This window comes from Hevea brasiliensis, chromosome 10 (assembly GCF_030052815.1).
Source record: "Hevea brasiliensis isolate MT/VB/25A 57/8 chromosome 10, ASM3005281v1, whole genome shotgun sequence".
NCBI classification, from domain to species: Eukaryota; Viridiplantae; Streptophyta; class Magnoliopsida; order Malpighiales; family Euphorbiaceae; genus Hevea; species Hevea brasiliensis.
In genome coordinates, this window is record NC_079502.1 from 67,626,305 (window position 1) to 67,698,393 (window position 72,089).

A 72,089-nucleotide genomic window follows, 5' to 3' on the forward strand; every position below is an offset into this window, starting at 1 on the left:
TGCATATTGATGTTGCTTCTGCTCATGAAAATTGAGGAACTCAAATCTAACATGAAATACTACTGAAATGAGGAATATATGAGGTGTTGTACAATCTACTAATTTAGCAGAAGAATAGTAAATGTTGATTCATCTTCTATTGTGCCCACAGTAGGATTCCAAGAGGGAAAGATGGCATAGGGACTCAATGAACATTAATACTATAGAGAAAACAAATATAATATGATAATATATGAATACTCCATTATTAAAAAGAATGAGATATGGTAAACGAGTAGACATATAAACCAACGAAAACAACAATCCATATACATGTCTTCAGTTTCTTTGTCTAAAGAATAGATGTTTGTAATTTACAATAATTTGAATGTGGAGAAATGCCATTGATGAAAACATGTGCTAGCCTGTCTATATTTTTCTGTGTGACCATAATCCTTATATGTAACTAAAAGAAAAATAATCGAATATTAAACATAATCCTTCTATACTGAGAAAGGAGCATTCCAATAGTGTATCCAATACATGTCCAAGAGCATCACTAGAACCTTAAATTGTACTTTAAAATTTTGAATAGCACTATCTTTGAAGTCAAAGGCATTATCATTTTGGAAGCTACAATACCCAGAAATAAGATAAAAATTCTCAAAGTAGCAATAATTGTCTGAGAATGTTCTTAATTTAAGAAGAAACTAGAAGATCCCGTTCTAGTTAAATAATTGAATACTAAATGGGCAAGATTCCATGTTCCCAAACTAGTCTTTGCTACCACAATTCTATATTAGATGACTAAAAATTATAATTTTACTTACATGGGTAAATATAATTTACAACACCAATTAGACAAAGGTTTTCTTTCCTAATTCCTAATTAGTCCTTCTAAAGTAAACTATATGACAAACAATTTCAAAATTCAGTAATATCAATAGCATCAAGAAGACCCACCGATCTTTAACACTGTTTTTCCATTTCTCCCCAAATTGGAAAGATTAAAGGATTTACAAATTATGGATATTGAAGCAGATTTGGTGTCTAACAAAATTAAGTGGTTGATCCATCTTTCTTCTGTATACTTCAAGACACTCTTGTTCAAGCTCAAGCAGCATTCTATCTCTATCAATATTTAACTCCCCAACCTCATCCCAAATGATCTTATTTTCATGATAGAATACAACAAAAAAAAAAGTTTAGTATCTAAACTAAGCAAAGGAGTAGATTGTATCTTTTATCTTAAAATTTTATAAACTTGCAATTCATAAAGGAGGGATCCACAGGTCGTTTCCACTTGCAAAAGTGGATCATTCTAAAGATTAGACATGTCAGTAGAACTTGTGCCTGCCCACAAGAAGAACAAGTTATGAAAACTTGAACAAAAATAAATCAACAGTTAGTAAACAGCAAATCAAACACGATACACATGAATGATGGTGCCTTTTCCCCTACTGCATTTTCAATTGCCGTTCAATTCTAGCTCAACCACATAATTTAAATAATATACCAATACCGAACAATAACAGCTTCTGTTTCAATAACGAGGAAACCATAATCCAGTAAAGGAGAAGAATTTTTGAAGCTTAATCCAAAATTTTATAATGTGATTCCAAAAGACAAATGAAATTGACTTGATTTGGCTTTTTTTCCTCTTGCAACATTTTTCTGGGCAACCAAACGATAATTAACAAAAATAAGAAAAATGCAATAGAAATGTGAGTGGAGATCTGAGGAGAAAAAGAAACCTGAACATTGAGAGATGTGGCAGAGCAGTTTTGGTAAGATTTCCTTTCCTCTGAAGAAAAACGAGGAAAATTCTTCTCCTTTTTTCCCTTGAGCAAATGGGTGAAACAAACGAGTAATTATGCGTAAAATATTGGGTACAAGATGAAATTTTCATTTAGAAATGTAGGGATTGTGAAAGACCAGTTTCTTGGTTGAGATGAAGAGCGATGAGCCAAGTTTCTCAATTGAGATCATCAAGAATAGTGAATTTTCGTAGCAGAGGGATGGTGCATATAGAGAGAGAGAGAGAGAGAGAGAGAGCGAAAGAGATTTTTAAGATTTGAAAAGAATCCCAGTGAGACCCAGCCCCAGTGACACCAACAGATTAGCGGGATTGAAGGCCATGTTTCCCCGATTCTCTCACAGATAGCAGCAGTGGCTATCGTGGAAGTCAAATGGGACAGATGAGGCAGATAAGGAGAGAGCAGAGGAGGAAAAGGGACTTTCGATTTTGGATCTTGGAATGCACTAAGAGGCAAAAATTGGGGGGAATTTTACTTTCTTAAAAATAAAAAATTAAAAAAAAAAGTGCTAATATTTTTTTTAAGAAAATTGAGAATTTTATTTAATTTTATTAATATTCTTAAAAATAAATTTTTTTATTAATATTAAAAATAAAATATTAAGACATAAAAAATTTTAAAGTAAATGTTGAGTTAAATATATAAAGAATTATTAAAATAATAAATAATTTATAAACGTAAAATAAATATTTTACCTACTAAATTCATTTTAGTCAATAATTACTAACTATAATGAGTAATCGATATATATTCTGAGTATTTTACAATTTTATTTCTTTTTTATTTAATTTTACCTACTAAATATAAAGTAGTCAGTAATTACTAAAGCATTTCACAATTACATTTCTTATCTTTTGTTTAACTTTAGCTACTAAATGTGAAATAGTTGGCAATTATTAACTATAACGAGTAGTTAGTATATTTTTTAGCATTTTACAATTTCATTTCTTCTTTTTAATGTTATCTACTAAGTATGATCTAGTCAGTAATTACCAACTATAATGAGTAGTTTATATATTTTTTTAGTATTTTACAAATTCATTTCTCATTTTTTTTTCTCAATTTTACCTACTAAATTTGAAATAATCAGTAATTACCAACTATAAGAGTAGTTATTAATAGCTTTTGTTATTTTAAAATTTTATTTTTTATTTTTTAGTTTTACCTACTAGATCCAATTTAGTTAGTAATTACTAACTATATTGAGTAATCGATATATGTTTTGTTTTAAAATTTCGTTTCTTATTTTTGTTTAATTTTGCCTACTAAATTCTGTTTAGTCGGTAATTATCAACTAAAATAAGTAGTCGGTATATGTTTTGGCATTTTAAATTTTCATTTTATATTTTTTTAAATCTTACCTACTAAATTCATTTTAATAAGTAATTACCAACTATAATAAGTAGTAGGTATATTTTTTGAGCATTTTGCAATTCCATTTCTCTTTTTTTTATTTAATTTACCTACTAAATATGAAATAGTCAGTAATTGCCAACCAGAACAAGTAGTTGATATATTTTTTTGAGCATTTTATAATTTTATTTCTTATTTTTCTGTTTAATGTTACCTATTAAATTGAAAATAGTCAGTGTTTACCTACTATAGAAAGTAGTCGGTATGTATTTTTGGCATTTTAAAATTTATTTTTTTATTTTTTGATTTAATTTTACCTACTAACTATATTTTAGTAGGTAATTACCAACTAAATATGTAGTCGGTATATTTATTTATTCGTTGCTATTTTTGCCGCCATATAGTTGTGCCACTTTACCTACAAAATAATGTAATCGGTAAATGGTTTGTTAGTAATCAATCAGTATTTTAGTCGATAAAAATTAATTTAAATTTTAATTATCTTGAAACCCCTTTTTAGTAGGTAAATAGTTGATAATTACTAACAAAAAGTATTTTATCAGTAAATTTTGTAGTTATTTTTTTAATTTCTTATAGTGCACGAGTTCACTTTGTCACAATTTTTACCTTAAATGATAACTTGAAAAAGACGCAAAATTACATTACATTTTTTTTTATATTTAATTTCCCATTAAAAGAAATATTTTATTGGCATTTATAGGGATGACAATGAGTCGAATTTTTGCAGGTATCTGATTCGATCGAACTCTAATAAGACATGTTTGGATAATATATAATCAGGTTTGTGATAGATTCATGTTGGAAGAATAATACCCATGATGGGTTTGGGTCAAGTTCGGATTTTACATACTAGGTATCGGTTAATCGAACACGTTTATATAAATACTTAATTAAATATAAAATATATATTTTTTATATGACATTTATAAATTTTATATATTTTATTTTATATAAAATGGAATTTAAATATTTTATAAAATTATTAAAATTTTAAAATATAAAATATTAATCAAAATAATTTTTTATGTACATTATTATTTAAAATATAAAAAATTAAATAGATTCGAGTTTTTTTTTATAATAATAATAATCAGGTTTGAGATGAATTTGGATAATTGAAAATAAATTTTATTAGGATTTGGGCGGGTTTGAATTTTAATAATATTAGTCGGATTCAAATTTGGATGGGATGATTTTTGCAGATATCTACCTATTGTCATCTCTGAGCATTTAAAGGAAAAAAACACTCCTAATTAGAGTAAGTACAGAAAATATAATTTCAACATAAAACCCTATCCTAACCATTTTCTGCTGAAAAAGGATATATATTAGTTTCTTCTAATTATTATCATGATTAATAATTTAAAAGTATCCGAACTAGATTATTCAAAAAGAATACAAAAAAAAAAAGAATTGCATTTAATAGTAAAAACATCTATATTTTTAAGACTTTGGATAAAGTTATATTCTAAAATTGTTGCTTTCCAAATTTTTTAAATAAAAAAGCAAAATATCATGAGCATGAAATTAAATATATATCTTTCAATTAACATAATTCCGTAGAATACTTAATGAACTACCGAACTTCACCTACCGATAACTCATTAAGTACCCTACAAGGGATTTTAAAACAATTTTCTTACATTTTGGAAGCGGTGAGCATTTTGATAAGAATTTAAAATCATTTATTCAAGTTTAAATACTAATAAAAATTTTTGTCCATTTTAATTTTGCCACAAATTTTATAAAAATTTTGACAGAGTTCCCTCTGTATTTTGAGAAACCAGTTCTTCAAAAACCTGTAAAAAGCACTTCCAAAAATATTTCACAACTCCCAACCTTCAATGACTCAATCATCTCAAAATATTTAATATTTCCATTCACAAAACATAAAGTAAAAAATCCATATGAACAAATATTAAATTTACAGAAGAGAATCCAAAATAATATTGTTACAATTTATTTACAACTGCTCAACTACATTGATACATATAACATTTCTATATTTACATCAAAATTAATTACAAGGGTATAAAATAATACCCGTACAAAAGATCAGCGTGATCTTCAACTCGGTAGCAGCTCACTCTGCTGCTTTCTCCTTGCTCTTATCTGCGACAGCAAAATAAGCTATCGCTGAGTATAAAAATACTCAGTGGTGCACAATAAAAATTTAAAATGCAATACATAAATCATTCATTGGTGAAACGCAATTTAAATATTTCTCAATCGCATTTCACAAATATCAAATTTCATAATAACATCATTTTGTCAAATAATCTATTAAACACAATTTAGTCAAACAATTTCATAAACACAGTGTTGCCAAAGTCATACATAACTTAAGCCATGACACAAAATTTTCTATCAATGCCGCGTTGTACACCACGACAAAGCAATCTCAACCCCATTAATCGAAATCAATGAGGGAGGTGGCTAGCTAGCTAATGAGTACTCATCCGATCTACAACCTCAACTGGCAAGCCAGAGAGGGAGGAAAATAAACGATCTCAACCCCATAAATGTAGGAGGAATAATGTGGTACTGTCATGCTAAGTGTGAACATAAAATCCATTCAAAACAATTTATACAAACAATTTATAAGAAATTTGATTAATTTCCAAAGTCACATTTACGATTATAAAATGGCGACACAGTACATAATTAATCAAAGAAGTCAAATTTTTGAGATTAAAATATTTAAACAATTATTATTGTGCACAAACCTGACTTGAGTCGCCTTGAAGCCTTGACTCAGTATCTTCCAATTTCCAAGTCTTTTTCAACTGAAACACACAGTTTCACAGTGTTTCAGTACCATAACTTAGCATACATCCAAAAATAAATTTCACTTCATTTTTAACTAGCTTATTGCGCTAAATTCGACGTTCTCGAAGTTTTTGTGTTTCGGGTTACTATTCACTATACTATTCAAATCAAATTATTGACTTTTTAAGACTTAATAGGTATGGGAACTCCAACTTCACCCACATACTACATTTTGGTCATTAAATTTGTTGGTTTTGGTCATTTTCTCAAAGCTTAAGTTCTTTTTGCAAAATTGTCAAATTTTAGTTTTGGTGCTCCTAGTTACACTATTCCATTGGTCAATCTACTGTTAGAATTTGGCAAACCTTCCTTCATAGAAAATGTTCCTTATTGTCTTAAGTGTATTCTCATTTTTGGATCACCCCAATCGGAGTTTTGTAGCTCAATTTATAGCCAAAATATAATTACTGTTCACGTGCACTGTTCATGCTACAATTTTGGTTCTGGCAGATTTTTTATCCAACTTCATTCAATAATTTGATCAAGTTAAGTCCATAATTTGGTCTAATTTCCTCCATACGAAATGTTCTACTATGTCTTAGGTTTCCATCGGTTCAAGAATCGCCTAAATTGGAGTTTTCTAGAGAAAGTTATAGCCATTGGAACTTTACTACTCAATGGCAATTCTGCAAAGTTGCAGGTTCAATAATTCAACTTTGCTCAATAATTTGACTAGGTTAATGGCATAATTTGGGGTGGTGTTCTTCATGAAAGTTTTAGATCTATATCTTATCTAATTTCTGGTAAAATTTCAGGTCATTTTGACCTTCCTAGCTCGAGTTATGACCAAATGAACAATTACTGTTCATTTGGTCAGTTTGGTGCAGTGGCAGCCTGCTTCATTTCACTTTGGTCAATTGTTTCACTAAGTTTTGGTCAGTTTTTGGGCATGGTTCTCTAATGAAAATTGTGCCCTTTTATGTCTATTTTCATCCCCAATTGATGGCATATCAATTGGACTTGTAAAATTTCCGTTTTGGTCCTTCAAAATTGGTTTGGTCATGCTGCAATTGACCTACGAATTTGTCTTCCATTCTAACAATTCCCATACATTTCCTTTGGTCATTATTGACCATTTTTCAGCTCACAATAGGTCAAAGTCATCATTTATGCATTTCTCCAAATTTTGGTTCACAAACCCTAACTCATCCATCTCATGCATTTAATCACAATTAGTGCACTTAACCTTAACCATTCAACTAATCAATGCTTTTAAACTCATTCAAACTCATTAAATTCATGCAATTCATACTCCCTTCAATAGGTCAAAATTTCAGTTTGGTCCCTCCCAATCTTTTTCTTTTAATTTTTAAGTTCATATCTAAGTTACTTGAGCTAAACACATAAATAAGAAACTAAAATTTTCAAAGTAAATTGCTTACCTCCACTTGAATTCCAATTCTTCAATTTCACTCCCTTTTTCCTTTTTTTTTTTTTTCTTCAAGTTTTTCTTCTCCTTTTTACTCCCAAGTGATGTATCTAGGTCTAAGAGTGTGATTTTGTGTTGGGGTTTAAGAAATTTATGGGAAGAAACTAGAGAAAAGCAAGCTTTCTAAGTCCAAAAATGGTGGAAATGAAGAGAAAATGAGAGAGAGAAATGGGAGAGAGGGAGTGACGGGTGAAGAAGAAAAAATTTGAGTTTTAACTTTCTTTTTTTTTATCCTTTAATTTTTAATTGGTCCCTTTTGTATTGTATTTATCCATAATTTCCTAAATTTTAATTATAGCTTTATGATGTCATTAATCTTTATTTTCTTTTCTCTTTTTTTTTTGTCTTTTGTCTTATGAAAGACCAAAAATCAATTTAATTAATTTATTAATTATATGACTTATGGCATCATGCATGATGTCATCTTCCTACACCTTTTTAACTTTTTCATTTTCTCTTCTTTTTTTTTCTATTAGTTCTTTAATTTAATTCTCGATTCTGAAATTTTCTTTTCTCCGATTTTATTTGTGATTAGGTCGAGTCGACTCTCGTGGTCAATTGACCAAATTGCCCCTCGCCGGTTCATCCCGGTTTGCAAATAATCCAATATTTCTTCCGGCTCTCTGACCTAATTATTTGACTGACTTAACAGTTCTTTTCCGTGATTTTCTCTTTTCCACTGTGTTCATAATGGTCCTAAGGACTGCAGCGTCACATTTTACTGTTCGAAATTTGAGTTTAAAATGACTTCGCAGTCGTTCCCGAGGAGGTCACCCATCGCCATGACTCTCGGCTCGTTTAACTTCTTATGTTCTGTTTTTCTTATTTATACTTAACTAATTGGCAATCACTGATTATTGGTGTTTATGGTTTCTCTAGTTGTCTTAAGTATGGTTCTAATCCCTTTAATTGTCCGGACCGAAACCGGTCACCGGAACAGTAAAATCTACCCGGTTATGCAAACGGGGGTGTTACAATTAGCTATTATACTGCGTTGACAAAGAAGATATTATTGTGAATTCATTTGAATACTACTAAAAGTAAAAGCAGAAACGCTAACTATTGTTTGGATTCTTCCTATTTATATATACTGAATACATGGTTAATATTATTATAGTATTTTTTTAAATAGAAAATTGAGAATAATGACTTAAAGTTGACTCTATCGAATGAGTGATATACATTCAACCACTGAATCTACATTATTGAACCGTTAAATGTTAGATATTTGAGATTACAACATTATGCAAATACATAATTTCTATTACAACATTATGCAAATACAGAATTTCTTTCCCTTTAAAAATTTATTTTCCATTTTTGTCAATTTTCAGTAATATCCTCTCACTATTCTTAAAGTTATCAAGAATTTATACTTTTTCTTTTTGGAAAATAGAAAAAAATACTTTGTGATTTCTCGCCTTAACATGTGAGAAACTATGATTTAATTTTTATCAAATTTAATATCTTGTATTTTTCTCTTTTAGCAAATATGTACAAACTGTTAATTATCATTAAGTGGCATTGATATAGTGATACATGATAAATGTGTTTATATAACACTTATGTGTTGCTTATGTGACCAACATGTGGCGCTAACATGTTGCCCTTGTGTCATCATGTCAACATCATTTAATGGTAACTAATAATTTAAATCACATTTACTAACAGAGAAAAAAAAAACATGTATCAAATTGACAAAAATTAAATCACAATCTTTCATATATCAAAGCACAAAATTACATAATGTTTTTTTTTAAAGTAAAAAAATCTTTACTTAAATTGCCATGAAAGAGGTGTAACAAAAATGTAGACTCTATTATTGATGTGAATAATATAAGGGAGATTCATTCTAAGAGTCTTAAATTTGAACCCGCTATTGGTCTTTTATTATAGTGACACATTTACATCTAATTAATTATACTCACGAAAGTTTCTTAAACTTTAATCCCTGGTCTATGCTCAGTCTATCTATACATCTATTTTTCTCATGAAAAAATTATGATGCATTGCATATTTATTGAATGATTAGATAAGTTCTGAACTTTGCATGAATTTTAAAATTTATTTCACACTTTGTATTGGTGTAAATTATTTCCAATAGTATTACACATATAATGAGTTGATCATGGTTTCTGCTTGGAATATTGGTTATGTGATAAAAATTAAATGTTTCTGTAGAACAAATAAATTCAGGTAAAACTGTTTACTTACCCTAAGAAAATGAAAAATAACATAAGATGGCATTTTCAGAGAATCATTTCACCAAAAGTGATGCAAGCTGTGAATTCAGAAAAATCCAACTTTAAATAATGCATATATAATTTTGAATTTTTTAAATTAATTAAAAAATTATATTTATCAAATATTTAAGTTAATGTTGGGAAGACTAATAGAAAGTTGACTCCAATCTCTCAATCAAATGGATATTAAAATCTTTTATTTAGACAATCCTATTTAAAAGTATATTTTTTTATATCAATTTGCTGTGTTTAAAATAATTAATATGATTAAACAATGAAAATTATTTTATTATTTATCAACATGTCTTTTTATATTCATTTGTATAGTTAATAGAAAAATTGATTTTTTTGAAATTCATGATTATTTTTTTTAATAATGTTTTCTTTAAGAATCCAACATGAGTTATTTCTTATTATAATTACAGTGGATATTATCATTACATTCAATATTAGTTAATAAATTATTATTTTATTTTAAACATTAGCAATGTGGTCCATTTTAAGAAATTTATTGATGATAGGCTCTAGAAAGGGTAGCATGATATAATAATTGCTGGGCTGAGATCCTATGCAAGTTGATCATCATAGATGTAGATCAGGACATTCAAGAGCTCAAAGAGCTTTGGGATGGGGTCTAACTTCTAACCTGTGACACTAGTTTTGGAAGTTGGAGAACTGCCAAATTTTGCCTCGTGTAAATAGCAACAATAATGCCTTGGATTCAGTAAAGTATAAACTACAAAATACAACGCATTCAATTTGTACAATAATGTACAATTATGTAGCGGTTAGCGAATGACCATTATGTCTATTACTTATTACATTTCACAAGGAGCATTAAGGGTGAGCAGTTTTTAGATATAGTCAGTAAATTAAATTGTATCGAATTAATTTACTTAAATTAGTTCGATTCAATCGATTTAGTTCAATAATAATTTTAAGAATTTTAATTTTTCAATTTGATTTAATTCTTTTTAAATTAATAGAAAAAAAATCAAATAGAATCAAAATTTTAAAGGGTTTCTTTTTTGTGTAGACCATTAGTCTAAGCGCAAAGCTTAGCATTTGAAGGTCCAAACTTTTTAATAGGCCTACATTAAGTCAAAATAAACAAGCCTATGCTTAGAGCCAATTTGAAAAATTAAGATCAAATTTCAATTCAATTTGACTCAATTTTATTTCATTATTCAATTTGATTCGATTAATTATAATATACTATCTGATTTTTCAATGTTAATGGTTTAGTATCTAAATAGATGGAGATTGACTTGAAATAAATTTGAGATAGGTTTAAGTCAATGGTATGATGAACTTGACTGGTTTTGATCAAGATTATAGGATAGCCAGATAAGAGTTCCCTTTTGAGGTATTGAATTAGAATTGGATCAAAATTGACAATCTGAACTGTTAATTCTAACTTGATTCAAACCAGATTTAGAAGAAAGAAGAAAAAAAAAAGTGATGGCTTTAGAGGTTGTCATGTGAATCAAAATCATTTTTAAACCAAGACTGAAAACATCAAATTGAAATTGGAATTAAACTGAATTGAAACTAAGAATTAAAACGGAAACCGATTGGAACCATGACTAACTAGTCTAATTTCAGTTCTTGTTCATCTCCTGACCAAACCATAAGCCGCGAGTTCTAACTCAAACCAAACCAATGGCAACGTCAAGCTCCACTCCTTTATAAGTCTCATTTCAATTCCCACTCTCTCCCACAAAGAGTAGTAGTGAGAGACTATAATCTTGCTTCACTCTCGCTAATGGGCTCTACCATTTTTTTGTTGCTTCTTCTTCTCTCCCTAGCAATCCCTCAATTCATTTTTCAGCAACGACTAAATTTTGTTAAAGGGGACATGGATTTGATCCAAAAAACATGCAAAAACACCAAATACTATGACCTTTGTGTTTCATCTCTCAAATCCAATGCCAAAAGTTCAAAAGCAGACACTAAAGAGTTGGCACTAATCATGATTGGTATTGGAGTGGCTAATGCCACAGCTACATCTTATTATTTGTCTTCTCATTTGCTTAACGCTACTGCAAACCACACAATCTTGAAGAAGGTCCTAAAAGATTGTGCAGATAAGTATAGCTATGCAGGTGATGCTCTTAAAGCTTCTGTTATAGATATGGGTATGGAATCTTATGACTATGCTTATATGCATATTATGGCTGCCGCCGATTATCCAAACGCCTGTCGTATTGCATTTAGAAGGTGCCCCGGATTGACTTATCCGCCGGAGATTGCAAATAGAGAGCAGCGTTTGAAGCATATATGTGATGTCGTTTTGGGAATTATTGATGTTCTTGGTTGGTAAATTGTAATTGTCTGTATCCACCCTTTAATGCAGAACGCACTTAATTATTGTTAATAATTGGTTGGTAATTATTATATATTCTTTTAGCTTCTTTTCTTAGCAGGCTTTCACTATTCAATTCTTTTTTCACATTGTTTGGAATATAAAATTTTATATAAATTTAATTTAATTAATTTTTTTAAATTTTTATATTTAAAATAAAAAATTTAATTCTTTTTAATTTTAAAAATTTTTATTTTTTTAAAAAATTAAACATTATTTTATGAAAATTTAATTATTTTTTTTTCTTACAAATAATTTATTTCAAGGAAAGCTTTTATGATTTTATCAAAAGAAATTAATCTTCTCAACATATTTTGCCTAATTGGGTTTGTTGTGTACCGACGGAAGTGTGTAAACTATAAAGAAATAAAACAAACACATAAAACACCAATATTTACTTGGTTCACCCTCTCAACATATGTTACATTTACGAGCATGCTATTTTCCACTATCAACAATAATAAATCATCATTACAAGTTCAAAGTTATACTACTCATCAACCCTATCACACTCATGAGAACTCACACTACATCAAACTGCTCGTACTAAATATATTAGTTAGTCCCTCTCAGTCTCCTCTAGACATAATCCAACATATTTACTATTACAATACTACACTACAAATAATGCCTTTAACTATATGGGTAAGAGCCTCTCACCAATAGATAAGAATTTTTTCCTCGTAAATGCTATATCCTTACTCTATCTTAGGCCGCAACCTATCTCCACTACAATGAGTAAGTGCCCCTCATCAATGGGCAGAGTCAAATTCTCAGCAATTGGTAAAGCTCCTCTCTACAATGGATGACAGCGTTACTTCATGAGCTGAAAACTAAATAATATTTTCTATAGTGTTAATTCTCTCAATCCTAATTTGATTAGGAGTCCCACTCAATTTAGGAATAACACTAAAATAAGAGTTATATTTTATATAATATTCCTCTATCCTATCGAGGAATATTTTTTCCACTCAAATTAGGAAAAGGTTTTTTCAAATTCCACTAAGATTTTGAGTCATAATTTTAACAGGTTTTTTTTTTAAAAAATTATTTTAAGTAACCTTATTGGATTAGGTTAGTGCTACTTAAAAGAGAAAAATATATACAAAAATATTTCAATTTTGATAAAATTTATTAATTTCATGAAAACAATCAGTTTTACTATCTTTTTATATAATTAATTTTGACTAAATTTTGAATTTAAAAATTTTAAAATACTTAAATATTACTAACTAAATCTCGTTGCATTATATTATTTGTGTTAGCATTGCATTGATTGCTCTCACAATTATAGGATTTTATCAAAATTTATTATTGTGATTAATTTGTAGAACTTCTTTGAATATTCATAATAACAAAATTAATTAACCTTCATTAGCCTATCTAAAGACTCGTTAATACATAATAATGCTCTGGTTACTCATAACACAAATAAATTTCTCCAAACACGGTGTCTTTGTCTATTCTCCCTTTTGCTTTATCTCTCTCTTTTTAATTTCAGTGTTCTTCTCTATCAATTTCTATAGATATCCCAATTGGCTTCCATATGCTAGTTGATTGGGTTTTAAATAGGTACCATAACATGAGATCCTTTTCATAAAATTTCTTAATCCAAACCAGAAATAAAAGATGTTAACAAAAAATTTTAGAAAATGCAAGTGTAAAAATTTTTTTTAAAATTTTAATTTTTAAATCACACATGACTACACCACATCAACTTAACATTTATAATATAACATCACATATTATCCTTTTCAACTATTGAAGATTTTAATCTCTAATGTTCCTAATGTTATTTGGAATCTCCACTCGTCATATATTTGCAAGATGAAAAGCACTAGGCTAATTATTATTTTACTTAAGTCAATAATTAAAATAAAATAAAATAAAATAAAATATAAAATTGACTAGATAAAATAACGTTAGTTTGAAGAAAATTTAATTAGAGTGAGATTTAAAATCTCTAATAAGATGAAAATACTTATATTGAATTTAAATTTTAAATATTTAAGTATTTTGGAGTACTAATGTATTAATTTCCAAATATCTATGTATGGAACTTTAATAGTAAGCGGATTTGCCTAATACTAAACTTGTTGGCTTATGGAATGGAATCTTGCAGCAATGGAATGGCTATTCACATTTATATTTTGAATTTATATTATATCTATTTATAAAACATTATTTTATTTAATAAATATTATACCTATAAAATTTCATTAAAAATTAAAATTATAAAAATATTATTCTGTAAAATAGTGTTCCATATTTAAATTTCAACTAGATTTAGGAATAGCCTATAATCCATTAGCACGTATTCAGTGAAGGCTATGCAATGGACATTTATCTAACACATGCATTTATCCAATATATCAAACAATGTAAAACAGAAAAAAAAAAATTGTCTAATACGCATGTCTGAATATACATTTAACGCTTGAAAGATATTTTTTTATAATATATTTTTTTTATATATCAATAAACATTTTATTAAAATTAAATAAAATACATTTAAAGAAAAATTAAATTAGCAACCGATCAAATTAATTGGTAATCAATTTAACAACTGATTCAGTCAGTTGCAATGAGACTGATTGTAAATAGCAATCGATAACCAAATTGGTTGCTAAATTAATTAAATTTAAAAAAATAAAACTTTTAATAAAAAACAATCGATTGTTAATAGAAATCGATTTCGGTTGCTAATAGCAACTGAAATATAATCAGTTGTAAAAAATTTAACATTTTTAATTTTATAATTTTACAACTATTTTATAAATTGATTGCTATTTGTAACCAATTTAGCAATTGAAAAGTCAGTTACTAATTTTTAAAAAATTTATAAAAAAATTACATTTCTTAATAACAAATAAAAAATTCAAATAAATAAATTTTTCAAAAAATTACTAAAATGATAAATTATTAATGAAAAATTAGTATTAAAAATTAATATAAAAATATTATTAAAAAATTAACAATAATAACTATAATAAAAAAAATATTAACAAAAAATTAAATATAAAAATTTATGAGACAAATTACTAAAAAAATTAACATATTTATTATAATAAAAAATTACTAAAAATTAATACTACAAACAATATACTAACCAAAAATATATTTGTAAAAAACTTTTATTCTATAACAAAGAAAAATAAATTAAATAAAAAAAGATGAGAAAGAAAAAAATAATGAAGAAAATAGATAACAAAGGAAAAGATGATAAATAAAATAGATAAGAAAAAGAGAATGTAAAAGAAAATATATGAGAAAGAAAACGATAATAAAAAAGAAAATATATGAGAAAGAAAAAAGATGAAGAAGAAAATAGATGAGAAAAACAAGTGATGAAGAAAATAAATAATAAAGAAAAAGAGAGAAAAAAAAAAGTAGTGGGAAAAAAATGAGTAGTGATTTATATAAGAGAATTAATGACTGATTATTGATTGCTAATTTTTTAAAAAAATTAGGCTATAATTTTAGAGGGAAAATTTTGCAACTGATTCGCAATCAGTTGCAAAATCGGTTGTTGTGAGCAATCGATTCATAAATTAATTGTAAATCAAAATAAATAAATAAAAAAATAAAAATATAGGTGAAAATTTTTAGGGGAAAAAAATCGATTACAAAAATTAGTTACTATTAGCAATCAATTTACAAATCAGTTGCAAATAAAAAAAATAAAAAATTGGGTGAAAACTTTTTGAGGTAAAATTAGCAATTGATTTACAATTAGTTGCAAAAATAATTGTTATTAACAACTAACAAGGTATCAGTTGCAAATAACAACAGATTTTTGTAACCAATTGCAAATTGGTTGCTAACATTGTAGCCAATTAAAATAATTCTTTAATTTAGCATCTGATTCCTTTAATAGCAACTGATTTGAAAATCAGTTGCTATTAGCAATTGATTTTAGCAACTGATTTCTTAATCGATTGTAAATCATATATTTAACGTTTTTTTAATATCTATTAACAACCGATTTAGTAATCAATTATTAAATTGATTGTTAATAGTAACTGATTTAACAACCGATTGTTGAATTAAATGCTAAATTTTTTACTAAAAAAATTGAAATCATAAATTGATTAAAAAATTAATTGCTAATAGCAACCGACTTTAGTTGGTTTGTAAAAATTGGTTGTAAAACTTATTATTTTTTGTAGTGATAGATAGAAGAGAATCATATTTAGGGGAAGTATTCGGTCGGTTCGGCTCCGAACGGAATCGAAATTGAAAAACCAATTCCTTATAAAGTGTCAATCGAAACCAAATTAAATTTAGGGAAGAACCAAATCAAACCAAACCCATTCGGTTTGGTTGAAAACCATCAGTTTGAGAATATGCCAAATCCCCAAAATGCTGTCATTCAACCTTCAAACTTCTAGCACCAAATTCACAAAATAGTAACAATTCCCAAATTCAATCAACAAATGTTTCACATATTCAATCAACTCATCAAAAGCATTTACAACAACAAAATTAGTCATTAATCACGTTTCACAGATTTGAAGAAAGTTTCAATCAAACAAAAATCAATGGAGAGGGTGATCATCACACCATGAGGCACACAACGGGACAAAGGATGATGGATGGCGTCGAGGTGAGCATGTGTTTGCATGGGTCTTTGATGAGTTGAAGTGAATAGGTGAGTATCGATGGTCTGTTGCTCATGACGTTGGTGCGATGCAATGCGATCAGTCTCTCTTTAGTGGTGTGATTCAATGATAGTTTGGAGTCTTGAGGTGAGCTGCAGCTTGTGATAGACAAAGGTGAGATGGAATCAGGAGGTGGAGGTGGGTGGAAGTGAAGAAGAAGAAGAAGAAGAAGAAGAAGTTTTGAAAAGAAATCGTATCACAGAGACTGAGAAGAAAGGAAAATGAAGATAAATTGAGGGCAGAGGAATAGAGAACATTTATAGGACCTAAAATGGGTGTAATATAGGATTATGGTTTAGTTCAGTTTTTCTTCAATTTTTTTTAATAAAAAATAATAAAATTGAATTGAATAATCGAAATTATCATAAACATAAAACTGAACGAAACTGTTTAATTTGAAAAATCAAATCAATTGAACCGAATTGATTCGGTTCTATTCGATTTTTTGATTTAAACTGTAGGGTAAATTTTAACAACTGTTCTTAAACTTATATAGTTGTAACACTACAGTCATTCAATTTAAAAATATAACATAAAATCCTCTCAACTTTTAAATTTTGCACAATAAAATCCCTCAAACCTTCAATCATCGATTTTCCGGTTAAATGTTGACTTGAATAGTTATGGCGTAATGCTTAGTCATCATTTCTCTTTCTTCTCTCAAACCATGTGTAAATTGAATCCTTCTACTATCTATAGAGAAAATAATTTTTCAGGTGTAGAGAGAATAATTTTATACTTTGCATAAGAAAGGAAATAAAAATACTAATTAAGCACCACGCTGAATCTGTTGACGTCAGTATTTATCTGGAAAATCAGTAATTGGAAGTTAGAGGAATTTTACTGCATAAAATTTAAAAGTTGAGGGGGTTTTATGTTATATTTTAAAGTTGAAAGACTATATGTTACAACCATATAAGTTCAGGAATAATTGTTAAAATTTATCTTAAACTGAAAATTGCTTAACCCTAATCATATTATGAGAATAGTAATTACAATCTCACAAAATTAAGAATAAAAAATTGAATTGGAGAGTAGCTATAGATAAAAGAGAGGATAATGCTTGTGATTTGGTATAATTAATGAGTCATATTATGTGATATTTAACTCAAATGATTTAGTTAAGACAATTTATTTTCGTCAATGATTTATTTTTTTTTAATTCAAATTAGCCATTAGAAATATTTTAAAGGAATTTTTTTTTTATAAATTTTAAAAGAAGTTATTACCGTTTAATCATATCGTATTTAGAAAAATATACCCATTTCTCAGATCCCTCTCTCTCTATATATATACACCTTTTAACCATATTAAATACAGATATACTCTTAGTTATATAATCATTTCCCAAAGAATTCTTTTTCTCTTCTTTACAATACTGTTTAGTTGTAAAGTTTTGAAACGGTTAATTGTCCATTATCGCCCTTTTCATCATATTATTGTTTGAAAAACCATTTTTATCTAATTGATTCTAATTAAAGCTTCAGACTATAGACAAAAACTAAAATAAGTGTTAAAAAAAATGTATTTCAATATCATGTGAGTTCAGAAGATATCAACCTAGAAGAAGAATCAGGATAAATGATGGAAAAATTCATCACTAAAAATAGAAAAAATCTATGATAAAACTTTTACCAACGGTTAAAAATCTGTGGAAATACTTTCATCTGGGGAAATACCTTCATCGCTAAAATTTTGGCGCTGAAAAAAAATCAAATCATCTTAAATTAATGACGAATAATTGCGTAATGATCCATCATTGATAGGTGCAATTATCAATATTATTTTTTTCACTAATTTGTCAAAAATATATAGTTAATCCATTTCAAATGGTTATTCTACTTTATAGATTGACCAAAACCAATTTTAGAAGACAGTAGATAATCCATTTGGCTTTTTAACTTTTATAATTCTCATATTCACCTTTAAACTAGGTACAATGTGTCATGCAATATAAATATGATCGAACTCTTGTCTAGGCAAATTATTATGTGCGTACGATACATATTCTTGTGAATTTCATTTTTTAAAAATTTAAATATTAACTTTTTTATGAATATTTAATATATTATTTTTGAGCATGTAAAAATATAACTAGTGGAATACCCGTGCTATGCATGATAATATATACCAATGACACGCAGGATCGATGGGATATCCAACAGAAATAAAATTAATATAAAGAAGAAGAAAGAACAATAAATAATAAGAAGATGCAGTAAAATGAAAATGCAGTAAAATGAAAATGAGAATGCAATAAATCAACAAGTTATAATAGCATAAAATTATGGGCGGTAGAACCAGCCACATATATAGATATAAAGAATAAAATAACAAGTTATAAAAGCATAAAAATATGGGTGGTAGAACCAGCCACGGATATAGATTGAAAGAATAAAACAAATAAAGATTGTAAGAAGATAGTTTTATTGAAGCTCTGATATCGGACACTCATAAGGAGATAGGATGAGGAAAGGGAGAGCTACTTCTAAGGAAAACTCATAAAGAAAAACTTGTAAAATGAAGTAGAGAGCCTCTTCCTTTTATAGATGAAGGAAAGAGATTTACAATGATTATAAGTTACTATTACACATGTGAAAGGTAAAAAAATATATAAGTGGAGTGAAAAATGTCAAAAGTTATTGCAAGTGGAATTCCTGTAGCCATGTGATGACCAGAGTTGTCTTGATGATAGCCGGAAAAGTTGACCTTGAACTATAGGCATATGAAGAGTTACTAGTGCTTTAAGGTAGACAATATTTCAAAGCAGTCATCCTCGTTATCATTACCGAGACTGATGACATCAGAAGATGAGCTAGCTTGGCTTGGAGTTTTTGAAGTGGGTGATCTGTTACTCAGCAATTGTTACATGATAGTAAAATATTCTTCTTCAGACTTGGCCTGGGCCAAGAGGAATTGAACATTTGATTTTTGGGCTAAAAAAGTCATAGGGTTTTGGGCAGAAGTTGAAGGAAGTTGTCTTTGCTCCTTAGGCTGTTTGAGTAGCCATTGTTCCACAGCTTCTAAGGAAGCCTTTTGATGCTTTTGAAATTTGGACCACCATATAATTTTGAACTGGGGAATTAGAACTGGCCCTTGGAGAAGTTGATCAGTTTTGTAACCATAGTCCCATGAAAGAACCCATGGCACAAAGAACTTCGAAGCAAATAGTATGAGGGAATGAAATATGTCTTCTTCAGTTGTAGGCTTATAGCGAGACTTGAAAGTTGTATACCCTTAAGAAAGGTCACATTGCAAAATATTGCAAGCTCAACAGGAGAATCCATGAGCTCCAACTTAAAGAAGCAACTTTGTGTAAACTTGAAGCCCTTTTACTTGAGTCTTCTGATTCTGAAGAAACTGTTTCAATTTCTTCAGAAGATAATCAAGCCCTCCAGCTTGATGAAGTCCTCTCCGACTCTTCTACTTCTGATAAATCTGAAAAGCAACTGAATATGCTCACCAGAGATCAAAGGTTTATGCTCGATGTTATTCAACACATCCAAGACCCTCAACTTCAGAAAGAATATCTCACCAAACTTCAACATTCTTTTGAGGCATCATCTTCTCAAACCCCTTCTACTTCTGTGCCATCTAAAGCCAATAACCCATATGACCTCACAGTCATCTTACAAAAGGCCAAAACTTCCAAAACAAAAACCTCTGCTTCCACCATTCAAGAACTCCAGACTGAAATCAAAACTATCAAGTCTGAACTCAAGCAACTCCAAACCAAACAGAAGGAAGACTCTGTTGCCATTCAACTTCTTCTTAACAAATTTTCTGAAGAAGAAGAAGACAATCCACAATCTGAAACTGAAACACCACAACTAGCCAATCTACAAGATGTTCCAGATAATTTTCTTTCAATTTTAAAACAAGTCACTTCCCAAAAATATTTGGTCAAAATAACTTTGAAAATTTCTGATGATTTTTGATTGGAAACTATTGCTCTCTTTGATACAGGTGCTGACCTTAATTGTATCAAGGAAGAAATAATTCCAAAAGCAATTCGAGAAGCAACTACTGAAAAGCTAAAGGCCGCTAACAACTCTTATCTCGAAATTGATTCAAAAACTGATGCATATGTTTTGAATAACGGTTTGCAAATCAAAACTTCATTTTTGCTTGTGCATAACATTCATCATACGGTCATACTTGGCACTTCATTCATAAATCTTATTACTCCTTATGCTGTTAATTATGATCATATTTCTGCTAAACTTAAAGGAAAAAAGATTGTTTTCCCTTTTATTGAAAAACCCCAAACTCGTAACTTGCACAGTATTAAAGCCTGCTCTGTTTATGAAAATCAGCTCAACTGTCTGATTTTGTCAAAGGAAATAGAACTTCAAAACCTAAGAAAAACTGTTTTAATCCAAAGAATTCAAAATCAACTTCAACATCCTGTTTTAAAGAAAAGGATTTCTCTTCTTCAACGACAAATAGAAAATACTGTTTGTTCAGATCTTCCGAATGCTTTTTGGGAAAGAAAACAACATGTTGTTGATCTCCCTTACGAAAATGATTTTCAAGAATCTCAAATTCCTACTAAAGCCTGCCTAATTAAAATGAATAAAGAACTTAAAAACCACTGTAGAAATGAAATTAAAGATTTGCTTTCTAAAAGTTTAATTTCTGCTTCAAGGTCCCCCTGGAGTTGTGCTGCTTTTTATGTTAACAAGTCTTCCAAAATTGAAAGATGAGTCCCCCGACTTGTTATTAACTATAAGCCTCTTAACAAAGCTTTGAAATGGATTCGTTACCCGATTCCAAACAAAAAGGATCTTCTTCAAAAACTTTTTGCTGCAAAAATCTTTTCAAAGTTTAACATGAAATCTGGCTTTTGGCAAATACAAATAGATCTCAAAGATCGTTACAAAACTGCTTTCACCATCTCGTTTGGCCAATATGAATGGAATGTCATGCCATTTGGTTTGAAAAATGCCCCATCTGAATTTCAATGCATCATGAATGACATTTTTAATCCATACTCTGCATTTTGCATAGTCTACATTGATGATGTCTTAATCTTTTCATCTTCTATTGAGCAACATTTCAAACATCTAAGAACTTTTATTCTTGTTGCTAAAAGAAATGGATTAGTAGTTTCTAAGTCCAAAATTAATCTTTTCCAGACTAGGATTAGGTTCTTAGGACACTATGTCTCCAATGGTACAATCTCACCAATAGAAAGGTCACTTGCTTTCACTAATAAGTTTCCTGATAAAATTATTGAAAAAACTCAACTTCAAAGATTTCTAGGATGTTTAAACTATGTCTTAGATTTCTTTCCAAACTTAAATAAACTGCTTCAACCACTTCATGAAAGACTCAAAAAGAATCCTAAGCCCTGGACACAGGAACACACTTCTCTTGTTCAGAAAATCAAAACCCAAATAAAGCAAATTCCTTGCTTACATCTTGCTGATCCATTTGCTTTTAAAATTGTTGAAACTGATGCCTCTGATCTTGGATATGGAGAAATTCTAAAGCAACTTAAAAATAACAAAGAAGTTATAGTTCAGTATGTTTCTGGACATTGGGATGAAACCCAGAAAAATTATTCCACTATTAAAAAAGAAATTTTATCCATAGTCATCTGCATTCAAAAATTTCAAAGTGATTTGCTTAATATAAAATTTTTGCTTCGAATTGACTGCAAATCTGCAAAAGAGGTTTTGAAAAAGGATGTTCAAAACATTGCTTCCAAACAAATCTTTGCTCGTTGGCAAGCTATTTTAAGTATTTTTTACTTTGATATCGAATATATTAGAGGAGATATGAATTCTATCCCTGACTTTCTAACTCATGAATTCTTGTAGACTCCTCACAATGATCCCAAGAAAGAAGACCGAAGAATCAACAAAAGAAAAAGCTTCAGCTTCTACCTCAAAAAAAACTTCACCCAAACCCCAAGCTTCCTCTCAACAACTTACACTAAGCCAACCTAAGATGACTTCCCAAAGCCCTATTGTCTCATGGAATGCTTTATTCTAGAAAGAAATAGATCAACTTGACCAACCTTCAACTTCCCAAACTCCTCCAGAACAACTTTCTCCAAGTGACTTGCAAGTGTGGCTTGCAGGCCTTATTAATCACCCACAACTTTGCCAGTCTCTCAGAGATTCGCTCCCAGAAGGACAACCCAAAAAACTTTTAACTCAAGCTTGCTCTCAAGAAGCTGAGAGAGAAATTATTGTTCAAAACGAAAAAACTCTCTCTCAAAAATCACATTCTCAAACTGTTTCAACTCCTAAACTTGTTCCTTCAATGGATTTGACTTTAAAATCAAACGAACCAGTGGTTTCACAAAGCTTTTCTCAAAACTCTAGTTCAGCATTCAACTGGATTTTAAAGGATTCTTATCAAAGTATTTTAACTGTTGAGGATGGATTTTATGATTCTAACCCTCGTTTATGTGCAGCTAAGTTCTTTGGTTTTTGGCGCTTCAAGCCGTGGGATAAGTCTAAAGATCCAACCTACTACCAAAGTATCTTGATTGAAACTGGGTCGGTCAAAATTAAACACTTCCCAGAAAACTCCCTTGTCCCAAACTATTCCACCTGCACTATACTCAAAGTTATCCACCCTGCCAATTGGGGACAAGACTTATCTGCCCCAAAGAAATTTCAAGCTAGATTTGGTCAAAGCATCGCTTCTACTACAACTTTCACATATTGGGATTACCACCAAGCTTGGATAAATGTTTTTCTAATCCAAAACCCCAGCAACTGTCACACTTGACTATTTTTCTTCCAGACCGTCTCCAAATTTCACTTTCCCAGATGGTTAGCCCAATGGTGGAACTGGATGGGAGCCATCCCTGAAATATTGCCCTCCGAAATCAATCAAGGGTATACAACTTTCAAGGCTCGCTATAAGCTCACAACTGAAGAAGACATATTTCATCCCCTCATACTATTTGCTTCGAAGTTCTTTGTGCCATGGGTTCTTTCATGGGACTATAGTTACAAAACTGATCAACTTCTCCAAGGGCCAGTTCTAATTCGCAAGTTCAAAATTAGATGGTGGTCCAAATTTCAAAAGCATCAAAAGGCCTCCTTAGAAGCTATGAAATAATGGCTACTCAAACAGCCTAAGGAGCAAAGACAACTTCCTTCAACTTCTGCCCAAAACCCTATAACTTTTTTGGCCCAAAAATCAAATGCTCAATCCCTCTTGGCCCAGGCCAAGTCTGAAGAAGAATATTTTACTATCATACAATAATTGCTGAGTAACAGGTCACCCACTTTAAAAACTCCAAGCCAAGCTAGCTCATCTTCTGATGTCGTCAGTCTCGATAATGATAATGAGGATGACTGCTTTGGAATATTGTCTGCCTTAAAGCACAAGTAACTCTTCACATGCCTACAGTTCAAGGTCAACTTTTTTGGCTATCATGAAGACAACTCTGGTCATCACATGGCTACAGGAATTCCACTTGCAATAACTTTGACATTTTCCACTCCACTTATATTTCTTTTTACCTTTCACATGTGTAATAGTAACTTATAATCATTGTAAACCTCTTTCCTTCATCTATAAAAGGAAGAGGCTCTCTACTTCATTTTACAAGTTTTTCTTTATGAGTTTTCCTTAGAAGTAGCTCTCCCTTTCCTCATCCTATCTCCTTGTGAGTGTCCGATATCAGAGCTTCAATAAAACTATCTTCTTACAATCTTTATTTATTTTATTCTTCAAATCTATATCCGTGGCTGGTTCTACCGCCCATATTTTTATGCTTTTATAACTTGTTGTTTTATTCTTTATATCTATATATGTGGCTGGTTCTACCGCCCATAATCTTATGCTATTATAACTTTTTGATTTATTAAATTCTCATTTTCATTTTACTGCATTTTCATTTGACTGCATCTTCTTATTATTTATTGTTCTTTCTTCTTCTTCTTTATATTAATTTTATCTCTGTTGGCTATCCCATCGATCCTGCGTGTCATTGGTATATATATATATATATATATATATATATATATATATTACCGTGCATAGCAATAAATTATTCTTCATATATAATAATAATAATAATAATAATAATAACATAAAATTAAAGTAAATTAAAATTTATTAAATGCATAAAAGGAGAAAAAACTTTTAAATATTAATTTTTATTCAAAGTAAATATAAGTATTGATTTTACTGCAATTGACTTTTTAAATTAAAAATTAGGAACATAATAACATGTGATAATTATATTTAGTAATTATATTACATCTATTTAAAAAATACAGAAAATACCTAAATTGACTTTTCTCTTTTAAAAAATTAAAAATTAACGGATATATATTACCTTTAATAATTTAATATGTTTAAAAAAAATTATTCATTAATTTCTCATAAAAATTTAAATATGCTTTATTATAATTTAGAGCAGATATTTTAAAGGAAATTAAACTTTTAGTTATAGTAATAATTGGGTAATCATTATAATATTAGTTGAATTTTAAAATTAAATGTCTTGAATTGCCAAATTATTAATAATTAAATACTAAATTTAATTATAGTAAATATGTTCAAAAATATTTTACTTTCCTTTAAAATAATTGTCATTGACTTTTTAAATTAAAAAGTAGGAAACTTGTAATGAATGACAATTATATTTAGTAATCAATACTTTTTCTATTATTTAAATTTGGATTATATTATAATTATATATTACAATTGTTTAATAAATATAAAAAAATTATTATCAATGAATTTAATTAAAAATTGCTACTTGCTATGAATGTGATAAATTTAAAATTCTATCTTTTATTGAATTTGTTTTATAAACAATTAAATGACATTATTTTTAATTAAATTAAGCTTTTCTAGACATTTATAATAATAATAATAATAATAATAATAATAATAATAATAATAATAATAATAATAATAGCTACTTATTATAATATTAAAATGTAACAATTATATAATTTGTAACTTACATATACATTATTATGGAATTAATAATTTAATCATAATTTAATCATAATTTATAGAATTTGTATCATTAATTAATATTTCTAAATAATAATAAAATAATATAATATAACATGATTAATATTAACTAAATTAATAATATTAATTATTTATTAAAATACTATAAAAATATCAAAAAATAATGAAAATTGAATATTAATATAAATTTATTGTTTAGCATAACTATGAAAATAAATTTTTATTTCATTTTATTTTTTCACAATTCATTTTATATAGCATTCAATATACAATTAAAAATATGTCTTTATTAAATAAATACTAAAATAAGATAAATAAAAATAAAATAAAATTAAAGTAAATTAAAAATTATTAAATATATAAAAGAGAAAGAGAAAAAAAAACAAAATATTTAACTCTATGTGACTACTTTCATACGATAATTTTAAATTATTTTATTAATTTTAAGATATATATAATTCTTAAATTTTTATAATTAAATGAAATAATTAAAAATTTAAGAATTATTAAATAAAAAATTTATAAAATTATTAAAATATGTTTAATATTTTTAATTAGTTAACTATAAAAATTGTGATAATAATAGTAATAATAAAAATAATTAATAGTAACAGTAACGGTAACAATTAATTATATTAATTAATATAATTATTAAATATAACCTCTCTCTCTATATATAAAATAAATAGTTTTTCCTATATCTAATTAAATTGAGATTTCTACATAATAATAATAATAATAGTTACTTATTATAATATTAAAATAATAATTAAGTAAAAAGTTTGTAACTTATATACGTATAATTAGGGAATTAATAATTTAATCATAATTTTAAAAAATTATATCATTAATTAATTTTTCTAAATGATAATAAAACAATATAACATAACTAATATTAACTAAAGTAATAATATTAATTATTTATAATAATATTAATTATTTATTAATATACTATAAAAAAAATAAAAATTGAATATTAATATAAATTTCCTATTTTCCATAACAATGAAAATAAATTTTTACTTCATTTCATTTTTCCATTATTCATTACATATATATATATATATTAATCACTAAGAATCTTGGTCCTAATTTAGGGTAGATATTTTAAAGAAAATTAAATTTAATTAAAACTATTTAGAAAATATAAATAAAATTTAGTGTTGACCTTTTATTTTCTTTTAAATTAAAGATTAATTACCTTTAACATTTCAATCATTAATTTCTCACAAGAATTCAAATATCCTATAATTTCTGATTTTAATTTAAAGCATATATTTTAAAGAAAATTAAACCTAATGAAAAATTTTATCATTAATTTCTAAAAAAAAAATAAATATCTTATGATTCTTAGTTATAATTTTAAATAAATATTTTAAAGGAAATTAAACTTAATTATAGTAATTAATAATTTTTTATTATTTAAATTTGTAATATCATATTAATTAAGAATTATATTTAGAAAATTGGATTATATAATAATTATATATTACAACTATTTAGGAAATATAGATAAAATTTAATTTTGATTTTTTTTAAATAATATTTAATTATTAGACATCTTTAAAAAAAATAATTATTAATTTCTTATAAATATTCAAATATCATTGATTCTTGGTTTTAATTTAGAACAGATATTTCAAAGAAAATTAAATTTAATTAAAACTATTTAGGAAACATAAATAAAATTTAATGTTAACCTTTTATTTTAAAAAAATAAAAATATTTAAATTTAGAAGTTATATAATAATTATATATTTAAAAATAATTATAATAATTATATTATATATATATATATATTATTTTTCAATTAAAAGGATTTTAATATTACTATTTACTAAAATATTGGTAATAAATTTTAATCAAATAAGTTAATAATTATTCTCAAATCAATGAATTTAATGGTCATAAGTTATTTTTTTAATAGTCATAAATTATTCTTCGTATATAATAATAATAATAATAATAATAATAATAATAATAATAATAATAATAATAATAAAATCATTTTAAAGTAATAAAATAAAATAAAATAAAAGTAAATTAAAATTTATTAAATGCATAAAAGGAAGAAAAAAAACTTTTAAATATTAATTTTTCTTTAAAGTAAATATAAGTATTGATTTTACTAGAATTAACTTTTTAAATTAAAAATTAGGAACATAATAACATGTGATAATTATATATAGTAATTATATTACATCTATTTAAAAAATACAGAAAATGCTTAAATTGACTTTTCTCTTTTAAAAAATTAAAAATTAATTGATAGATATTACCTTTAATAATTCGATATGTTTAAAAAAAAATTAATCATTAATTTCTCATAAAAATTCAAATATGCTTGATTATAATTTAAAGCAGATATTTTAAAGGAAATTAAATAGTAATAATTGGATAATCATTATAATATTAATTAAAATTTAAAATTAAATGTCTTAAATTATCAAATTATTAGCAATTAAATACTAAATTTAATTGCAGTAAATGTGTTTAAAAATATTTCACTTTCCTTTAAAGTAACTGTCATTGAATTTTTAAATTAAAAAGTAAGAAATTTGCAATGAATGATAATTATATTTAGTAATCAATACTTTTTCTATTATTTAAATTTGGAAGATCAAAATAATTAACAATCGTATTTAAAAATAAAATTATATAATAATTATATATTACAACTGTTTAAAAAATATAGAAAAATTATTATCAATGAATTCAATTAAAAATTCCTACTTGCTATAAATGTGATAAATTTAAAATCCTGTCTCTTCTTGAATTTATTTTATAAAATCTAAACTACCTCTTCATCAGAAAGTGAATATGGAACATACATAAATTAGCATATGTGTGTTCATTTAGTATAATTAATAAATTAATATGATTAACTCTTAATTTTTCTTATTTCTAATTAAATTAAACTTTTCTAGACATTTGTAATAATAATAATAATAACAACAATACTAATAAAAGCTAATTATTATAATATTAAAATATAATAATTATATAATTTGTAACTTGCATATACGTTATTAAGAAATTAATAATTTAATAATAATTTATAGAATTTGTATCATTAATTAATTTTTTTAAATAATAATAAAATAATATAACATAACATGATTAATATTAACTAAATTAATAATATTAATTATTTATTATTATACTATAAAAAATATCAAAAAATAATGAAAATTGAATATTAATATAAATTTATTATTTAGCATAACTATGAAAATAAATTTTTATTTCATTTTATTTTTTCACAATTCATTTTATATAACATTCAATAAACAATTAAAAATATGTTTTTATTAAATGAATACTAAAATAAGATAAATAAAACTAAAAAAAATTAAAGTAAATTAAAAATTATTAAATATATAAAAGAGAGAGAGAAATAAAGCAAAAGATTTAACTCCATGTGATTATTTTCGTAGCATAATTTTAAATTATTTTATTAATTTTAAGAAATATATAATTATTAAATTTTTATAATTAAATGAAATAATTAAAAATTTAAGAGTCATTAAATAAGAAATTTATAAAATTATTAAAATATGTCTAATATTTTTAATTAGTTAACTATAAAAATTATGATAATAATAGTAATAGTAAAAATAATTAATGGTAATAGTAATGATAATAATTAATTACATTATTTAATATAATTATTAAATATAACATCTTTATATATATATAAAATAAAAAAAATTTCCTATATCTAATTAAATTGAGGTTTCTACATAATAATAATAATAATAATAATAATAATAATAATAATAATAATAATAATAATAATAATAATAATAGTTACTTATTACAATATTAAAGTAATAACTAAATAAATAGTTTGTAACTTATATACACATAATTAAGAAATTAACAACTTAATTATAATTTTAAAAAATTATATCATTAATTAATTTTTCTAAATAATAATAAAACAATATAACTTAATTAATATTAATCAAAGTAATAATATTAATTATTTATTAATATATTATAAAAAATATAAAAAAAAATGAAAATTGAATATTGAAATAAATTTCCTATTTACCATTACAATGAAAATAAATTTTTACTTCATTTCATTTTTTCATAATTCATTATATATATATATATATATATATATATATATATATATATATATATATATATATATATATATATATATATATTTTAATCACTAAGAATTTTGGTCATAATTTAGAGTAGATATTTTAAAGAAAATTAAATTTAATTAAAAATATTTAGAAAATATAAATAAAATTTAATGTTGACATTTTATTTTTTTAATTAAAGATTAATTACCTTTAAAATTTTAATCATTAATTTCTCACAATAATTCAAATATCCTATAATTCCTAATTTTAATTTAAAGTACACATTTTAAAGGAAATTAAACTTAATGAAAATTTTTATCATTAATTTCTAAAAATATTTAAATATCTCCTGATTATTAGTTCCATTTTTAAACAGATATTTTAAAGGAAGTTAAACTTAATTATAGTAATTAATAATTTTTTATTATTTAAATTTGAAATATCATATTAATTAAGAATTATATTTAGAAAATTAGATTATATAATAATTATATATTACAACTATTTAGGAAATATAGATAAAATTTAATTTTGATCTTTTTTTTAAATAACATTTAATAATTAGGTATCTTTAAAAAAAATCAATTATTAATTTCTTATAAATATTTAAATATCATTAATTTTTTGTTCTAATTTAGAACAAATATTTTAAAGAAAATTAAATTTAATTAAAACTATTTAGGAAATATAAATAAAATTTAATGTTGATATTTCATTTAAAAGAATAAAAAATATTTAAATTTAGAAGTTATATAATAATTATATATTTTTACTCTTTAGAAAAATACTAAAAAGATTATATATTTAAAGCAAAGTCTTTTTTATAGTTACCATTTTTTTATTCTTCTCATTCATTTTATTAGTGTTTTGCTTTAAAATGACAATTTTCCTTATGATTCTTTTTGGATTCTCACTTTTTCTACCACTCTTTATAGTAATTTTGCTATATTTTTTTTCATTTGACTTGTTATACTTGGTTCTGTATTCTATTTTTTGTTGGGATTATTGATTTTTTAAATAATTTCTCTAAAAAGAAAAATATTTTAACTTTGTTTTTAAATAATACAAAAAGCCTTTCTTGCTGAGAAGATTGTTTTTTTAGACTTGGTTTTTTGCAAAAGCAATATCATTCTATTCTAATACCAATTAAACAAATACTGCTTTTATTTTTTTTTTTTTTTTTAATACTATGAGAGACATGTTTTATTTATTGAGGTGAATCTTATGATGGATCTTTCTAGTGTTTGATTTGTAAATTTGAGATTATAGTGCTGATCTAATGATATGTTTGTGGTACAACCTCCAAATGAAGACACATAACTTGTAGTGACTTTTTTGCTTCACTTCAAGTTTGAAGAATAATTACAATTCACAAATGGTAAAATTTGGATTACAGATAATAGAATATTATTTTCTTAATTTCTTGTACTAAAGCAATTGAACTTTAATATTGATAAAAAAGAAAATATATATATTTAAGCATATTAAATATCATTTTTATGTGTATTTAGGCAGTAAAAAGTTAAATTTGGATTATAACTTAAAAATAAAATAAGGAAAAAAATTTGCTATCAATATAATTGATAAATGAGGTAAGGAAAAAAATTACTAGTAATAAATTCAATTTAATATAATTGGCATATGTGAGAAAATTTGACTACTTTAAATAGTGCCATGTGATATAAATATAATTATTTTAGAATCCTATATGACAACACCAGGAAAAAACCTATCTACTTTATATATATTGTAACACCCCTGATTTTTTATATATTATTATTGGGCTTCGTGTAGGTATCCTCAATTCGCGGAAATTCGACAGTTGTCCGGATCTGTGAATTTCCGGCCAGACAGACCAGCTACCGGAAAAGTCTCCGAATTGGATCGAGGTTTTGGCTACCCCACCATTGTCAGGCATCCCGAGCGCGTTCCCGAAGTCGGAATCGGCAAAGGTAAACCCGAGCCTTGCTTTTTCGTAATTTTCTAGTGCTTAAATAGGATTAAAAATTTATAAAATATTCGTGGTAGCTTAGAAAATTACGATTCTTTTTGCAATAGCTTAGTAATATTTCTAAGGACCGCGGGGCAGAGTTTTATAATTTTTAGAGCTTATTTGAGCAGTTTTTGCAAAAATGATCAATTATAAGGACTAAATTGAAATTTTACATATTGTGATGAATGATTGATTTGATGGGCCCAGGAGGGGCTGTGTGATGTGATTGAGTTGTGGATATATGGATTGTGAGTATAGAAGTGTGTTTTGAACCCTTTTGCAGGTTGGGTAGGTCCTAGGTATAGGGGAGACTCTGCCGGATTTTCGGCACGACTTAGGACGTATTGGTCTTTTTCTTTGTTTGTATTGAGTCAGATTGTATTAAATAATTGTAATATAATTGTCAGGTGAGCCGGAACAACCTTCTTCCTCCGCCCAGCCGCCACAGTGATTGTCGTCAAGTCTGTGAGTAGAATATTAATTTTAATTGTAATTTCGATATTATTATATGTTCAAGCATGCCCATGCATCACTTATATGCATATATGTATGTAGTTAAACTATAGGCACGATTTATATTGCATTCATAATCATGATGTGCCATGGATGTTGTTGTGGTAATTTGGAGCAGTGTGCGTGCGTTGGCGTGCGTGTGATGTGGTGTGGACTATGGATAGGATGGGGTAGTCACGGCTTGAGTAATTCGCTGGGACCCGATCCTTCGAGGGGTAGTCACGGCTTGAGTAATTACTGGGACCTCGATTTGGTTATTAAGTGGAAGACCGAGCTTGAGTAATTATTGGCACCAGGTTGGATTTAAGAGAGCTGTATAGGGGATCAGCTCCCATATGTTATGATTGATACTACAGGGTGTGTGAGTGCTCCAAATTACCTTTTTGATGTTATGTTGTGAAAATGTTGTTGATATTGCATTTCACTCTACAGGGTGCATTAGTTCTAGATAGTTATAGAGATTATGGTTAAAATTGATATTTTACTCTCTGAGTCGAACGCTCACTCCTGTTCAAAAATTTTTACAGGCCACAGGAGGATATTTTTTGAGGTTAACCTGCTTTCTCCCTCGCAGGTCAATTATTACTGTTTGTATAAACTTGTTAAATCTTATAATTTCCGCATGTGTTAGAAATGTTTATTTGATTTGGGTCTGTAAACTAAATTATTATTTTGGGACCTGTAAACTTAATATGCTATGCATGTTTGATGGATTGGATGAGGGAGCTGAGCTCCCATTTATTATTATGTTGATGAGTATGTGGAGGGTGAGCTGAGCTCCCCAATTGACTATATATTGTGTTTACAGGTCGGGTAAGTCGAAAACTCCCCGTTGGTAAGTCCATTTTATGGCCGGACTCTGTCCGTTTGTTTTCTTGAAATTGGGCCCAAATGGGCCTTAGAGTTGGGTTAATGAAAAGTTAGGCTTACTACGGGCCTCAGGGGCTTTAGGTGGCCTGTGTCCTAGTCTTGGTCCGGCCCATAGGTTGGGTCGTGACAAAGTTGGTATCAGAGCTTAGGCTCTAGATTCATGGGAAATAATATAATTGGGAGTGTAAAAGGAGTCTTGTTAGGATGTTACATGCGGAGTATAGGATTCTGTTTCGTCTTTTTCTGTAATTCCTTGTTTCTAGATTCTGCGTTATACCTCGGGAACTATAAAAGTTCCTCAGTTAGTGTCTTGATTTTCGTGGAGTACATAGAAAGGTGAAATAGAGTTAGCAGACATGTTGAGGTCTATCATGAGGATATGTACTCCAATAAATACTATATTTTTGTCAGTATGGGTTTAAATGGTGTGCCCATTTCGTGCAAGGCACGAGTACATAAAAGTGAGTCTTGAAAGTACAGTTGGCCTAGATAAGGATGAGGATACCACTCTTCGGCAACACGTAGATGACCCAAATGTAATAAGTTTGTGATAATAGAAGATTCAGAGAGATAAGAAATTAGGAGACCTAGTCCGTCAGACGTATCGTAGTAACTATACAATGTTCTCGATGTCCGCTCTGTAAGTCGCAGACACAGTACCGACATGAGATTATTGTATAGAGCTGCGTGCATCCCCATGGTGCTCCATAATGAGGGTGTTTGAGATGGCTTCTGTTTTGGTATAGTTATGCCAGAACAGAGTTCTGTATTTGCAGAGGAGTTGGGAACTCTTGGTTAAGAGTCTAGAGTTAAAATATTGAAAGGTCACAGTTGGGTGATAACTAGAGTCAGTGACTCAGATTACTGACATGAGCTAGAGTTACATCAAGAGTTGCCATCGGACTGCAGGTTCTGACTAGTTGCAAAGTAAAGGTGACACTTATAGAGTGAGAATAGTATACCTTGTGTGTATCAGTATGGAATAAAGTACAACTCTACTACCTAGAGAAGGTCGAAACTATGAATTGATGATTTATAGAGCTATGATATGATAAAAGAGTCATTAATTTGACATGGTTCTGGCAAGGTGGCAGATGTAGTACCTTTGTTGCAGCAAGTTAGGATATAGTCCTATCTTTTCAGAATGGATCGAAGGTTATTACTGATAATGATGACTTATAGAATAGTGTCCCAGATGGACCGAGAGTGTGGTAGAGAGTAGTTGGCTCGGGTATCACTGGAGAGGATACAAGTTCCATTATATGAATCATATATAATAAGATCATGATGGATGTTATTCCTTTTAGTTGTCTGACAGGTTGGTGTGCCCGGAATCTTAAGTTTTGGCTAGTTGAGTAAACATGGAAAATAATAATAATAATAATAATAATAATAATAATAATAATAATAATAATAAAATTACTGCAAAATTAGTTCTCGAGGTAGTAAGGGTATTATGTAAGCTAAAGGATAAGAATAGAGATCATACAATAAAAGTATGATCAGTAATTTGTTGAGTTCCTTTCTAATTTCAAATTATTCAAAACAATAGTATAATCTAATTATAATAGTGTTAAGAGTAATAAATTAGCGAAGATAAATCACGTAAGGCCAATGGATAAAGAAAGTGCGTAATGAAAGTTTGGACAATTGATTGCGGATGCAATATAATCTAAATGCTAGTGGAAGTACTAGTTAGAGTGGTCAAAGGACCAAATCTGAGTAGCATGCATATGATAACGCGATAGAGACTCGAAAGATATAGTTAGCAAGTACAATTTATTATGTTAGGAAAAAGAATGGAACCAGGATAGAATAGTCAAGTTCTATTTTGGGTAAGACAAAGGAAATAAATGAAAGGACAACCTAAAGAGCGCATAATAAAAGGAACAAAGTTAAGATATAGGATAGGCTAAGTGTTATTCTTGGCAAGGAGAATGACAATGATGGAAAATCCAAAATGGGACCACATTAGTGAGAAAAGTGATGGAGGTATGGAATACAATAATAATGAGTAAATGTTAGAAGGTGTGCGATGGTATTGCGGACTACCTAAATAGGTAGAGAAAGAGAAGTTAGTAAGCAGTAAGTTGAATAAAAGTCAGTCTAAGGGATCAAATAGGTATGATGAGAGGAAAAGAATGATAGATAATGACACATAAGTTTTAGGTTAAACTTTTGAGATAGTGAGAAGGTAGTTAGAGGTTCGTTATGAATGTCAGGCAAACATTTTTAGTGTGATCAATGTAATCACTTTGCGGTGAAGCAATAACGACAGAGCAACAAAGAGGGTTAGAATAAAAAGTGACAAGTATGGATGGTAATAAATCACTAGAAAGTTTAAGGATCAAATTAATGACCATAGATAAGGGTGGAATTAGTGTTGGAAGAATCTATTAGCGAGAGAAATCTTTCAAGATTCAACAAGGGTTAAGGGCACAATATAAACGATGATAGATATGAATCATAGGTCGAGTATAAGTAAAGTTAATAAATTATAAAATATTATGTCAGAAGGACGATGGTACGATGAAAGGGTTCATGCGGATGATACCTTATAGGTAGAGCATAATTGTGCTAGGAGATGAAGAAATTTGAAGAGAAAGACTAAGAAACATAGGTTAAACGTTATTATATGGACAATCGGGCGTAGTTGAATATAAAGGATATTTTTCTTTCTTTTCAAGTTTAGCTCGTGTTTTTGATTCCAGAGCGTTATATAAGTAGTAGAGACTGAGGCAAGGAGACCTAGTTATTTGAGATTTTGATAGGCACCAATTCATATACAATTTCCTGATATGAGAATGACAGTAAGTGCATACCTAGTGTTAAGTATGAAAGGACGATCAGAGTAATGACAGGAGTTAAATTGAGTTAGCTACTAAGGCTTGCGACTGTTTTAAACTATGAGCTAGATGAAGTACTATTTATGGATGAGTTTCAATAGATGAAATTGTTCTTTGATGGGTAATTTGAGGTTGAAGTTTAGAAAGCTATGGGCAGTATATATGATTATATTAAGGAGAATGAACACGTGAAGTATCTTATTTGGAATTAAGGCATGACACATATTTCCTACAGCCGTGTTAGTTCAGATGGAACTTATAGTTTCTGGAGCTCCTATCCATCCAGGATGAGCAATTTCCTACTGAGGCTGGTGGGGAATGATAATGTTCTGATAGTTAAGTTGAAAAAAAGGGGATACAAGAAAAATTTTCTATGGGTAATTATAAGTGTTACATAAGGTGAAGAATGTGCTGGTAGGAGTAAATCATAGGGTTAGAATTCTCGAAGTAATGAAACTAGTAATCAAGATAAGACTAAGAAATAAAAAGAAAGTTAAAGTTGATGATGGGATAGACATCTTTGAAGGAAAAGGTGTAAGGATGAGATAGGACTAAAATTAAGGAATAAGTACAGCAGGTTGAAAAGATACCAACAATACCAAAAATAGGAAAAGGGAAGTGGATAAGATGCAAAGGACAGGAAGAGAGCTCGATAGAGTCAGTTATAATAACGAGGATAAGGAGTGTCTAACCACTGCCCCTGTGTTAACACTACCTATGAGCGGTGAAGGATACACCGTGTACTGTGACGCCTCCAGAGTTGGCCTAGGGTGTGTTTTGATGTGGAATGGAAAAGTAGTGGCTTATGCTTCAAGGCAGCTGAAGAGGCATGAGCAGAACTATCCCACCCATGATTTGGAAATGGCGGCTGTAGTCTTTGCACTAAAAATCTGGAGACACTACCTGTATGGTGAAGTGTGCGAGATATACACCGACCATAAGAGTTTGAAGTACATCTTCCAACAGAGGGATTTAAACTTGAGACAGAGGAGATGGATGGAGCTTCTGGAAGACTATGATTGCACCATCCAGTACCACCCTGGGAAGGCCAATGTAGTAGCAGATGCTTTAAGCAGAAAATCTTCTGGCAGTTTGGCGCACATTTCAGCAGAGAAAAGACCGTTGATTCAGGAAGTACATGAGTTGATGGATCAAGGTTTAATCCTAGATCTTTCAGATGAGGGGGTATTGTTGGCTCATTTTTCAGTGAGGCCAGACTTGCGGGACAGAGTTAGAGTTTCCCAGCACAGAGACCAACAATTAATGAAGATCATAGAAAGAGTACAGCAAGGTGAAGGTGGTGAGTTTGGATTTGCCAATGATGGTGCCCTAGTGCAAGGTTCTAGGATATGTGTGCCCGATATGGACAATCTCAGAGATGAAATCATGCGAGAGGCACACTATACACTGTACAATGTCCACCCAGGTTCCACCAAGATGTACCATGATGTGAAAGATAGCTATTGGTGGAATGGCATGAAGAGAGACATAGCAGACTTTGTGTCCAAGTGCTTGACTTGTCAGAAGGTGAAGTTTGAACACCAGAGACCGTCAGGGAAGTTGCAAGAGCTCCCTATCCCAGAATGGAAGTGGGAAATGATTTCTATGGATTTTGTGACTGGGTTGCCTCGTACCACGCGAGGATATGATTCGATATGGGTAATTATAGATCGCCTAACCAATCAGCTCATTTCTTGCCTGTGAAGACTACATATTCTGTTGCACAGTACGCCCGACTCTATATTCGAGAAATCGTCAGATTGCATGGAGTTCCAGCTTCCATAATATCTGACAGAGGGCCCCAGTTCACTTCTCGATTTTGGAGAAAGTTGCAGGAGGCACTTGGCACACAGTTGAACTTCAGTACGGCTTTCCACCCTCGCATGCACGGACAAATTGAAGGACAATCCAAACATCGAAGACATGCTTCGCATGAGTGTTTTGGATTTTGGAGGTCAATGGGATGATCACTAGCTTTGGTGGAGTTTGCCTACAACAACGCTACCATTCCAAAGATAGGATGGTACCCTATGAGGCACTATATGGAAGAAAGTGTAGGTCTCCTCTGTGTTGGACAGAAATGGGAGAAGCGAAGGTGCATGATGTAGACCTAGTGCAGTACACTTCAGAGATAGTTTCTTTAATCAGGGAACGATTGAAAACAGCTTTCAGTAGGCAGAAGAGTTATGCAGACCCCAGACGGAGGGATATGGAGTTTGCAGTAGGCGACTATGTATTCCTGAAGGTTTCTCCGATGAAGGGAGTCATGAGATTTGGAAAGAAGGGCAAGTTGGCACCTCCGTATATTGGACCTTTTGAGGTTACTGATAGAGTTGGAGCAGTTGCCTACCGGTTGGAGCTACCACCCAACCTTTCTCACGTTCATCCCGTGTTTCACATCTCCATGCTCAGGAAATACATTCCAGATCCTTCTCATGTACTACAGCCGGATGTAATAGAGCTAAAAGAGAACTTGACATTTGAGGAGCAACCTGTAGCCATAGTGGACTACCAAGTGAGACAGCTAAGATCAAAACAGATCCCTATGGTTAAGGTTTTGTGGAGGAGCCAGTCAGTGGAAGAGTGCACCTGGGAGTCAGAACGGGACATGCGTAGCAAGTACCCTTATCTGTTCAATGTGTAATCATGTACTTTATTCTGCCTTGTGTAAAATTCGAGGACGAATTTTCTGTAAGGGGGGAAGAATGTAACACCCCTGATTTTTATATATTATTATTGGGCTTCCTGTAGGTATCCTCAATTCGCGGAAATTCGACGGTTGTCCGGATCTGTGAATTTCCACCGCATGCACTACCACCGGAAAAGTCTCCGAATTGGATCGAGGTTTTGGCTACCCCATCATTGTCAGGCATCCCGAGCGCGTTCCGGAAGTCGGAATCGGCAAAGGTAAACCCGTGCCTTGCTTTTTCGTAATTTTCTAGTGCTTAAATAGGATTAAAAATTCATAAAATATTCGTGGTAGCTTAGAAAATTACGATTCTTTTTGCAATAGCTTAGTAATATTTCTAAGGACCGCGCAAGCGTAGTTTTATAATTTTTAGAGCTTATTTGAGCAGTTTTTGCAAAAATGATCAATTATAAGAACTAAATTGAAATTTTACATATTGTGATGAATGATTGATTTGATGGGCCCAGGAGGGGCTGTGTGATGTGATTGAGTTGTGGATATATGGATTGTGAGTATAGAAGTGTGTTTTGAACCCTTTTGCAGGTTGGGTAGGTCCTAGGTATAGGGGAGACTCACTGGGATTTTCTACACGACTTAGGACGTATTGGTCTTTTTCTTTGTTTGTATTGAGTCGATTGTATTAAATAATTGTAATATAATTGTCGTGAGCTGATGCCTTTCTTCCTCCGCCCAGCCGCCACAGTGATTGTCGTCAAGTCTGTGAGTAGAATATTAATTTTAATTGTAATTTCGATATTATTATATGTTCAAGCATGCCCATGCATCACTTATATGCATATATTTATGTAGTTAAACTCTAGGCACGATTTATGTTGCATTCATAACTGTTGATGTGCCATGGATGTTGTTGTGGTAATTTGGAGCAATGTGCGTGCATTGGCGTGCGTGTGATGTGGTGTGGACTATGGATAGGACGGGGTAGTCACGGCTTGCATTTCACTCTACAGGGTGCATTAGTTCTAGATAGTTATAGAGATTATGGTTAAAATTGATATTTTACTCTCTGAGTCGAACGCTCACTCCTGTTCAAAAATTTTTACAGGCCACAGGAGGATATTTTTTGAGGTTAACCTGCTTTCTCCCTCGCAGGTCAATTATTACTGTTTGTATAAACTTGTTAAATCTTAGAATTTCCGCATGTGTTAGAAATGTTTATTTGATTTGGGTCTGTAAACTAAATTATTATTTTGGGACCTGTAAACTTAATATGCTATGCATGTTTGATGGATTGGATGAGGGAGCTGAGCTCCCATTTATTATTATGTTGATGAATATGTGGAGGGTGAGCTGAGCTCCCCAATTGACTATATATTGTGTTTACAGGTCCGGTGAGTCGAAAACTCCCCGTTGGTAAGTCCATTTTATGGCCGGACTCTGTCCGTTTGTTTTCTTGAAATTGGGCCCAAATGGACCTTAGAGTTGGGTTAATGAACAGTTAGCTTACTACGGGCCTCGGGGCCTTTAGGCTGGCCCAGGTCCTGGTGCCGGTCCGGCCCATAGGTTGGGTCGTGACATATATAATATAGATATAGTAAAAAGTTAAATTTAGATTATAACATAAAAATTAAATAGCAATTATATATTATAATTATATAGGATATTAAATTAAAATTAAAGATTAAAATAATAAAAAATTAATATTCAATAAATACTATATGAAATTTAATAAATATCAATTTAATATAATTGACATATATGATAAGAAAAAAAATTATTAATATTAAATTTAATTTAATATTATCACTTGACATAAATATAATAATATTAAAATTTTATGTGATAATACATAAAAAAATTTAATTATTATAAATATTATTACATGACATAAATATAATTATTTTAAAATTTTATGAGATAACATCTTTATATATATATATATATATATATACACACCCCGTGTTTATGCAATGCAAGTACAAGAAAATGAGGGGAGGAACAGTCCAGATCAATTGGCATCGTACAAAACCTGTCCTAGCCCTAGACTTTCACCCAATTTCCGGTCTCCTTGCCACCGGCGGAGCCGACTTCGACATCAAGGTACTTTAAAATCAGAAATCCTAGCAGTGTTCATGCTTTAGTTTTGCCTGCTTGTGCCATTTTACTTTTTTATATGTGATTTTTTCCCTGCTGTTATTAACCGATTATCAATTCCCTTAGTGGAATTAATTTACGGGTTCGGATTTTTTTTTCTCGAAAAGTAAAAATCTCCTGAATATATATATATATTTTCGAAATTGTCTTTTCAATTTTTTTTTTTTTTTAATTTTGAGGCTTCTGTTAAGTTGAAGTAATTCAATTTGGTCGGATGGAGCTCAAACTTCCGAAATCATTATAACCTTTATCACCATAGTTAATTTTTCACTAACTGTTATTTTTGCTGTGACTGAACTTTCAGCTTTGGTTGATAAATTCAGGTGAAGCACAGAAGAAAATCCCAACAGCTTCTTATCAAAATAGCCTTTCCCACCATTGTTCTGCTGTGAATGCACTTCATTTCTCGGAGTCCGGTAATAAAATTTTAATCCTCAATTTATTTTGTTTTATTTTCCCTTTTTTGTAGAACAAGTAATCATTAACAGATGCAAAAGCTATGGGATAATTAAATGTACATGGCATATAGGTCATAGGTAGTAACACTTACCAATTCTCTCCATTTATACCTTTTCTTTTTAAATCATTATCCATATTTAAAGGATGACAATGGATTTCAAGTATTGATAATATGTCGTAATCTCGAAGTTTTTACATGGCTGTTTAGTTAACTTTGATGCTGATACATTATGCTAGAGATGTGAAATTGATAATTGTATCCCATCATGTCTTCTTGTTTGTAGGGCTGCTAGTTGTTTTGTGATGTTTAGGTTATAACAGCACTAGTAACGCAAGTGCATGCATAGCCATTCTCACAAAATGAAAACATAAAAAGTTCATCCTTGTTTTGGGTAATCAAAGACCAACTTACTAGCTTTCTTGTGATTCCTAACCTGTCCTGTCATCCTCCTCAATCCCCAACTAGCGTTGTATCTGCTTAAAGCTGGATTTTTGGCTCATACTTTTTCCCCTAGTTCATGACTATATTTTTATGAGGGAATCATTAAAAAATTAAACTTGGTTAAAAAATTATGCATTATGTGCACATTGCATCTGAAGTGGGTGACCGACTTGGTTGCTTTAGGTTATGTTTGTAATAGTTGTCTAGTCTAGGCAATGAGCTTGTATCGGTCGTTCTTCAAGAGTTTTGGTAAGTTATGAGGAGACAAATCCTACTTGAACAATCCCGTTTGATTGCGTCTTTGTTAGTAATTGAATTTATTAGCTACTACCATGTGATAGTGAAAGCACATTTATCTTCTTCTGTAGGTCAAGGCCACTTTGGCATCATTCCAATCATTTGTCTTCTGAATATAGTCTTCTATATATGTACCATTTCTCTAGTATGTCTACATAAAGGGCTCATCTCATTGTATCATAAAATAATTTTGCAATCTTGCTTACTTCATCTTTCTTATAAGTCCTTTTCCTTTCTTTATTCGAAATTATATAACTCTTCATACAATGCAGGAGATCTACTTGCCTCTGGTGCTGATGGTATGCCTTAAATTACAGCAGCTTTTTGTCTCTCCACTCTAAAATATAGCTAGACAATTTTCTGAGATAATTATCTAGGCAATATAGCCAATACATAAATATAATTTCCATGCAGGAGGGGAGCTGATTGTATGGAAGTTAAACTCTACAGAAACTGGTCAAACATGGAAAGTTCTTAAGAATTTGTCGTAAGAGCTATACTTTAAATGTTTTGTTAGGCTGCTACATTCAGCCTGGCCATATGCTAATCAGATTTAAACCTGTTAGTTTGAGGGGGTCAAATCTGGATCATGCTGTGATCATTTATGGTTTTGATATGAACCTAAAGTTGAGTTGTCATGTTCATCCACTCAAAATTAATTCACCATACTGATTGAATTTAGGGGAATAATACAATATTAATTATGTCAGTATTCAGGACAAAGAACACAACTTTATCTTGTGGAGATTGAAACTGTAGATGGTAATAATGAGTGTGGTTTGATTTGGGGACTTTATGACGAAATTCACTTGTTATCAGGTCAAAACTGAGATTGCTGAATGTAGAAAGAGATGATTCTCCTTAATTTCAATTAATCTGTACATGGGTATATGTATACAATTGATTCCTATAATTGTGTTCTACTAATTAGGAAGAAATCCTAAATAGGAATATAAAATAGAGAATATACAGAGAAATAATATATTGATTCACTTTCCATAACACTCCGCCTCAAGTTGGAGCATAGATGTCCTAAATAGGAATACAGAATACAGAATATACAGAGAAATAATATAGTGATTGACTTTCCATAACACTCCCCCTCAAGTTGGAGCATAGATGTTAATCATGCCCAACTTGTTACAAATGTAGTTAATCCTAGCTCCATTAAGAGCTTTTGTGAAAATATTTCCTAACTGCTCTCCAGTTTTGATGTGTCCAGTTGAGATGATCTATTGTTGAATCTTTTCACGAACAAAGTGACAATCAATCTCAATATGTTTGGTCCGCTCATGAAACACCGGATTAGAAGCAATATGGAGAGCAGCTTGATTATCACACCACAATTTCACAGGCAGAGAGGTCTTAAAACCTTTCTCATCTAGTAATTGAAGTATCCACATTAACTTACATACTTATTGTGCCATGGCTCTTTATTCGGATTCAGCACTAGATCGAGAAACTACACTATGCTTCTTGCTTCTCCAAGACACCAAATTTCCTCCAACAAAAACGCAATATCCAATAGTTGACCTCCTGTCAACCTTAGATCCAGCCCAGTCGGCATCTGAAAAACATTCAACATTCAAATGCCCATGATTACCATATAACAAACCTCTTCCTGGAGCGCCCTTCAGATAACACAAGATTTGTCCCAAAGCTTCCCAATGAGCAACAGTTGGGGAAGACATAAACTGACTTACCACACTAACAGCATAAGCAATGTCAGGACGAGTGACTGTAAGGTAGTTCAATTTTCCTATCAATCTCCAATATCTCTCTGGATCTTCAAACAACTCACTATCCCCTGCTAACAGTTGTAAATTTGGAGTCATTGGTGCACTACAAGGCTTAGCACCTAATTTTCCTGTCTCTGTCAATGGATCGAGTACATATTTTCTTTGAGACAAGAAAATACTCTTTTTACTTCTCATAACTTCGATACCCAAGAAATACTTTAACAATCCCAAGTCTTTGGTCTGAAACTGGGTTTGGAGGAAGGTTTTAAGAGATGAAATACTTGCAGAGTCACTCCCAGTGATGACAATGTCATCCACATAAACTACCAGAAGAATTAGATTAGCTTCAGATTGCCTATAAAATATTGAGTGATCACACTTACTCTTTTGCATACCAAATTCCTGTACTGTTTCACTGAATCTCCCAAACCAGGCCCTAGGACTTTGTTTCAAGCCATAGAGAGTCTTCCGAAGCCTACAAACTTTACCCAACTCACCCTGAGCAACAAATCCAGGTGGTTGCTCCATATACACCTCCTCCTGAAGATCACCATGAAGGAAAGTGTAGAAAGAGATGATTCTTATTGATTTCAATTAATCTGTACATGGGTATATATATATACAATTGATTTCTATAATTGTGTTCTACTAATTAGGAAGAAATCCTAAATAAGAAAGTCTAAATAGGAATACAGAATATAAAATATACAGAAAAATAATATAGTGATTGACTTTCCATAACATAGTGATTGACTTTTCATAACACTCCCCCTCAAGTTGGAGCATAGATGTTAATCATGCCCAACTTGTTACAAATGTAGTCAATCCTAGCTCCATTCAGAGCTTTTGTGAAAATATCTCCTAACTGCTCTCCAGTTTTGATGTGTCCTGTTGAGATGATCTGTTGTTGAATCTTTTCACGAATAAAGTGATAATCAATCTCAATATGTTTGGTTCGCTCATGAAACACCGGATTAGAAGCAATATGAAGAGCAGCTTGATTATCACACCACAATTTCATAGGCAGGGAGGTCTTAAAACCTGTCTCATCTAGTAATTGAAGTATCCACATTACCTCACATACTGATTGTGCCATGGCTCTGTATTCGGATTCAACACTAAATCGAGAAACTATACTCTGCTTCTTGCTTCTCCAAGACATCAAATTTCCTCCAATAAAAACGCAATATCCAGTAGTTGACCTCCTGTCAACCTTAGATCCAGCCCAGTCGGCATCTGAAAAACATTCAACATTCAAATGCCCATGATTACCATATAGCAAACTTCTTCTGGGCGCCCTTGGATAACACAAGATTTGTTCCAAGGCTTCCCAATGAGCAACGGTTGGGAAGACATAAAGCGACTTACCACACTAACGGCATAAGCAATGTCGGGGACAGTGACTGTAAGGTAGTTCAATTTTCCTACCAATCTCTGTATCTCTCTGGATCTTCAAACAACTCACTATCCCACGCTACTTGATTTGTAAAGTTGGAGTCATTGGTGCGCTACAAGGCTTAGCACCTAATTTCCTGTCTCTGTCAATAGATCGAGGACATATTTTCTTTGAGACAAGAAAATACCCTTCTTACTTCTCATAACTTCGATACCCAAGAAATACTTTAACAATCCCAAGTCTTTGGTCTGAAACTGAGTTTGGAGGAAGGTTTTAAGAGATGAAATACCTGCAGAGTCACTCCCAGTGATGACAATGTCATCCACATAGACTACCAAGAGAATTAGACCAGCCTCAGATTGCCTATAAAATACTGAGTGATCACACTTACTCTTTTGCATACTAAATTCCTGTCTTCATTGAATCTCCCAAACCATGCCCTAGGACTTTGTTTCAAGCCATAAAGAGACTTTCGAAGCCTACAAACTTTACCCAACTCCCCCTGAGCAACAAACCCAGGTGGTTGCTCCATATACACCTCCTCCTGAAGATCACCATGAAGGAAAGCATTCTTGATATCCAATTGATGCAGGGGCCAATCATATGTAGCTGCTAAAGAGATAAACAAGCGAATAGAAGTAAGTTTAGCTACAGGAGAAAAAGTATCAGAGTAATCAACCCCATATGTCTGAGCATATCCTTTTGCTACAAGGCGTGCTTTTAACCTAGCCACAGAACCATCAGGATTTACCTTTACTGTACATACCCATTTACAACCAATAGCTTTCTTACCAGTGGGTAAAGGCAATAGTTCCCATGTACCATTAGCATCTAAAGCCTCCATTTCCTCTTTCATAGCATCACACCAGCCAGGATGAGACGATTGCCTCATGCGGTATTAGGGATAGTATGTGAGTCTAAAGAAGTACCAAAACACCGAGAACAAGAAGAATATTGATTATAAGAAACAAAAGAATAGATAGGGTAAGTAAATGAACGTTTACCTTTACGAATAGAAATGGGTAAGTCTAGATCGAATCATGATCGATGAGGTGCAGGATCTTCCAACGAAGTAGCTGGTGGAGGATCTGAGTCAGGAATCTCCAATCTCCTGGAATAAACATGAACAACGGGAGGTCGAGTAGGTCTAGAGACAGAAGGAACAGGCTGTGGGAGAGTACTAGACATTGGTTGGGCAGTATATATTAAGAGATCATCCTCTTCCCCCTGACTCTCATACACAGATGATGGAGGAAAAAATGGAGTGGACTCAAAAAATGTGACATCTGCAGAAACAAGATAACGATTAAGAGTAGGAGAGAAACAACGGTACTCTTTTTGGAGCCGGGAGTACCCAAGGAAGGCACATTTGAGAGATTTTGGATCCAATTTAGTAACCTGTGGACGAACATCACGCACAAAACAGGTACAACCAAAAATACGGGGTTCAATAGGGAACAAAGATTTTGTAGGAAACAAAGTAGTATAAGGAATATCCCCATTAAGGACAGAAGACAGCATACGATTGATCAAAAAACATGCTTTGGAAACTGCATCCGCCCAAAAGTGTTTAGGTACTTTCATCTGAAAAAGAAGAGCACGAGTTACCTCAAGAAGATGACGATTTTTTCTTTCGGCTACGCCATTTTGGGATGGGGTATCCACACAGGAAGACTGATGAAGAATGTCATTTTGTGTCATATAAGGCTGAAATTGTGCTGAAAAGTATTCTTTGGCATTGTCACTTCTTAATATGCGTACAAAAATATTAAATTGAGTTTTGATTTCATTACAAAAGGCACAAAAGATAGAAAACAACTCAGAACGATTTTTCATTAAATATAACCAGGTAACACGAGAGTAATCATCAACAAAAGTAACAAAATAACGAAATTCAGTTTTAGATGTAACAGAACAAGGACCCCAAACATCAGAATGAACTACCTCAAAAGGAGATGAAGCCCGTTTATTGACTCTAGACACAGAAGGCAAACGATGATGTTTTGCAAGCTGACACGATTCACATTCTAGTACTGATAAAGACTGAAATTGATGATACAGCTTCTTCATGGTAGACAAAGAAGGATGACCCAATTTACAATGAGCTTCAAGAGGTGTTAAGGTACTGGAGCAAACAAGCGACCGCGGTACATGATTTTTCAGAATGTAGAGACCACCTGACTCGCGTCCTCTACTAATAATCTGCTTCGTCGTAAGATCCTGAAACAAACACTGGTCAGGAAAAAAGGAAACAGAACAATTTAAGGTACGAGTAAGTTTACTAACAGAAAGTAGATTAAAAGAGAATTTTGGTAGACACAAAATGTAAGACAAAGAAATTGACGGTCGGGTTCGCAGCCTAACCCATGACACAAGAAGTAGAACCATCACCTAAAGTATGAGAGGAAGTGAGATTAGACCAAAAGCGGATAGAAGACTAGAATTACCTGTCATGTGATCTGTCGCACCAGAATCAATAACCCATTTGGATGAAGAAGACACAAGGCATGTAGTAGATTTACGACTCGTGATCGCAGCGATGTGGAACTGTAGGCTTTAGAGATGCACGACATCGGGAAAATTGTGCAAAATCCTCTGCAGATACCAAAATAGTTTTCTCAGAGGAAGATACTGTAGAATTCTCTGCTGCCATATTTTCCATCTGTGATCGCTGATTTTTTTTCTGAAGTTGCGGACAATTATATTTTGTATGGCCAGGCTCATGGCAATAATAACAAATGACTCCTCTTGAGTCCTGATTAGAACTAGCCTCTCCATTACGCTGATTACTTCCGTTGCCTGTAATTCTTCCTCTACTTCCTCTTCTATTACCCTGTTGTCCATTTGGATTACGGCTAATAAGAGCACTACTGACAGGTTGTGAAGATTGAGTACTCTTTGTACGAAGGACCCGTGTGAACGTTTCATGCAAAGAGGAAATCTCAGTACTGGAGAGAATCTGAGATTTAGCAGTCTCATACTCTGAAGGAAGGCCTGCAAGAAAACTCATAACAGCCAGTTGCTCCCGTTGGGCCTGCTGAACTTTCACATCAGGACTAAAAGGCAACAATACATTAAGTTCCTCATATACCCGTTTAAAATCCATAAAATAAGCCGTGAGAGACTTATCCTCTTTCTCAGCATGGTAGAATGCCTTACAAACATCATAAATACGAGAGATATTCCCTTTACCAGAATACAGAAAATCTAAGTAATCCATCAATTCCTTAACAAATTCACAGTGATTAATTAAACTAAATACCTCACTATGAATCGAGTTCCAAAGCTGCAAAAACAATCGAGCATCCTCCCTTAGCCAAGTTTGTCGTGTATCATTAGTGGGTGGATCTTTAGTAAGGTGATCATCCTTATCAATGCTACGCAAATAGACCCTAATGCCTTACTCCACCTGTAATTCGAACCATTAAGTTTGTGTTCCGTGATCTTAGTCATCACCGGAATCACATCAGAAATAATATTCTTATTGTCTGCCATTTGTTGAGACAAAGAAAACTAACCGAAACGCTAATCCAAAGCGCTTATAGCAGCAAAATAACCCAAAATCACAAATCAAGCAAATACCGAAATAGGATCTGAGAGCCAAACCTCAGAAGTCCTTTAATGGTTATACTGGATCAGGCAACAGCACACGGTGGTGGAATGAGGGGGTTGAGACGACGCCGGCAATGTTGATCGGGGTTGAAACGACCGGTCGGCGACCAGGGTCTCTCCTGAGCTGGGTGGTGAGAACAAATAGTCACCCTAGATTGATGACCTGCTCTGATACCATGTAGAAAGAGATGATTCTTATTGATTTCAATTAATCTGTACATGGGTATATATATACAATTGATTTCTATAATTGTGTTCTACTAATTAGGAAGAAATCCTAAATAAGAAATCCTAAATAGGAATACAGAATACAAAATATACAGAAAAATAATATAGTGATTGACTTTCTATAACATAGTGATTGACTTTTCATAACAGAAAGCATTCTTGATATACAATTGGTGCAGGGGCCAATCATATGTAGCTGCTAAAGAGATAAACAAGCGAACAGAAGTAAGTGTAGCTGAAAAAGTGTTAGAGTAATCAACTCCATATGTCTGAGCATATGCTTTTGCTACAAGGCGTGCTTTTAACCTAGCCACAGAACCATCAGGATTTACCTTTACTGTAAATATCCATTTGCAACCAATAGCTTTCTTACCAATGGGCAAAGGCAACAGTTCCCATGTACCATTAGCATCTAAAGCCTCAATTTCCTCTTTCATAGCAAAGACACCAGTGTGATGAGACAAAGGCCTCACTAGCGAAGATAGTGATAGGAACACAGTCTAAAGAAGTAACAAAATACCGAGAACAAGAAGACAATTGATTATAAAAAACAAAAGAAGAGATAGGGTAAGCACATGAACGTTTACCTTTACAAAGAGCAATGGGTAAGTCTAGATCAGAATCATGATCAGTATGATGTACATGATCTCCCAACGAAGTAGCTAGTGGAGGATCTAAGTCAGGAATATCCAATCTCTGGAATAAACATGAACAATGGGAGGTCGAGTAGGTCTAGAGACAGAAGGAACAGGCTGTGGGAGAGGACTAGACATTGGTTGTACAGTATATATTAAGAGATCATCCTCCTCCCCCTGACTCTCATACACAGATGATTGAGGAAAAAATGAAGTGGACTCAAAAAATGTGACATCTGCAGAAACAATATAATGATTAAGAGTAGGAGAGAAACAGTGGTACCCTTTTTAGAGTCGGGAGTATTCAAGGAAGACACATTTGAGAGACTTTGGATTCAATTTAGTAACTTGTGGACGAACATCACGCACAAAACAGGGACAAAAAAAAATACGGGGTTCAATAGGGAATAAAGATTTTGTAGGAAACAAAACAGTATAAGGAATATCCCCATTAAGGACAGAAGACGGCATACGATTGATCAAAAAACGTGCCGTAGAAACTGCATCCGCCCAAAAATGTTTAAGAACTTTCGTTTGAAAAAGAAGAGCACGAGTTACCTCAAGAAGATGTCGATTTTTTTTTTCGGCCACGCCATTTTGGAATGAGGTATCCACACAGGAAGACTGATGAAGAATGCCATTTTGTGTCATATAAGACTGAAATTGTGCTAAAAAGTATTTTTTGACATTGTTACTTCTTAATATGCGCATAGAAATATTAAATTGAGTTTTGATTTCATTACAAAAGGTACAAAAGATAGAAAACAACTCAGAATGATTCTTCATTAAATATAACCAGGTAACACGAGAGTAATCATCAACAAAAGTAAAAAAATAACGAAATCTATTTTTAGAAGTAACAGAACAAGGACCTCAAACATCAGAATGAACTAACTCAAAAGGGGATGAAGCCCGTTTATTGACTCTAGACACAAAAGACAAACGATGATGTTTTGCAAACTGACATGACTCACATTCTAGTACTGATAAAGACTGAAACTGAGGACACAGCTTCTTCATGGTAGACAAAGAAGGATGGCCCAATTTACAACGAGCTTCAAGAGGTGTTAAGGTACTGGAGCAAACAAGCGACCGCGGTTCATGATTTTCTAGAATGTAGAGACCACCCGACTCACGTCCTCTACCAATAATTTGGTTCGTCGTAAGATCCTGAAATAAACACTGGTCAGGAAAAAAGGAAACAGAACAATTGATTTTGCAAAACATATAGAAATCTCATGCTCTGATACCATGTAGAAAGAGATGATTCTCCTTAATTTCAATTAATCTGTACATGGGTATATATATATACAATTGATTTTTATAATTGTGTTCTACCAATTAGGAAGAAATCCTAAATAAGAAATCCTAAATAGGAATACAGAATACAGAATACAGAATATACAGAGAAATAATATAGTGATTGACTTTCCATAACACTGAACACAATTTTATCTATCGTGCATTATGATTCTTGATAATTTTTCTTGATCTTTGATTGTATTTATTTTGGTTTGTATTCTGTTACTACTTTCTTTTGTACCAGTTTTCATCACAAAGACGTTCTAGATCTGCAGTGGTCTCCTGATTCTGCATTTTTGATCTCTGGATCAGTTGATAATTCCTGCATCATATGGGATGTTAACAAAGGCAAGAAAGACAATCAAAGACCATAATGCATATTAATTAGAATGTTTTGGTTAGATTTTCTGATTCCTTTCCCTCCCCCCTTCTCCCCCCCCCCTCCTCCTTCAGGTTCTGTGCATCAGCTATTGGATGGTCATTTCCATTATGTTCAAGGTGTGGCCTGGGATCCATTTACCAAGTATGTTGCTTCTCTTAGTTCAGATAGAACTTGCCGAGTTTATATCAATAAACCTCAGACTAAAACTAAAGGTGTTGAGAAGATAAATTATGTTTGTCAACATGTCATTGCAAAGACAGAGCACCAGTCTATAGATGATTCAAAGGTAGAGAATTACATATTATATTCATTTGCTGCAGAATTTAGATGGATTTGTTACACGTTATAAACCTCATGCATGTTTTGGGATGCAGTCTTCAAAAAACCATCTCTTTCATGATGAAACATTGCCATCTTTCTTCCGAAGATTATCGTGGTCACCTGATGGATCATTTTTACTTGTGCCAGCAGGTAGGGACCCAAGCATATGTCCAATCTAATTAGAAGTTAATGATACATTTTGTAATTGTTTTATCAAGCATCTACTCTTATCCTATTTTCTTGAGCAGTATTGTTATTTGTTGCTTATATAATCTTAGGCTGTAACTTTCCCTTTTTTGGGAAGATGGTTGTATCCTTCACCAGAAAAAGGAATCCTATTTCCATTGCTTGCAAACAGTCTTATAGTGATGACAACAGCTTGAATTAGTTTCCCTGCATTAATATATTTTCTGGTGAAACTTCATTATTCTAATTATTATCTTGCTTTTAGGGATGGTCTGGATGGATTGCTAGGATTTACAATATGCTTCTATAGAAGTACTTTAAACCTGAGAATATGATTTATGAAATTGTTTGATGTGATTGTGGAGTAGTCAATTTCCTCTTCTCATTTTATTTATTTTCTGGCATTCGCAATGTAATTCTGTTGAAGTATGTTAACCATTAAGTATATGATTTATGAACTTGCTTGACGTTATTGCAGAGATGCCAATTTCCTCTTCTTTTTTCTTCATTTTATTTTATTACTAAGATGGTTGGGTGAGAAGTTGCAAATTTGTTGATATTGTTTCAGTATTAGTAATTATCTAATTTTCATAACCTAATCCGGAGGCTTCTATTGCTTTTCTATTTACGGCTGTATATGCATTATGATTATATTTTCTTTCTGATGCTATTACATTCATAAATCAAATTTGGCATTACAGGTTCTGACAAAATATCACCTGCATCGGATGCAGTAAATACTGCTTATGTATTTTCGAGAAAGGATTTTTCAAGGCAAGACGCGTAAGTGAACTTCATATTTCCTTGTATTGGCATCCCACATAGTCAAGTTTTGAAGTCTATCATCCATCAGGAATAAAATCCAATTTCTGTCAATGCATAATGAGCTAATATAATTCCTTATTATGATTTTCTAGCTTTTAGTACTTGTAAATCTATGTTCAAATGATGAACTAAAATAAGGAAACTTTTTATCTTGCATTTTTTCCCCTATTTTTGCGATACGTAGGCCTGCTTTAATGCTCCCTGGTGCCAGTAAACCTGTAGTAGCTGTTCGCTTCTGCCCCATGGCTTTTAGCCTTCGGGGATCACACTCAGGTATCCATTCTATTGTTTTGCGTTATAACTGAGTTAGTGTGATGTTTAACTGGCAATTTATTTGCTTTATTGACTTGCAGCTGGGTTTTGCAAGCTTCCTTATCGCCTAATTTTTGCAGTGGCAACTTTAAACTCGTTGTATATCTATGACACGGAAAGTGCTCCTCCAATATCTTGGCTGGTCTTCACTATGCAGCCATAACTGACATTGCCTGGTAAGTTTGTCTAACTTAAAGAGGTACTCACCCTCCTATGAATTAAAAAACAAGAAAAAAAAAAAAAACCGAAATTGGATAGAGATGTATATATGCCACTCCCCTCGCCCTAGCACTCATTGTAACAACCAAACTTTGGGGCTGTTACCGGCGCTAGGGAACAAGTCAGCTGAAGGCTGTCGGAACACATAACAAGCCTAAAACTTGTAAAAACATCACTTTATTCCATTTAAACTAAAATTTAAAGCAACTCAGTAACAACTATACTTTAGTGTTCCATCTATAACATTAAATGTTTCATTTAAAAATGGCTCTAAATTTTGAGCTTTTTCATAGTATTCATGAATGCTATAATATAGTCCATCCATTCATACAAAATATATAAAAGAGTGCTTAGAGTTTAAGGGCAAATGTAAAAATTATTATTAATTACATAACATAACTTATTGGGAATCTAAAGCCAAGCACAGTAACTAAACTTTTAATTATATATGTCCAGCAAACTAAACTTGATTACGCATAACGTAGTTTACTAAAGCTCCTTGGTTTGCTAACCACCTTGCTGATGTCTAATATTGCTGTGCATCACCTGGAGTTAAGGAAAGAGGGTGAGCTTTGGAAGCTTAGTGAACTAACATTTTAATAGACAAACAATTCACATAATATAGATTTGTCATTAGCGATTTCCCATAATCAAATGCCCGGCTCTTACAGATGCTCATCGGGACTTCCTCTTTTTGTATAATATATACCAATATGCTCGTCAAATAAAGGAGCTCCTCAGGATTTCCTAACATAAGCAGTGCCCTAAGGGTTTGTTAGGCATCACCTGGTCTTACTAACATTATATTATGCATGATTATATCATATCCATATACATTATTGGGAAATCAATGGGCCATTCAACATTTATCTAGTATCAACAGGGAATTATGCATTAATGGCAATGCAACATATTCGTGTTCTAAATACATGTACCATAATAATTAACATGAAATGATGCATGTGGATGCACATAATTTAAATTGCAGTTAAAAAAAGTCATTGTTATTTATTAGGTTCGGTTTTTCTCACCTTTTGAAGCCTATCACACACCAAACACGTACTCTAGTTTCTTTCCTAGCTACGGTTCTCCGGGTTCCTCAAGTTTGATTCTATGAAAGATGGACACTCAAATCCATAAAATCCTTGAGACACAGTAGCAGCTTTGGTAGCCAAATGTGGGGTTTTCGGCTGCCGAACCTGGGAAAGGTTGTAGCTACTCAAAAGACCAAAATTTAAACTTTTCATTACTCAAGCTCCAAAAACACATTCTCACACAACAAGCACAATTATATCCAATAAAAAAAAACCTAAGATACTTGAGATTACAACATGTATTAATCTAGTACCAATTTTGCTCAAAAACAAGGAAAGAATTAATGAAATGAAAATCCATTTTTCTCCAAAATCTTGAAATCTCTAAAAGCCCAACATGCAGTAAGGATAGACACATTCAGTCCCCATTTTCAATTCACAAAATCTCAAGGAAATAAAGGAATCAACTTGCATTTACTATATCTTTAAAATTCACAAAAGTTGCTCAACTTCTATCAACATCCACCCTAAAAGGAAAATCATCCTTGAAGATCAACAATCCCAAATCAAGCTTAGGATCTATTTGATAACAGCCTCACAACCTAAAAGAACTTGGAAATTGCTACGTGCATTCAGATTAAAGAAACTAATTTTAGATTGGAAACATTTCTTCACTTTAGTTAGAAATCCATTTGACCCATTCTCTACCTAGAGTAAAAGCCATACTTTTCACTTTAGTCAAACTACAATATCAACTATCAAGGGAAAATTGATTTTAAAATACACATGCAAGAGAAAATACTTACCTCTTTGAAGCTTTGACTCCTGCACACTAGTAAAATGAACTTCCCCTTTGTAGAATTCTAACTCCCACCTAAACTCTAGCACCAAGGTCATATAAACTTGTCAAAATTAACCCAAAAGAGAAGGCATGGAAGGGAGCTGAAATTATAGGGTTAACTGAAACATATAAAATGAGAGAATTCCTTTTCTATTTTCATTTGTTTTGGCCCTTTATATACTCGTGGGGCAAGAGGGACTTCGGCAGCCGAAAGAGACTTCTTTTCTTTAACCCTAAAACTTCGACTCTAACCTACTAACCCTTTATTATTATACTCAAGACACTACCAACACTCTTATTACTACACCTTTCACCTCTGAAACCATAGTTTGAACTGAAATTCCCAAACACGATAGGAATTTCGACAACAAGAACTTGGTGGATATTACACTTGTGCCTTATAATTGGTTGATGTGTGGAACAACACACCTCCCTCACGCATAGGCATGAATATCTGGAGCATGAAGTTTGTAGGACTGAACAACAGTGGAGGCCCAATATCGAGACAAGGGTTGGCTCGGATACCATGTGGAGAAGATAGATCAGGTGTAGCTCACTTCTAGAAGCTAGCTCAAGGGGGAGAAGTGCTGTGCTCAAGGCTTTATATTTAGCATTCTTATCTTATACTTGGATAATGTGGGACAACAACAATTATAATAACAATAAAGTGGAGACTAATAGGAGTAGAACAAAATGCTTTTGTATGATGCTCAATCTATTTGGTCTCCTGTTGTAAATGTTGCATGCAACAAATATTTCCTTGTAGCCAACAAAATGCAAAGTTGCTATCAATTTTTTACTGTTTAAGGCTTGAACAGAATTGCGATAGGATTTATGCCTGCACCTTTCTTTTCCCGAAATCTAATATATTAGCCATAAAGCGTTGGTTCTCATGGAAGTTTTGCCTACTTCAAAGCCTTTCCTTTGGATGATTACAATATCAAAATTTTTCACCATTTGTTTCTCTAAGGTCATCGAGTGCCCAATATTTGGCTGTATCTTCTCAAGATGGTTACTGTACTTTGGTAGAATTTGAAACCAATGAACTGGGATTGCCCATCCCTTTGGCAGGTATGCTGTTATTAATTCATTAGTATTGGTCTTGTTTGTACATCAATTTTCTTCCTTGCTTAAGACCCCTAAATATTCTGCTATTATCTGCTGTAAAGCACAAGAAAGACCGGGTTCCTGAGAATAAAAGCCCTATTATTGAGAAACGAGAGGACATAATGATTGAAACACCTGCAGGCAAAAAGCCAGAGGTAGAGAAGAATGAAGGGAAACAAGCATCACCCAGATCAATGAGCACTCCCATCTCAAATAAACCAGCCAAGAGACGAATTATTCCCATGGCAATTGATCCAAAATAATTGTCAGAATTTTGGCAAGTCCATATTTTAAGATTCCTTTTTCATAGGATGATCTGTCAATTATTATCATTATTCTTTTTCCAAATATACATCCACTTTTCATTACTTGGGTTAGAAATATTGTCCTTATGCTGAGAGTTGAAGCTTTCTTTTCCCCCTTGCTCCGTGGTATATGATTTTGAATAAGAAAAAATGTACTTTTTTTTTTTTTAATTTCTTTTCCTTTTGTAGTTCTTTAACTAGTGAGCATATATTTTGAAAGCGAGCTGCATATCCTTGTGTTGAACTAACTTTTTATGACTTAATATGCAACTTTTAATGATTGGTATTTATTTAAGTAGGTTTGTTGAGGGCAACATTTGGGTATACAAAAAACATGTTATTTTACAAGAGACATTAAGGACCATTTTTTTTACAATGACCGTAAGCTGTATTCATTTGTTGATTCTAACAGGACTCGTTCTCGTCAAAATTGCTCGAGTACTGGAAGTCACGCCAAGATGCATTTTTGCTTTAGAATTTCTGAATGAAATGTGCTTGTACAACATCCAAATTTTTGAAGTTGCAGTTAAGAGAATAATCCTTGTGTTTTTGTGCTTTCACAGCTCACTTGCTAAAACTTTATATAACCAATAACCCAACACCATATGACACATCGGATTATAATTGTAGACAGGCTTCTTTCACAAATATAGGCAAGCTAATTTTCTGATGCCAACCAATTTTATAGATGTGGATAACCTAGGGAAGAATGCGAGAAAATAGAATGAATCAAGGAAGGCTCGAGCTAGAAAAACTACTGCTAACTAAAATATACCTAAAATGAGTACTGAATATTAGTGTGAGCCGTAGAGCTCATTATAAGGGTTTACGATGCGAGAGAAGTATGTCTAGGTCTCCCTTTCCGTGTTAACGGAAGGGGCTATTTTTCATCTCCACCCTTTAGAGATCCCTTTTAAAGGAAAAACTCTGCTGTTAGGGGTTTTGTTTGGCACTGTTAAGAAAAATATTTTTTAAACATATTATTAAAGAATATTAAAAATTAATTTGAAATTAAATTTCATAAATTTTAATAATAAGAATATTAAAATAATATAATAGTCTTAATTTTTTTAATACCATCTAGAATTTTTTTTTTCTTAAAACTATTTTTACCCTCAAATCACTATGCCAAATGAGTTTTCGTTGTCTATACTAAAAATGGGACTATTGTTGAAATTATTGTGAAGAGTAATTCGTTAAATGTGTTATTTAAAAGATATTTAAATTTAATTTAAACATGTTTTAACCATAAAACTTTAAAATTTTTTTAACAGTATTTAAAAAATTCTTTGTCCAAAACTTCAATGCCAAATGGGGCATTTAAGTTTTCATGTTTATGTTAATATTATAATTAATTTGTGGTATCAAATTAAAGCTTAGTTACATGATCTTTGAACCCTATTTTTATGATGATTAATTCATATTTTTCTAGGATTAAATATAGCTAATCTCTCCAATGAGTAGTCGGTCTTAACAGGTAGAAAATGGGCGGACTTAGTCAATCTGTCAACTATCACCCATACAACATCATGGTTCTTCTGTGTAAGAGGGAGACAAATAACAAAATCCATTGTAATGCGATTCCATTTCCATTTTGGTATCGATATTGGTTGCAGCAATCCTGATGGAACTTGATGCTCTGCTTTTACTTGCTGATATATCAGGCATTTAGTCACATAATCTATAATGTTCTTCTTCATACTAGGCCACCAATAATGAGTTTTCAAATCCTGATACAGCTTTGTGCTTCTTGGATGCATAGCAAAAGAACTACTGTGTATGCTCTTCTTAATTCTCTTATCATCAGGTACATATATTCTTCATTTATAATACAAATAACCATCTCTTGATCTCATATTCATTCTCCTTCCCCTCTTGAATATGCCTTATGATGGTTGTTAGCATCTCATCCTGTTACTGGGCCTTTTGCACTTGTTGTAGCAAACTAGGCTTCATTTGCAACTCAGCTATAATAGCTTCATCTTGTGCTAAAGTCAAACGAGCATTCAAAGATCTTAAAGCTGCTATCGACTTCCTGCTTAGAGCATCTGCTACCACATTTGCCTTCGTGGGATGATAATAAATAATACAATCATAGTCCTTTAAGAACTTTATCCACCCCCTCTGTCTCAGATTGAGCTCCTTCTGAGTGGGTACGTATTTAAGACTCTTGTGATCTGTGTATATAATATATATATAACACTTATCACCATATAAGTAATGCCTCCATATCTTCAATGCAAACACAATCGCTGCTAATTCCAAATCATGTGTGGGGTAGTTCTTCTCATGAGGCTTAAGTTGCCTAGAAGCATAAGCAACCACCTTTCCTCCCCGCATCAATACACACTGTAATCCATTCTGAGATGCATCATTATAAATCACAAAATCTTTCCTAGACAATGGTTAGGTAAGAATAAGTGCCTCTGTAAGCATCGTTTTTAGCTTTTCAAAGCTTGCTTGACATTTATTATCTCACTCAAATTTAACATTCTTGTTCAACAATTTAGTCAATGGCAATGCTATGAGAGAGAATCCCTTCACAAATCTCCTGTAATAGCTAGCCAACCCTAAGAAACTTCTAATTTCTGTTACATTTTTCAGTGGTTTTCAATCCATAGTAGCTTGTATCTTTTTGGGATCCACCCTAATCTCATCAGCTGACACAATAAGGCCCAGAAAGGAAATCTCATGCAGCCAAAACTCACATTTAGACAACTTAGCATATAGCTGCTTCTCTCGTAAGGTCTGCAGTACAATCCTTAAATGCTCTTTGTGCTCCTCCCGGTCTCTAGAATACACCATTATATCGTCTATAAAGACCACCACGAACCGATCTAAATAAAGATGGAAGATACAGTTCATCAGGTCCATGAATGTTGCTGGTGCATTGGTTAGGCTAAATGGCATAACCAAAAACTCATAATGTCCATACCGGGTTCTGAATTTCGTCTTAGGCACATTCGACTCCTTTACCCTCAGCCGATGATATCCTGATCTAAGGTCAATCTTGGAGAAAACACCTGCTCCCTTCAACTGATCAAACAAGTCATTAATTCTAGGTAAAGGATATCTATTCTTCACTGTCATCTTATTCAACTGTCTGTAATCCACACACAGTCTAAATGTCCCATCCTTCTTCTTTACAAATAATACTAGTGCTCTCCAGGGCGATACACTAGGGTGTATAAACCCTTTATCCAGCAACTCCTGTAACTGAATTTTTAACTCCTTCAATTATGTGAGTGCCATCTTATAAGGAGCAATAGACACTTGTTTTGTACTAGGCATAACCTTTATAGCAAATTTCACTTCCTTCTATGGTAATAAACCTGGCAACGCTTTAGGAAAAACATTTGGAAAATCACATACAATGGGTATGTCATGAAGGTTAGGCCTAGCCTTCCTAGTATCAACCAGACATGCCAGGTAAGCTTCACAACCCTTTCTTATCAGCTTCCTTGCAATAGTGGCTGATATAACATTAGACAGATAATCTGTCCTTTCTCCCACAACAGTGATCTCCTTATTATCAGGAGTCTTTAATGTGATTCTTTTTAAATGGCAATCCACCATAGCTTGGTGACGTGACAGCCAGTCCATTCTCAAGATCACATCAAACTCATGAAAAGATAGCTCAATAAAGTCTGCCAAAAACTCGTACTCCTGAATCTTCAAGGGATAACCCCTATAGACCTTATTTACCATCACACTATGGCCTAAAGGGTTAGTAACTAGGATATCCTGCTCAATGGCTTCAACCCTTAAACCCCTCTCTATAGGGATGGCAATGCACATGTAAGAATGAGTTGAACCTGGGTCTATCAATGCATGCACTACAGAGTCAAAGAGAGAAATGTACCAACGATGACATCAGGTGCATCCTGCTCCTCTCTGGCTCTAATGACCTATGCATGTGCTGACACTCTAGTATCTGGTATCTCCACTGTCTCATATGCAGGCCTCACAGTGCCCTTGGCTACCTCAAGTCTCCCGGTCTTCCTATCTCTCTGTGCAGTAGGAGCCAACCTCTTTGTCTGTGCTAGGGGATTAGTCGTCCTAGGACAATCCTTCTGGAAGTGGTCAGTGGCCCCATATCTATAACAAGCTCTAGTCAATCCTCAGCATTCTCTTCTATGCCTTTACTCACAGTGTGTGTATGTTGCTGGGGGGGGGGGGGGGGACCTGTCACTGCTGGTCTTGATGTACTAGCCACTGATGCTACTGGCTGGCCTCTTTTAAATGTGGACTTGGACCCCTGTCTCGGACTCTGAGTCAGTGTCTGACTAGACTACCCGCTTGGGCCTCTTACTGGCTGTGAATGTGGAGATAGACTGACTAAAGCCTCTCTTATGCTGTTCACCCCTCCTCCTACACTGCTCACTAGCTCGGACTCTCTCCACATTCATAGTTGCTGCCACAAGCTGAGTGAAATCTGTATGCTGCAATGCCATAATATGAAGTCTGATGCTATTATTGAGGCCTTCCTTGAACCTCCTGCATCTCTCTGCCTCTGTGGGAACGATCTTTCTGACATACCTACTCAGTTGAACAAATTCGCTCTCATATTCAGTCACTGTCAGTTGTCTTTGCCTTAGAGCAATAAACTCTCTTCTCCTATCCCTCAAGTAAATACGGCTGATGTACTTCTTTCTGAACTTTTCCAGAAAGAAATCTCAAGTCACCACAGTTGGCTGTACTACCCTGGACACTATGTCCCACCACTGGTAAGCAGCCTCTTGCAATAGTGAGATTCTACACTCCAAGCTCTGATCTGGTGTGCAATGCAGCTATTGGAGTACTCTCTCAGTCCTCTCCAGCTAATACTCTATAGTAACTGGGTCGTCTTCCCTTTTTCCTCTAAAATCTACAGTCCCATATTGTTAGAGCTTCTCCAAAGGTGATTTCTGTGTGGGTTGCGTATGAGCTTCTGTCACTTGCTTGAGTAAATTGGCCATTTGCTGAAAAAACTACTGCTGAGATTTTACAAGCTGCTCAACAGCTACTTGTGTTGTAGGATCTCTCACACATCTAACACTACTACTCTCTGAGGTGTGACTCTCTGCTTCCTCTTCAATAGCTCGAGGAATATCATAATCTATTCTACCAACCTAAAATAGACAGGAGAGTAGATCTGCATAAGAGTCACCTCGATCCTTAGTAGATTCAATGCATGTTCACACACATGTTATAAATTGCTATTTAGGTCTAGGAATGTCTAAACTTTGCTCTGATACAACTAACTATAAACACCCCCTTACCCAGTTTACAATGAAACCGAGATGAGATGTTACATTCGGTATATGAAGCACCTATTTCTGTGTCATTATTTATTATTTTCCAATTTGTTTCAAGTTGATTTATTATAATTAACATGTTTTTATCATATGGAGAAACTGCAAGAGTTTCCCCTAAACTTTAACAAATCATATATTAAAACATCATTCATAACTCGTGAAATCCTCATTTACTCTATCATTTCTATCATATAATAATCATCAATATCTCATCGATATCAATTCTTCTCCTAAATTGCATATTCGCAAGAAATATCTTTAATTTACAATTTTATTAACCAACTCATGTGGCTAACTTAAACTTACATATTTATAATTACAATTTTCAAAATAAAGTTTACATCATATTGTTTACAACATAACTGTACATAAGTATATGAGTAAAAATGTACAATGAGGGTAATGATGATGCATTTACCCAAAAGTCCGAGATGTGGTGACTTTGGACTTTTTTGCAAATTCAATCTACCTCCTGTTAGCCAAAATCTACTCTTTATCTACTCTACCTGCGCGAGGAAATAAATCTTCGTGTTAAGCTAAACAGCTTAGTGGTGCACTTTTAATTTAAAACAAAATAAGTTCCTAATGCACATTAACACATAATATGTTCATATTATTTATACAAGGGTATTTAAAAATTTAAAAGCAAGCATATAACATCATGACATAAATATGGGCCAATAAATCTATACTTGTTAATCATACCACTTTATAAAGTTAAGTGCACTAATTTAACGCAACAATCCTTTATGATCACAAATGGGAGCTTTATTTCCGTGCCCATAGTAACCTATGGCAGACGATATATAGATTGGATAGTGGGACTCGTGACACTAACTACTCGATGGTTCTAGTCAGTTTATCATAGGCTTTCATTCTTGATACTGATCACTCGGTGGCTCTGGCCGGTATAACACTGGCTTTCATTCTCAGTATTGACCACTCAGTGGCTCTGACCGGTAGCATGCCTAACTATCCAATCCTATACTTATTGTCTAGGCTTACTTGTCTCAACTTTCATAATTAACATTTATTCAACATTCCTTGTTCACATAATTCTCAAGATATGTGTGCCAACATCTCCATGCCATTTCCATATTTGTATAGTCTTTGCATTCAAGCATACTAAATACACTTGCAATTTGCATTAATGAATAACATGGCAAAATCTTGTAAATTCTTGAATGTATACATAGTTTTTTATCAGAAATTGGACTAAGTAAATGCAAAAATTAACTTATACTTTCTTCATAAGATTTTTAGATTTATGTCTTAAGTTTCATTTGGTTTTTGAATAACTTGATTCTGATTTATAGATCACAAGTTATGACCAAATAAGCAGGATTTGGTCATATCTGCCTTTTCCTTCAAGAATACAGGGTAGCTTCTGGGCAGGTTTTACAACTCAATTTCAGTCATGTTTTCATCATAATTTGTCAAATTGGTCTCCATGGAAGTTGTTCCTCTGTATCTTAGCTTTCCAACAAGGTAAGATTCACCTCATTTGGAATTTTATACAGTAAGTTATGTCCAAATAAGCAGGATATGTTCAGATGCACTACTTTACTGATCACAAGATAGATTCTAAACAGTTTTTGGAGTCCAAATTTGAACAATTTACAGTTAGAGTTTGTCATTTTGTTCTTTATGAAAGTTATTTTTTTATGTCTTAGCTTTTTAACAAATTAAGAATTACCTCATTTGGAGTTTTCTAGAGTGAGTTATACCCATTTTACTCCAGATTGTTCGGAGTGTACTGCTCCTGGGTTCCAAGTTTTGTGGCTCAAGCTCTAGCAATTATTCAAAGTATTTACACATTGAATTAGAGTAACTTGTCTTCATGAAAGTTTTAGTATTATATCTTAGCTTTAATTTGCCACAAGTTTCAAGTCATTTAGAATTATAGAACTCAATATATGGACTTAAAAGTCCAGTCTGGTCAAATTTGGCCAGATTGCTTAACATGCCCAACATGATTCCAAATAGGCACTACATCATTTACACAAACTAAACATCATTTTTCTATCTATAAGGTAAACATTTACATTCAATTTAGCCAAAACCTCTAAATGGCATGAAACTCTAAGCAACAAATTTTAAGGAGAAATTAAAAGTGCACATACTAATTTAAGCTTCCAATATTTGCTTAACTCTTCAATTTCACCTCTAATCAACCTTATGGTCCTTTCTTGGTTTCTTGTGAGCTTGGACCGGATTTTCTTCTTCAAGAATTTCAAAAGTTCTCATCACAATCTCATTACAAATCACACTTATGCCATGATTATAACATGATAACATGAATTCATGCATGCTAAGCTCAATTCTCTCTTACCTTGAGTTTTTCCCCAATTTGATTTCTTGGTAACCCTCCTAAATCCTTAAAATTTTTTGCTTAAATGGTTTGCTCTCACTAAAATGAACCTTAATTATGCTATTTGGAGTGATGAAGGTTAAGAATTTGGTGTGGATTAAAACTTGGAAGAAACAAGAATAGTGGGAAGGGAGAAGATGGGGTTTCGGTCAACCAAGGGAAAATGAAGAAGATGATGTTGATTAATGATATTTATCTTATTTAAATCCATAATGGCAAACTTGTAAATATTGTGAAATGGTAATCTTGTAAGTATTAAGAATTTCCTAATCATTAAGCTTGACTTTTAATTTAATTATGCTTAATTATCCTAATCATAATTAATTAAGTTAACCCAACTTCATTAACTAAATTAATCTCATTTTGGTTAATATTTGACTTTTAAATCTAATTGACTAATCTTGCCTTTACCGAGTTTCTGTTCATATTTTTCATTATGCCTAATAAGTCTCTAACTCCGTTTTTTACTTTGGTTTTTAATCTGCTTATTTTAACTTATTTCTTTTCATTTCTTTGACTTATTAATTTATAATAATACTTCAATTAAGCCTTAATTAAGAATCTTATATGGTCCTACATGAATTGGAGTAGCAACCAGGCCCATAGTCACTTTCTAGTGGAATTACCCATCGCCGGGACTTGTGCACATTTAAATGATTTATACGCTAATTCTTTTATTTTTTCTTCAACCTTACTTGATCTTTATTAATTTAAATTATGACTTCTTATTTAAATTTAAGGGTAGTTTTAAACATTCTAGCCATTCGGACAGACGTTAGTCGTCGGAACAGTAGAATGTACGGAACTACTTAGAGTGGGGACGTTACAATTTTTATTTAATGAAATACAAGAATGAATTCTTTGAAAAGTTCAAAGAATTTAAATCCGAAGTAGAGAAACAAATAGGAAAAAAGTATTTAAACTTTGAGATCAGATCGAGGAGGAGAGTACTTGAGTACTGAGTTTGATGAGTTCTTAAAGAAATACTGTAATGTCCCAAATTTATATACACATTCAGTATATTTCTAGTAAAAATATCTAATATTGAATGTGGTGTATAAATTAGATTAAATGAGGGGTTAAATTAAAAATTTATAAAAAACATCTATGGACTTCATTGTAATGTTAGTAAGTTTTTGGGGATTAAAATGGAATGTTACCGATTAATTAAAATAATCAAAATTAATTAAGCTAATTAAACTCACTTATTTAGCGTAATTAAGGTGGCAAATCAAGCTATAAATTTGAGACAAATGGCATATGAAAATTAACACATGGTAAAAAAGGGAGGAGAGTATATATAAACGATAAAATTTACCAAAAAAATTTTGTCTTCCATTCTCATTTAGTCGAAACTCTCCTTCCCTCTCTTCTTTTTCATTTTCTGCTTTCAATACTCTCATGCAAGCTCTAATTCATAAATGTAAGCTGACTATTTTGTGATTAGATTGAAGAATTGGATAAACCAGCCATGAAAGCAAGGTGAAAGAGAAGGAAGAATAAAGAATTGGTGAGCTGAATTCAAGTGGAAAGAATCTGAAATTTCAAGAGGAAAATAGCTAGGGTTGAACTTCAAATTCAAGGTAAGAATAATACTCTTTTCTTAAGTCTTGTACATATTGAACTTGAGTTGAGAACTGATGGAAATCTTGGTGGAAATGATGAAGGGAAGTGAAGTTAGGGTGAAGTGAGCTCAAGGGCTCAAGGAGGAAGGTTAGTATTCATGCTTTCTTGAAGTTGGCACAGGGAATTCACTCTAGAAATTGCATAGAGGTGGAGGTAATTGGCTGGGTTTTTGGTTAAATAGGACATGGAGTGCAATGCATGTTGATAATTTAAGGAAATTATGTGTAGAAATTGGTGGGAAAGTGAAGCTGAATGCAAAATTAGGTGAGGCAGAAATTGTTGGTGTGGATAACCAAGATCTATACATTGAGTTGGACTTATAATTTTTGATGAAAAGTTGCTGCAATTGGGAGTAAACTGTTGAAACCAAATTGAGGTAAGTGCTTGTCTAAGCTTGTTGGCAAAATTGCTACATTATGAATCATTGAATTGTGAGCTGCTAGGATTAGTGAATCAAGTGAGTAGCATGTACTAATTTATCTATAAGTCGAGTTATATAGCTCCAACTGAGATGCAATTTAACTAAAATTTTCAGACATAGACCTATAATTTTTATGTTTTGACTTGGACTTAATTTTAAGGGTAAAGTAGCTGAAATTTTAGTGTAAATTGGTGTGGCAAATCTGGAATTTCAGGAATTCTAGCAAATTTAGCCCTGTGAACTTTGTGTAGTAAATAGGGCATATCTCCCTTTGTACACCTCCAATTGAGGTGCTACAAGATGTATTGAAAACTTAAGACATAGGTCTAAAAAATTGCTTCAGAGACCCTATGCAAATTCTGAGTGTAAAGTACCTGAATGTTGAGTGCAACTTGAATTGATAATCTGGAAACTTAAAATTTTCAAGAAATTACACCCGGGAATAGTAGTTGGTAATTTAACTATAAGTCATAATATAGGCTTCCAAATTCGGTGATTTTTGAACTGTTGAAAACTTAAAACATGTAGGAAGATATCTTATGAAGACTACTTTGTGTGAAACTGCCTATAAAATGGTCAAAATGGCCTATAAACATGGACTATAAATCCTGCCTGTAGTTGAAACTAGTTATCTAAAAATTGGGCAGTATGTAGAAATTAGAGCATAATTTGAGATCTAGACCTTGGAATGAGATGATTCTTAATTTAAATGAAGGATAAGACCTTAAGTTGTAATTTGTATGAAAACCATAAAGCTAATTGTAATGTCCTCACTTTAGGTAGTTCGTACATTCTACTATTCTAATGACTAACGTCTATTCGAACAGCCAGGATGGTTAGAACTACACTTAAACTAGAGTGAGGAGTTATAAAATGGTTAAATAAAGACCAAGAAAAATTAAGAAAAAATAAAAGAAATGAAGTGCAGATAGGTTAAAGGAGCCGGAAGTCACGACGATGGGTGACCCTAATGAGAAGCGACTGTGAAGACAGTTGCTAACCCCAGACTCACGGGGAAACCCTATGAGGTAAATATTGGGACTTAATTAGAGAATTTATAAGGTTTAGCTAACAATAAAATGCTAAGAAAATACAAGAAAATTTATGTCAATTAGCAAAGATGATTATAATTCGATGAACGCAACGAAGGGCATTTTGGTCATTTCACCCTCAGTGTTAAATTTTGACCTAAATTTCAATCAAAATGAGTGAGAATAAAACATTAAAAATGAATTAAAATCATGGATTGTATTATGGAAAAGAGAAAAGAAAGAAAAAGAAAAATGAAATTTAATTATGACATAAGCTTTACTTCATGATGACCTAAGCATAAGTAAGCATGATGATAAAATGACATCATTAAAATTTAATATAACTACATAGGGATAAATATAAATACAAGAGACAAATTGCATTAATTAAAAAGTCATCTTCTTCCTTTGCACACCTCTTTGCCGAACCATGCTCTTTAGAGAGCTTCCACCATTTTTGATCTTGCAAGCTTGATTTCCCTTCCTTTTTTACTCCAAAACTCATACTTCCCTTCACTAAAAATTTATCCTATACCTTGAGGAAGCCTTAGGTAACAAAAATTTGAAGAAAAACTTGAAGTTTGATAAGTAAAGATTGGTCAATTCAAGGTTAGTGCCATATACAAGCTCGTTTACTTCTTTAATCATTGTTAGCATAGTGAACTAAGTTTAAATCTTATAAAATTAAAAGAAAATGATAAGTATTTGAAAGATAAAATTTTCAGCAGCCATGAGAAGAATTGGGGTTTGATGATTTTTGATGAAATTAATTTGTTTATTAGTGTTGTTGATGAGTATATGTAATAGATAAGTTGATTGGTATGAGTTTGGTATATGTTTGCATGAAAGATGATTATGAAAGTTAAGGTTTTGATCTAAATTTGGGGATTTTGTGTTGTGGCTTAAAATTGATGTTGTTGAGGTTGATTTGTGACTATTTGAAGTTCCATGAATGCAATTAAAGTTTAGGAGTTTGGTGGAATTGAGAAATTGGGACTGTTGTTTTCATGCAGGAATTTTGGACCTTGAGTCCAGTTTACTTTCATGGCCATAAGTAGAGTTATGTTGCTCCAATTGGTGTGAGGCTAATTGAAGATGGAACCTAGGATAATTTGCCACATTTTTCATAAAGATACCTTGCCCAAAAACTAAATCTAACATGACCTAAAATTGGCTTGAATCCGGATAATCATATGCTGGACCTGAAAAAATAACCATATGAACAGTAAATGTTCAAATGGCTATAACTTATTCTAAGAAGGTCAGAATGACCTGATTCTTGAATAATTGGAAATATTAAACATAATAGCACATTTTTTATAAAGAACACAGAGCCCAATTCTGCCTCTAACCCAACCAATTTGCTAGAACAAGTTAGGTCAACAATTCTGATCAGAACCAAAACTGCCCTGAAATTCTGAACTTGTATCTACTCGATCAGTTTTGGCAAAGATGCCATAACTTGGTCAACAAAACTGCAAATGCAGTGAAACCAAAGGCAAAATTTCCATAAGACCTAGAATTATAATTTTAGTGTTTTGAGTAAAACCCAGAACCTAATAGAACTTGACCAAATTATTAGAATAAGCCAGCAACCCAAATCCTGAAATTGAACTAAATAGTCACTTGATCCCAGAACAGTATTTAGATGATATCTCCTACTAGAAAACTCCAATTAGGATGAGCCAAACTGTTTTAAAAACCTAAGAAACAGAACTCTATCTTTGATTTAGTGTAACACCCTCACTTTAACTAGTCCATACATTCGATTGTTCCGGTGATTAATATCAGTTCGGACAGTCAGAACTTTAGCTAGTCTGTACATTCAACTGTTTCGGTGATTAATGTTGGTCCGGACAGTCGAAATGTTTGGAACTATAATTAAACTAGAGTTAGGAGTCATAAATAGACCAAATAATAGTAAGAAAAATTAAGGAAAAATTTTAGAAATGAAATACAACAAAGTTAAATGAGCCGGTGCCCCGGTGATGGGTGACCCTAATGGGAAGTTGCTGTTTTCACAGCTAGAAGCCCTAAACCCGAGGGAAAATTCGTTAAATAATTTTTGAGACTCCAGAGAAGAGTCATTGAGGTTTCGATGGTATTAGAATGCCAAGAAAATGCTTAGAAAAATTTTTAGATCGGTATAGACAATTTTAGTCTGTTAAGCAAAATGAAGGGCATTTTAGTCATTTCGTCTTCAGAGACGATTTTTAATCAACTTACCATTTAAGTAAATGAGATTTAAGACATAAAATGTGAGTTACTAGTGAAGAAAAATTTTATTAAAAATAAGTAAAGGAAGAAGAAAGAAAAAGAAAATAAAAATGAAGTAAAATCTAATTATAACATAAGATGATGTCATTAAAAACCTCTTCCACCAATCACCATTCACCAAATACACTTAAAACACAAAAAGGGGCTAAAAATAAAATTAAAAATCTGCACATCTTCTTTCTTCTTATGGCTGGCCGAACCATCTTCCATGAGAGCTCTAGCATTTTCCTTCAACAAAGCTTCCTTTCCCACTTAAACTCACTATAAAAACCCTATCTCTCTTCAATAAAATTTAAGCTTACACTTTGGGCAAGCTAGAAGCAGCAGGAAGAATTGGAAATCAAGAAGTTTTGGAAGTTGGGAATTGCTCACTAAGAGGTTTGTGCTAGCTTCTCTCTTCTTTCCTTTCTAATGTTTAAATCAAGGTTAAGTATGAGTAAATTACATGGGAAAAATTGAAATCCATGCAGGAAAAGAAAGACCTGGATTTCGGTAGCCATGATAGGATGTAGGGTTTGATGGTTTTTGATGGATTTGAATGGCATAGAAATGGTGTTTGATGTGTAGACATTAATTAGAAATTGATTAGTATGCCTAATGTGATATGTATTGTGTAAATCTTGAATTGGAGCTAGAGTTTGATATAAAAATTAGGAATTTAATGATATGTTGATAAATTGTTGATGTTGAGACCAATTATGAACTAATTGAAGTGCATGGAATGTGAATTGTGGATGGTAGTAGTGTGGGAAGGTGGTATTGGGAGTGTTCTTCTTGTGTAGGGAATTCTGGACCTATGAGTCCAGTGTGTTTAAATGAACATAAATAGAGCTAGATAGCTCCAATTGGTGTGAGGTCAATTGAAGATGAAATTTAAGACCTTAAGCCACATTTTTCATGAAGAAACTCTGCTTAGAAAACCAACTTAAGTTGACTTAAAAATTGCCTCAATCCGGGTAACACACAAGCTGTCCCTGGAAAATGACCAAATGAACAGTGTTTGTTTAAATAGTCATAACTCAATGTAGAAATATCGAATTGATTTGAAATTTATATCAATGGAAAGCTTAGACAATTTAGAACAACTTTCATGTAGAACACAAGTCCAAATTTTGACCATAACCCATCCGAAATATTAGCCAAAGTCAGGACCCCTAACCTACTAGAACCAGTTTTGCCCAGAATTCTAGGTACAGGTCAATCTGGCCAATTATGGTAAAATGGCCATAACTTTAGCTACAAAATTTCAAATGAAGTGATTCAAAAAGGGAATTAAAAAAGACACAATAAGGAATAACTTTCATGAAGAAAGTTTTATCAAATTTTTACTGTAGCCAAGTCCAATGGAATAGTGAATTTGGACCTCAAATTCTAAAAATTTGAAATAAAACCTAAGAGGCTAGGAATTGAGTTTCGCAATCAATGCTAACAAAAATAAAATGCAAAATGTGGTATGTTAGTAAACTTAGGCTTAACAAATCTATTATAAATTAAAAAGTCAACCTTTGAAGGAAAATGGTCAAGTGAATAGTAACCCCAATGATATATAAAATGGTATACTAAATTAGAAAAACTATTAGGATGGTTAATATAGATAATGTGATTAATGAATTTAAATTCTTGAAGTTGAGTGACTCTAGGATTTAAGGAAAATTTAGTTAAATTTGAAATCCATGAAATGTTCATGGATTACTTGGAATATAAATGATAATTTATATACATAGTGTAATGAATAAATGAATATATGAATAAGACTTTAGTTCTCATTATTGGAGAAAGGATAAAGAAAAATGCTTTGAGTACAATTACACATGAAAATAATTATTATAAATTATGACCAGTATGAATGACATAATGACTGAATAAAATGATGAATGCATAATTTAGGTAGAATTATATTTTAGACATTTACACTTCTGCTAGTAATAAAAATTAAAATATTATAAATTATAATTGGAACATATAATGAAATAATGATACTTATGGATCCTTAAAGGTGCTAATGTGCCCATGTATTACCTAGATATGCATGTCAGATTGGATAGATTGGCATGCCAATAGGGTATTATTTTAGTAATACGTAAAGCTTTATGCCTGCACTTATGGCTTTTATGCCCAATTACTTGTTGTCATAGCTTTTAGCCATACTGATATATTATCATGGTTTTTAGCTATACTGACTGCATACATGGTTGACGTTCCGCATTTCACATCCCATGGTATGACGGCTCGATGCACCGCGGTGTCCAGTGCCAACGACCTGTTATCCAGTTTTGTCAGCCTGTCATAGGTTACTTGGGCAATGAAATTTATTGAAATAAGTTAATAATATTAGCAATTAAAAATATTAGAAATTAAATAAATGAGTAAGAAGACCTAAAATAAATTAGATTAGTTATTTAGCAGAAAGAATTGAAATGAACTGGATTGATGTTAAAAATTTATCTATTATAAAATGACTTTGAGAGCCTTAGTTATTATGAAATAATCAAAGATAACCTAAAAAGTATTGAATTAAATGATATAAAAGATTAGTAACAGAATTATAATTTAAATAAATGTTACAATGAACTATATTTTATTTACATCTGTATTTTGTATATATTATTTTCTTGTTATATTATTGCACCACTAAGCAGA

The 72,089-nt window shown here is 31.6% G+C and overlaps 1 protein-coding gene, 1 long non-coding RNA gene and 1 pseudogene across 2 annotated transcripts in view; 2 read left to right on the forward strand and 1 right to left on the reverse strand.

Annotated features, from left to right (window-relative positions):
• LOC110641979 (uncharacterized) overlaps nucleotides 1–2,244 on the reverse strand; it is a 3,211-nt gene extending 967 nt beyond the window's left edge. The window contains exon 1 of the long non-coding RNA XR_002492364.2: nucleotides 1,734–2,244. This is a non-coding gene — a long non-coding RNA (uncharacterized LOC110641979). The remainder of the gene's footprint in view (nucleotides 1–1,733) is intronic.
• Nucleotides 2,245–11,288: 9,044 nt separating this feature from the next.
• LOC110641986 (cell wall / vacuolar inhibitor of fructosidase 2-like) lies at nucleotides 11,289–12,085 on the forward strand. Its single transcript, XM_058129263.1, has one exon. It carries the CDS (start codon nucleotides 11,437–11,439, stop codon nucleotides 11,992–11,994), a length of 558 nt encoding a protein of 185 aa, XP_057985246.1. The 5' UTR covers nucleotides 11,289–11,436; the 3' UTR covers nucleotides 11,995–12,085.
• A 28,516-nt stretch (nucleotides 12,086–40,601) lies between these two features.
• LOC110671109 (chromatin assembly factor 1 subunit FAS2-like) lies at nucleotides 40,602–56,597 on the forward strand (annotated as a pseudogene).
• The last annotated feature ends 15,492 nt before the right edge of the window (nucleotides 56,598–72,089 follow it).

Bases quoted from the DNA above. Each gene is read 5' to 3' on its own strand.
- LOC110641986 (XM_058129263.1), top strand. From the start codon at position 11,437: ATGGGCTCTACCATTTTTTTGTTGCTTCTTCTTCTCTCCCTAGCAATC.